We start from the raw sequence: 72,089 nt of genomic DNA, 5'->3' as shown, positions 1-72,089 counted from the left end.
GGTCTGTTCCAATTCAAGAGAATTGTCATTGGAAGGAAATCATGAAGTATGAACATAATCCGGCCGAATCAGGATCTTTAGTCACCTACCTTTTGCGTGAACTCTAATTCAGCTAAATTCATCGAATCGATGCGATGCACGATTCATAGTCAGTAAGCCTCATTATGTTATGAACATTAAGTTCCACGAACCTATCTAATTTTAGTAGAGAGATAAATCATTTCGGTGCTTTGAGACCCGACACTTACATTTAGTGTAAGAACTCAATTGAGTTGCGAACCTTTCTAGTTCCTCAATATCAGCGAATCATATTCAAATTTAGAGTGTTATCCTTATGTAACTGTGACAAAATGTCTCCAGCTTTCCAGCCTTGTTATAAGTAATCGATTCAGACTTATGTAAGTTTGAATTGCTTGTTAAGATTATTGATTAATGTTCCTTTAAGGACTATCAGCTATTCTAGTTGACCTGCAAGTTAACATCCTTAAGTGGTCTAACGTAGAGTAACTCTGACTAGTATGTCATGTCGACCTTCAGAGCATTAACACTATGTTCCCCACCAAGAACTTCTCCAATCTTCTAGTTTCATTACTTGTGACTGGTTCAGAACCACAGAAGTCTAATTAATTATTCAGGGTCATGAGTAATCTCAGTTTAAGTTCTCCCTTGTCCTGTTAACCTGTTAAGCAACATTGTTAAGATACTTCGAATGTTGGAAACGTTAATTCAACCAATTCAGTTCACCGTCCTTTGTAAAGTTTTATCAACTCATTTCGGATAAAATCCAAAACCATCAAGAGATATAAGTAGTATCAAGATTAGTACTAATAGTGCGAACTGTTCAATTCCACTCGCTGTAACCAATGCTAGCCAATAAACATGAGTGTTAATTTATTTTATTTTATTTTTATTAATTTTTTTTTTTTGGAAAACCACTGAATATCTTTGTGACCAATTAATTAGCATCACCAAGCAACTCAGAGTTATGCAACTTAATTAGTAGTAGCACCAACATCGATAAATCAAGACAATTTGTATTTGACCTTTCCTTTAGCAATCAGTTTGTTTCAGCCAATTCCCTACTGCAACTCGCATCAGACAATTCTGCCAAACCCAAACCTTATCTTAATGGAGTTAAGGACTAGTATCAAAAGGTATAGTATTAAGAGATGTCGATAGGATGAGCAGAATCATAAGTTATGGGACAAGGAAATTTTTGGACTTGTCGGTATGAATATTCAAAGCTCGAACCCTTAAGTTAACCTCATAATAGCAGTCAGTGTCCCATGTTTTAGTGTATACCCCAACCAGGCCAGATACCGATTTAATGAAGTTGTTGAGCAATAAAGTAATCGTCGGGAGCAATAAAGGAAGTAATACTAAAAGAAGATGGATTGTAGCTGGGGTCGGTGAAGTAGTGATTTCAAACATAAACTAACTCGCGAAGAACATCACTGATCGAAGTAAAGAGCGTGTTGGAACAACTCAGTTATCACAATCAAGTGTAATGGTACGAGTCGACGTATTGCGGATATGTAAGATTGTGGTACAATATTATGAATGTAGTGATGTGCCTGACGTCACGAAGTAATGCAAGTATTGTCTTGTGATGACTATAGTACGAGAAGTATAACAGAAGAAGTAACACCGGAAAAGAGGAGACGATGTGTGACAGTGTCCGGGAATTTGTAGACCAAGGCTGTAATGATGCAGTCGGAAGATGAGGGTAAGTAGTCAAGATCAGAGTGCGCAGCAAGTAATGGTTGATAATGCAGTGAGCAAATTGGTCTTTAGGCCAACAACTCTTTCAGAGAGGAAGTTTTATTCCAATGGATTGAATATCCGTAAGAAGACTAACGAAAGTATGACGAGAGGAACTGATGTGTTCAGAGCAATCAGACTGAGAAAAGGTAACACAAAGGGACTAATATAAGATGAGCGCGCACCTAAGAGTTATAATGTGGACTAAGGTTGTTAATCCGATGTCATGAAATGAACGAGTCAAATTTCCAAAAGTAACATAAGCAAATGTTAACGTACAATGTGAACGACAAATAATGATCGGTTAAGAGGCGAAGTCTAGAATCTAGACGAGGCATAAGCAGTTACGCTAAGAGTGAATGAAGAAGTTCATGAATTTCGCGGACGAAATTCTTTTAAGGGGGATTGATTGTAATATTCCGACTATAATTAATAAAGAAATATTAATTAAGGATGGTTATTGGAGTTAATTAAATAACAAGTGATCAAAGTATGAGGAATTAACTAAAGAATTAAGTGAAGGGCATAGTTGGAAGTTTCACAAAAGTCTTCATATATGCCACACCACCAGCCATTTGCTCATTCTTTCTATTTCTCTCTCAGACTCCAAAAATCAGAGAAACATTTCCCTCATGTCTTTTCCTCTCTCACGCCTCATCAGCACCACCATCATCATCATCATCACCAATAAACCAATCTTTTCCCTAACACCAAATCCAACATTGCAATTAGTATGCTAGATGTTCGAGGAACGCAATGAGCAACGATTACCACCTTCATCTACTTCTCTCTGCCTCTCGTATCCTCTCACTCTCCCAACTCTAATTTCACTCTCAATTCTTAGTTGCATGTGTTGTTCATCCAATCATAAGGATATGGACCATTGGAATTCTAAGGTAAGAGTAGTAATTTCAGTTTCATTCCTCTTTTCCTTTTATGAACCCTAAACCCATTTGTGATTTTGACCCATTGAGATGTATGCATGTTTGTAATTCTGGTCTTGGAGCACTTGTGAGGAATTAAGGACAGTTGTTGGAACAAGGAAACAAGAACATTGGAAATATTTATGGAAATTCGTATGCTGGATGTATCCTCACTAAAATGGTCGTACCTCTCTCTGTGTTAGTCCAAATTTAACCATTCTTGATGTTCTGGATAGCTAACGTAATCCCGGCCGTTTAGGTACCAGCCTAGTGAGATTTAATGGAGAAATGAGGTCTCTGCAAATATTTGAAGTGAAAGTTTCAACACAGAATTTATGCAGAAAGTGTTTGGGATTGGGCTGCACTCAAACGGTAAATTATTTCTCTCTGTAACTCCGTTTGGATTTATTCTGATTGCTATGGAAAGCTAACTCAAATACGGTCGTTATGGTCCCGGTTTCATAATTTATGGACGAGAATTGTGGCCAGTGGGCATTTTTGAAGTTGGAACTCTGATGCTGAAGTTATGCAGAAAAATCTGCAAACGAGTTTGAAGTAGTTTCGTTGCAAATTCCGCTTTTCGACGAGTTTCGGAAATGTCGGTGGTACTGTTCAAGCGTCAATTTCAGGTGGGTTCCCTTAGAGGCTCAACTTCTAGTATAGCCTAGCACTTTAGTTTCCCAATAAATTATGCATGATAAGAATAGAATGATAGTTTCCCAAAATTATGAATTGTTGTATGATAACATAAGTTAGGATCAATTAGTGTATGAGAGGGACTTAAACCCAAAGTACCACTCCATTATGATTATTTAATCTATAAACAGATGCATGGCTAGTAGGAAAGGATATTGTAGGTGATCTCTGCATAATTCATGAAATTTCGTAAAACAGGGTGCTGAACTGGTATGCTCGCTAAGCGAGAGATTGTTCATTGTGGCTTGCTTTGACATCTGAACATTCTGACTTGGGTTAGCAGTAGCGAGCCTGTCAGGGTGGTTGGTTATCAATGCTCGCTAAGCGAGAACATCAGATCAGAACCTGCATAAAGTTTTAAAATAGTGAAATCACTCATTTTATATTTCCAATCCTTCTAGAGTTTCTATGAGTACTGTAAGTAGAGGAAATGATTATAATGTTAATTACACGCTAAGTTATAAATATGAGGAAATCAGGACAAGCTAGAAATACCCTGGGAGGGAATTCATGGGCATGTTAACAAATCAGGATTATTAAGTTAAGTTAAGGAATGTCAGTCAATCATGGTGGTTACTTCAGTACCACGTTATGGGATTCGAGGAATCCAATCATGTTACGATTGTGAGCTTCATGCCGTGTTGATGCGTATAATCATCGACGACGGATATGTCAGGCCTCTGAGATCGGCTCACCTCAGAGTGTCTTAGTTATGTTAAAATGAACAAGATAATTAATCTGTGTTACACCTTTACATTATTATGTTTATGAAATTATGTTAGAGACTGACAATCAGGATCAAGGAACTTTTAGTTCATCAGTTGCCCCCGGTGTAGACACCAATAGTAACTGGGTAGTAGGAATCCACTGAGACGAAGTGACTGTTCTCATCCCCCACTTATTTGATTTCAGATAAACAGGTTGATCGAGATATTATGGTCTGCAAGCTTGGAGTTCAGATACTTGGATTATGCTAGTTGAGCTGACGTCATGTTATCTTATATTTTGTATAAGATTTAGTTTCTTGTTTTTAGTTGTTAGCTCAATTTAGTATTAATCTCTTGGATTTTGTAATCCTATTTATGTATTCAGACGATATGTAAAGAAAAATTAATGGTTCCGATTCAGTGTACTCCTTTGTCAATATTCTAGATAAATTGACATGGGGTGTTATAATGGTGTCGCGGCGCGAAAAATACCTCGAGTGTGAACACTCGAAAAGAAACAGAGTCGCCACCGAATTTTATTTATCTCAAAGAAAGGAAAGGAAAATATCGAGAAAACCTTGAGGGGTAGAGAAATGGGTTCGGGAGTTGGTTATGCGAGGGGAAGGTATTAGCACCCCTCACATCCGTTGTACTCAACGGGAACCTTTTAGAGGGAAATTGTTTGTTTGCTTTAATGTGTTTTTTAATGTTTGCTTGATTATTCGTTTCTTGCTTGATCAATAGAAAAAGTTTGTTTTTATTATTATTTATGTTATTATATATGCGGGGAAAAAGGTTTTGGTTTTTATTATTGTGCCCGACAAGATGTTGAATCTTGCTCCTACGTATTCCCAGGTGCAATGGGAAAATTAGGGTTTCGTAGTTCATGGGTAAAAATGTTTATGGGTTGGTTGCTTTTAGACACATGACGTCTAAGTCGCATTCTCGTATTAAACGCTGCTTGTATGCTCGCACTTCGGAGGCTTAAGCGTGGTTTGTATTACGGAGAATGGACGAAAACATCACCCGTTTTGTGAAAAGGGTTTTACTTTTACTGCGCGCGAGGGCAGTGAAAAAGGTTTGAGTGTGTTGAGTTGATTTTATGAGTTTTTGTGAAAATGTTTGAGAATGAGGATGGTCCGAGACGCGAGTCATACGTCAGGGCCTCGGAACCATCCGGGTAGAGAAAGTCATACGTCAGTCCCTTCCTTTTTCATCCTTTTAATCTTAAGTCATTTTAGTTTGATTTAACGAAATCAAAAGAAAAGATTAAGAGATGTTTTTTACGTGCTTTAAGGTTGGAGAATGAGAATGGTCCGAGACGCGAGTCATACGTCAGGGCCTCAGAACCATCCGGGTAGAGAAAGTCATACGTCAGTCCCCTCCTTTTTCATCCTTTTAATCTTAAGTCGTTTTAGTTTGATTTAACGAAATCAAAAGAAAAGATTAAGAGATGTTTTTTACGTGCTTTAAGGTTGGAGAATGAGAATGGTCCGAGACACGAGTCATACGTCAGGGCCTCAGAACCATTCGGGTAGAGAAAGTCATAAGTCAGTCCCTTCCTTTTTCATTCTATTTATTGAGTTTTTTACGATTAAAGCAAAACAAAGAGCAAATCAAGCAAACAAAAATATATACATATATGCGCCAATTGAAGCTTTTTGTTATCCTCGTCAATTTTGCTCAAATCGCATTTATTACAAGTAAGAAAAAAAGTTGAGTTTTGGGGTTTTTTCAAGAAATAAGCACTTATTTAAATAAGCACTTAAAAATGGACAAAAACGCCACTGGGGTGCAGAATGGGTTCTGGGGGTGAAGCAATAGCAATCTACAGCACCAGGCCCAGCCCAGACTAAATCGTCCAAGCAAAAAAAGAGCAGAACAAAAATTAATCAGGTACAGCGTTAAGATAAGGGTGTATGGTAGGCTTCCCGGATCTAGGCCTTTTGATTTGATCAAATGGCTTGGATTTAAAAATCCACTAACAGATCTCGGCCTTACATCCGATCTAACGATTGTGTTTTAAAAATAAAGGGATGGGGGGCGCGCTGAGCAAGAAAGGGGGATACGATGAGTAACAACTCATCTTCCTCACCTCTTCTTCCTCACGACAGTAACAAAACTTCCATTAAAGCTCAAACGGAGCTTTTCGAAAAAAATCATTTTGGCCTCAAAAACCATAAACGAATACACTATTTCGCTTCATTTTTCGCACTGATCATGAATCTATGCTTAGATTTCACAGTGGAGGCTTATAATTCGAAAAAACGAAACAACAACTTGAGAACTCAAAAAACCAAAATATGATTTAAGCAAGCTTAAGCAAAATTAACGAATGGAAAAGCTTCAGTGGGTGTTCATGAGTAAAAAACGTTTAGAAACCTACTTGTTTTGAGCTTTGTATCAGTGGGTGTGTTAACCCCTTTTTCTTGGCAATTTTGGAGTTTTGGGTAGGCTTTTCTGGACGGTTTTCTTTCGTTTTTCCTTGTGTGTTTCGCTACTGGTATGTGTTAGAAGATATTAGTGAAAGAAAATTGAAGTTTGAGGGTGGTTTGAATGGATTTCGAAAATTTGGAAAAGTGGTGAAAAGATGAGTTTTTTGGTTATTTTTCTGTCTCTCTCGTGTTCTTCTCAAAAATCGCCCCCCTATGCTCTGAAAAGTTACCCCTACTTATACTAGAAAATTAGGGTTTGAGTGGCCAAGAAGGGAAGGAAAAGCTCCACCTTTAATCAATGGTGAAGCCTTGATCAAATTAAGGAAAAAGTTAAAATTTTGAGTTTGAAAGGGAGAAGGGAGTGCTGCCAAGTTGTTGTTGCAAGTGTTTCACGTGAAGCCCTATTTTTTCTTTTTATTCTTTTTTTTGATTTTTTTTTTATGATAATAACAACAATTTTTTTTTAAAAAAAAGGTAGGACAAAATTAGGGTATGACAAATGGCAGCTACAACTTTTAAATCAATAGGTGAAAATTCAGATAAAAAAGCTGCTATATTAATAATTACTGGTTTTACTGGACAATTAAAAGGATGGTGGGATAATATAATTAGTCCTAAAGAAAAACATGCTATCTTAGAAGCTAAAAAATTAGATCCAATAACAGGAGTCCTAGGAGATGAAGATGCTGTAAATACTTTATTATATACAATTACCAAACACTTTGTAGGAGATCCAGCTCAAATACAGGATAGGGCTGCAGATCAATTAGCAAACCTTTATTGTCCAACAATGAGTGATTACCGTTGGTACAAAGATATGTTTTTATCAAAACTATGTAATAGACCTGATGGTGGTGCTGATTATTGGAAAGAACGATTTATAGCAGGATTACCTAGATTATTAGCAGAAAATGTTAGAATGGCCATTAAAGCTAAAAGTAATGGAGTAATTCCTTACTCTATATTAACTTTTGGACAAATATCTAGCCAAATTATAGAAACTGGAATAGGAATTTGTACAGATTTTAAAATACAAAATAAAATTAAATCTGAGGTAACTCAAAGTAAAAGGGAATTAGGTTCCTTTTGTGAACAATTTGGAATAGAGCCCATTAGAGCCCCTAGTAAAAAGGCTAGAAAAAATTACACTAAAGCCTCTAGCAATTATAAACCTTATAAAAAACGAAAAAACCGTTACAGAAAAAATAAAGAACCCTCTGAAGACAAATCTTATAAAAAATCTGAAGGAAAGAAGAAAACATTTCAGAATGATAAATCTGATATTAAATGTTTTAAGTGTGGACGTTTTGGTCATTATGCAAAAACTTGGCGTGTTAAGCAAAAAATTAACGAAATTCATAAATTAGACATCAGTGATCAGTTAAAAGAAAATCTTATTAATGTATTAAGAGATATTATGTTAAATGATACTTCATCCATTAGTTCTGAAGAATCTTCTTATGAAGAAGATGACCTTAATCAAATGCTAACTAGTTCCGAATCAGAAATTAGTTCTGAAGAAGATTGTTGTTTAGGAGCTGAATTATGTACTTGCGATAAATGTATTAAAGGTATAAATGTAATTACTAGTGATCAAGCTACTACCTTAATAAGTATATTAAAGGATATGCCTGAATCTTCACAAAAGGAAGAATTCATGTTACAAATTAAAAACATGATAGATCGTGAAGAAAAGAACAAAAATACAGTTCAAAAAATAGAATTTAAAGAAATCATGAATAGATTTAAACCTATTATTACTCCCACAATAACTATTAAAGATTTACAAAATGAAATCTCGCTCATGAAACAAGAAATAGATTTATTAAAAGTAAAAGATTTAGAATTAGAAGTTAAATACTTAGAATTAAAAGGAAAACAAATTATAAATAATGAAGTTAGAACTTCGAATATTAGGCAAGATATAGATGATCCCCCCTATATTGCCACTTTAAATAGAATGATTACACATAAATGGCTTTGTCCAATTACTTTGCTTGTTAAAGATCAACGATTTGATCTAGTAGCGTTAATAGATTCGGGTGCAGACATGAACTGTATCCAAGAAGGATTAATACCTACAAAATTTTATGAAAAAACTTTGCAAGGATTAAGTGGTGCAGGAGGTCATAAACTACAAGTTCAGTATAAATTAACAGATGCTAAGATCTGTAAAGATCATGTTTGTTATAAAACTCATTTTTTATTAGTAAAAAATATTCATCAACATATCATTTTAGGTACACCATTTCTTTCATTATTATACCCTTTCACAGTTTCTCATGAAGCTATCACTTCAAACGCCCTGGGAAGGGAAGTTATATTTAGATTTTTCGAAGCACCTAGAATTAAAGATTTAAATATTGTTCAAAACCTTTCTACATCTACAATTAATTTAATTTCTCAAAAGAAAATAAGGAGTAAATCTTAGTTTACGAAAAACCTTAAATAAACTTTAATCTCTAAGAGACCCCTTTGAGGGCTCTGATACCATAATAGCTGGATCATGATTATATAATGTTTGTTTATATAATGTTTGTTCTAAGCAAAACATAATCCATAATGTAATATGATCAAAAGTGGGAAGATCATCAAGAAATAAGTCTAAATCAGTTGTTGTGTAAAATACGATTTGAAAAGTTAATAAAAGAAAGAAGAAATTATAATAAAACATTTTTATTCAAATATGAAAATGCTTACAAGATATAGGATCTCTAGAATTCTTCAGATTGTTCTTCTTTGAGAATTTTTCGATGATCCTTAACATGAACTACACTTCCTTTTATAGATGAGAAGGAAGCATCTAGACTTAATGTACTGACAGCTGTCAGTTACACCTAAATAATTACATATCGATAAAACTTTAATACTAACTTTACATAATGGTCAAAAGTAGACAATAATATTGCTTGCCACGATACTAACTTTAACTAAAGTAAAGATTCCAATATAATCTTGTCGGCCATAATTCTAATAATGCTGTCTACTGCAATAATTGCTTAATCTTGAAGATCTATTATTCCAAAACAGTCATCTCATTTATTAGGGGCTGAACTTTGAGATGATCCAACAGAATCATTATCATTGTTAATATCTGATTCTGAAATAGCAGCTTGTAATTTCTTCAATAATTCTTTCTTGTTGGAAGAAGACGATAAATCAGCCAAAAATTTTGATTTTTCGGCCAGGAACTCACATTCTTTTTCAGTATCTAATCCTTTAACGAGATATTTGGGATGTTTAGAAAACCAGTTTTGTAAGACTTGATTTTTAATAAGATCTGGGTTAAACTTATTCCACCATTTAACTTTATTGCATCTGATAATCCAAAAAATATTACTATCGGGCACTGATAATTCTTTTCTAAATTTCCAGGAAGTAATCCAAGAAATTCCAAATGAAGCATGGAAAATTAATATTTTTAAATGATTTGGAAACTTAATTTCTCTGCTGAAATTCTCAAAGGCTTGAGCTGCAAAGTCTGGGTAAATGCTAACATCTGGTCCCCATTCAAGAAACCATTTAACGAACCAAAAAGGGAATTTAAGAGGGAAATCTTTTTTAAACCAAATGAACCAAGAATGGTCAAAGGGTTGATAATACAACATATTGTTCCAGGCATCCATATAATCGAAATAGGAATAGTGTTGAGGTGAGAACCGTCTAGAGAAACCTTTTGTAGCAGAAGGATGAGCCTTCCAGTCTGAAGGAGATAATATCTTTAGAATTTTAAATTTAGAGAAAATAATTTTGTTTTTGTCATTCTTAACAAAAGTGTGAGTTATATCAATGGATTCAGTATCCACTAAAATAAACTCATAAAATAAACGAGTCTTTTCTGGACTTGAGGGTAAGTAATGGAACCCTGAAGGGAAAAATTTTGAAGTAATTTGTAGTAAGGAGCCTTCAGAATTATATTCTGGTTCAACCAGGAAAAGAATCTTTTTATAATCTTTTTCTATGAAGGGACAAGATAATGAATCTGGAGGGGTATAAAAAGGCAATTTTTCAGGGGTTTTTGGTGGGTTATTTAATGCTGATGGAGTGCTTAATGCAAAGGTTAGTGGAGAAACTAATTTGGAATTTAATGATGGTCTAATGGCTCTAGGTGAGTAAGATGATGAGGGTGGGTAAAAAGCTGGTAAGGCTAAAGGGGTTAAAGGAGTAAATTTGTTATGTAGGGGAGTTGACGAAGTTGGGTTTTGTAACACCTGTTTTGCTGTACTAGCTCTTTTTGATGCCTCCTCGAGAGGAGGGCCATAATTATCTTTTTTGCTCATTGTTACTTTTTCCCTATAAAAATTCTCTGGTAAGAAAATCTGGTAGAGAATTCTTTTCTCCTTTAATATGTTCTATGTCAAAATCAAAGCATGATAATAAAGCTTGCCATCTGGCAAAAATATGTTTGGAAACTAAATTTTTAACATCCTTTTGTAAAACTTCTTTTGCAGCCTTACAATCAGATCTTAATAAAAATTTCTTTGAAAATAAATCATCTTGAAATTTAGTAATACATAAAACAATAGCTAAAACTTCTTTTTTGATAGTACTGTAATTTAGTTATGCCGGATTCCAGGTTCCTGAATAATATCTAACAACTTGTTCTATAGATGACTATGGTAATCTTTGTTTTAATATTCCTCCAAATCCTATATCAGAGGAATCAGTTTCTACTATAAGAAAAGCTTGGGGATCTGGGATTCCTAAGCAGGGTAGCCTTCTAATCAGTTGCTTAATTTGTCTAATGCTTTGACTCATGGTTTCATCCCATGGGGGAGGATTCTTCTTAAGCCTCTTAAATAAGGGTAAACAAATGATCCTAATGTTGGGAATAAAGTCAGCCACATAATTTACACATCCTAAAAATCTTTGTAATTGAGTTTTATCTTTTAATTCATCTGGGAATTTATCTCCAAATTCTATAGCTCTACTAATGGGAGTAATGGTTCCTTGATATATGTTAAATCCTAAAAATCTCACATTAACTTGGAATAATTTCATTTTTCTGGCTGATAAAACTAATCCATTGTTTTTAATGATTTTAAAGAATTTCTCTAAGTGGTCAAAATGTTCATTTAGAGATTTGGAAAATACTAATATGTCATCTAAATAGACAATCAAAAACTCTTGATAATCATTTAATATATCATTCATAATGTGCTGGAATTCACTAGGAGCATTTTTTAGTCCTAGGGGCATTACATTCCATTCATAATGACCGAAGGGAACTACAAAAGCAGTTTTATATTTATCTTTTTCTTCTAATTGAATTTGATAATATCCTGACTTTAAATCAAATTTAGAAAATATAATTGCATTAGATAATCGTCCTATTAAATCCTTTTTATTAGGAATGGGATATCTAATCCATTGAAGCACTTTATTTAAGGGTTTATAATTAATAACTAATCTGGGAGCACCCCTCTCTAATTCTCCCGGATTATTGACATAAAATCCTGTACAACTCCAAGGAGATTTACTGGGTCGAATTAATTTTTTATCTAAATAATCTTTAATTTCCTTTTTACAATATTCTAAATATTGCTGATTCATTTGAATTGGTCTTGCCTTTGTGGGTATAGACCTTTCATTAAAGCTAGGTTCATACGGTAATGATACAATATGATTCTTCCTATCCCAAAAGGCATTGGGATGTTCGGAACATATTTCTTTTTCAAAACGTTGCTGTAATAGAATAATTTTGTCTTTTATATTTTTAGATTCTAATTGGCTTTCTATCCTTTTATATTGAATTTCTTTATTTAGCATATTAATATGTTTTTTCTTTTGAGAAATTAAATTAATTGTAGATGTAGAAAGGTTTTGAACAGTATTTAAATCTTTAATTCTAGGTGCTTCGAAAAATCTAAATATAACTTCCCTATATACAGTAGCGGAGCCAGGGGTGGCCAGGCAGGGCCATGGCCCTCCCCAAAATCACTGGAAATTACTAAAATATCCATGATGTTTTAATAAAATTACACAAAGATACTATATATTATTATCACGCGCAACATATTAACAATTCCTATAAACAGCTTAGCGGCTAGTGTGTGGCCAAGGGACAATGAGGACGCTGGTTCAACACCTCCAACCAGCTCTTTTACTCCTTTTCCTGTTTATTTTTTAAAAAAATTGCTTTTATTCTGTTTTAATTTTTAACAAAATCAATTTTAACAAGTAGCATAAGTATTTGAATCAGGTAACCTTGAGCAGCATAATAATAATGATACATGCCTTTAAAAACATTTGCTTTTCATATATATACACTTGATCTTTAAGATATTTAATTAAATTTTTGATAATTAGTTTTATACTTATTATAACTTAAATTTTTATATACAAAATAAGTTTTGTATTTGGTGGTTTCCTCTAAAAAAATAAAATAAAATTAGTGGCCCATCCGAGCTTCTTTTCCTGGCTCCCCCACTGCCTATATATATATATATATATATATATATATATATATATATATATATATATATATATATATATATATATATATATATATATATATATATATATATATATACACACATCATACACATTATTGAGCACTTTCCTTCACATTAATGTCCTTGTACATTTTCTGTTTTGTTTTATGCCCTGTCATCAGTTTGTCCTACGTTTGACATCTCCAAGTTGTAGTATATCTAATATTTAAAAGATTGAATCTTACAAATTAGTTCAGATGTAAAGCTGTATAGGTTCCTCTGTGTCCAATGAAATCATTGGCTTATTATTCAAAAGTAAGAGTTCCTGTCCTTCACTGACCAAATTGAAAGCAACAATATAGTTTTTAAATGGCTATTATTTGTTGATTCCTTACAGCCTGCCAAAGAATCAAATGCATATATAATACTATACTTAATATAATACTAAAGATATTATATGATGTTATCGCAAATTATAACATATAAAAACAACTTTCCTGACTTGAAAATTTAAAAATTTGCTTCTCGATAACTTTTTGTATTTGGTTGCAGTAATCAAGAACTAAAAAAATTAAATACTCCCTCATTTTCTTATTACATTTGGTTTTTGTAGAAGTATTTTGTTTCTATTTAGTAGCTGTTTTCAAAATTCAATGTAACATTAATTATTGATTTGTCAATAAGACCCTTAACTATTCATTGTCGAAGAAGTAGGAGTATATGACATGAAATACTAAATAATTAAGAGTATTTTAAGGAAAAGACAGATATTTTCATCAAAGGTAGCAAAATTTATTAATTTTATTGGTATCTGTGAATAACCTTAAAACGACACCTAAAATTAACTAAGACTATGTACAATGGTTTCAACACCAAAATACATTCAACACTCACTTTTTCACTCCACATCATTTTCTCTTTCTTCCACCTAATCATTCAACACACAATCAACTTTTACCCTCTCCAATGGTTTTTCTATTCAACACCCTACCCCACCACTTTCTCTACCCCACCACTTTCTATTTCATATTCTTATTTAAATTTAAATTTTTGTTTTTATGATTAAATAAAATTATAATTATCGATTAAAATTAAATTAAAATAATTAACACTTAACGATTTATTTTTTAGTTTTTTGTAATAAAAACAAAATTTATTTAATGAAATTATACGATACAAATCATCTTAACTTAATCTAAAATACAACACACAAGTAACGTAATTAGTACGATACAAATATTTTGAAATGCAATACAACACACAAACAACATAATTAATGCGATACAAATAATGTTGGGATCCATTTCACTAAAAAAATATTAAAACTTCAAAAGAAAGACTAATTAGAAAGATAATAATAGATTAAGAGAGTGAAAAACTTGGTTTTTTTTTCTGTGTCCAAATGAAATGAACCAAGTCTCTATTTGTAGAGAAAAAAAAATCACGAATTTTGGTAAAAAAATAAAAAATTAATTTGCAATGAGATCATTGAGTTCAAAGGATAAAAATCAAAAAATAGGGGATGAACACAACTATGATGGTGAAGAATTCTAGGAAAATTAGGCATTTTGAGGATTAATTTCTTTTAATTTATTTATTTAATATTTTATTAATCAAAATAATTATTTTTTTACTGTAATCAAAATAATTTTTAATAATATGATTTATTGAAATAAAATAAATAATAATGTCACGTGTAATTGTAGTTTCCATGTGTCATCTGCCGCATCATGAAAATTGACGCAAAATGAAGTGGGGGACCAAAAGTACAAAAAATCCAAAATAGGGGGACTGAAAAATTGATTTTTGAAATAGGGGTACCAAAACTTCAAAAAATTCAAAATAGGGGGATCAAAACTGCATTTAAACCTTATTATTAATAACTAGAACATCCACTCATGCATGCGGTGCACGAGTCTAATTAGCCGTAAGATATGTAATTATAACTTACGATATGATAATTGTAATAATATAAGGTATACGAAAATTTTTTAGTAACATTAAACGATAGTTCAACAATAATTTTGGATAAATATTCATACAAATGAAGGTATATTGTGGAAGACTTTCTTATAGAACACATTCGAAGTCTTAGTCGTATCTTCGCTGTCATCGTCGATGATCAATATTTTTAATCCTTCTCTAGAAGTAACTCTTGAAATCACAACATACAGCTGACCATGTGAAAACACTGGCGACATAAGATATATCCCAACATGCTTTAAAGATTGTCCCTGACTCTTATTAATAGTCATCACAAAAGAAATCATTAAAGGAAATTGTCTCCGTTGAAATTTAATAGGAATTCTTACGTCAGATGGTGTCAGAGAAAATCTAGGTATAAAAACCTGATCACCAATATTACTTCCTAAAATAATTTTTCCTTCAAGAGCATGTTTTCTCAATCTTGTAATAATCCTAATTTTTTATTCAAATTCCTTAATAGCATAACAGGAAATCCAACTTTAAGTCTCAACTTGTGATTTGGGAGTCCCGACGTAGAAATCGTGTTCAAAAATTCGAGAGTATGAACATCGACCATCTACATTAAGTGCGAGTGAAGTATCATAACTCAAATATGTTTTTTCTTCACTAGGAATTAAATCCAACATATAATAATTTATTGTGTCGACTATTGAATTTTTAGGAGCTAATATAGCTCTATTTTGGAAACACGTTATATCGTTCACGTTTTGTAAAAGTTTGGGATATGTGTTTTCAACGATAGAAGCAAGAGGATCTCCTGAATTTGGAATCAATAAATCTGATGGAATGTCAAGTTCTAAATCATCGTCGTTGTCATCTTCGATTTCTCCATCGCCAACACCCAAAACTCATTCAGAAAACAATCTTCTTTGATCCGGAAATGTTAGGATACATTGTTAGCAAAAGAAACCAATGTGAATCAGTGATTTTTTTCGTAATTAATAATATAGTCACATTGATATATACCTGGAGTCAACTACTATTTGCATAAATATCACCTTGATATATATATATATATATATATATATATATATATATATATATATATATATATATATATATATATATATATATATATATATATATATATATATATATATATATATATATATATTTGCAGTAATATGATCAACCATACTCCTCAACATGAAGAAACTTTTAAGTTTAGAAAAACTTAAAAAAAATATATTTTTCTTAGCATATTTAGTTAAAAAAAAGTAAATTTTAATTCCAATGATTTTTTTCTTTCCGTAAAAAAAAAAACTAAGAAAATGGTTAACATATTTAGTTAATTAGTAAAAAATATTGAATTAGCTAGGATAAAAAAATGTAAACTTTTTCGAAAAATAAAACACTAAGAAAATGTATGAATTGATGATTTGCTAGATTTCTAATTATCGGTTTTAATTGTTTAAACTGTGCAATATAATTCGATGGTGTTTAATTGTTGTATGAAATATTTCCTATGAAAATCAATGGTGCTTATCAATTATTGCATATAGTTTTAAGCACAATTGGTATACTTGTCATAGTGGTTGAAAAATTGCCTTGCATTGAAGGGTCGTTGGTTCGAATCGTAGTCAAGATAAAATTATATTATTTTTTAATAAAAATTGCAAGATAAAAGTTGAGGGAAAATAAATTAGGTTTATGGTTTGCTTGTGTATACAAGCTTATAATATAAGAGATTACCGAGACCTGCAAAAGGGCTACAAAAAAAATGCGCTGTATATAAGCGGAACACAAATGAAAATATCAAAACAGACATTACTTAATAGAGGTCAACTTCTAATCTCATTCTTAGAAAGACACTCTTCAGCTTCCAGATTTTCAGATAAGACATCAACCCGACCTATAGAGATGTCATTAGACACTAACTCTCGATCTCGAATCAAAAGTGATCGGCCAATCAGAATCCAAAAAACAGCTCCTTGAATCAAAAGTTGATGGGGCATCGGTAGAAAGAGAACTTGGGAAAATAAGTCTTGGCTCGCAGACCGCCTCCAAATAGTCAACATTGACACGATAGAGATCAACCAGATACAAAGAAACCTGCAAATCTCAACAGATTTGAAAACCATAGAGACTCATAAAAATCCTGCAAATCTCAACAGATTTGAAATATAGTCAAAGAATCAAGTATCGTAGAAAACAAACCACATGCGGCATCAATGTGTGCTTTTTGAAATAACCTCTAAAAAATAAACTATAAGTTTGTAAAATAAGATATAAACTCATGATGAAAATACTATTATGAAATAGATCTTTTAATTTATAAATTATAAGACATAAATTTTATAAACTAATTTATTATTTAGCCTCTTTTTGAAATTTTGTCCATGAGTATTAAATGCATTAAAAATCCTTCATTAGCAAAAATACATAAATCTAGAGGGCTACTAAACCTAGTAGCTACTTGTTAAAGTTCAGAGAGAAACACAAAGTGACGGCTAGGGTTTCAATAATATTATAATAGCATTACTTAACAAAATAAGGATTACAAAATAATTTATAATAATTCCTAATGGACTACTAAACTACTAACATATAAAGCCCAATACTTAAAGCCCTAATAATATTATTATCTAACACTTCCCCTCAAACTCACGATGCGTTATCAGATAATCATCGAGAGTTTGTCAAACAAAAAACGAAAATCAAACTACTCTAACTAAATATTTTATTTCTAATACTACCCCTCAAGCTAAAGCGTACTAAGCTTTGAGCTTGTTACAAATCAACCCGAAAATAAACTAAATTAACTAATAGCTTCAAATTCAAGTTCTTCAGACTTCGAATTGTGAGTATTCCCTCACCGGATTCAATGTGAGTATTCCCTCACTGGATTCAATGTGAGTATTCCCTCACCGGATTCAAATTTCAAATTGTGAGTATTCCCTCACCGGATTCAATGTGAGTATTCCCTCACCGGATTCAATGTGAGTATTCCCTCACCGGATTCAATGTGAGTATTCCCTCACCGGATTCAAATTTCAAATTGTGAGTATTCCCTCACCGGATTCAAATTTCAGATTGCGAACTTTCGCTCACCAGACAGACAGATTGTGAGTACTATCTTAACTCACCAGACAGAACCAAACAAAACCAACCATAACAAAACAAAACCAATTCGGTCAGAACCAAATCAAATCAAACGGAACTGAACCACAAAAACAAAAGATCCAAAATCAGTCCAGAAAAAACAGAACCAAGACATGGACAAAAGACCAAAATAAAATCAACTCAACCACCACACAGTATTATACCAGTATCACCCTTGTTTCTACTATCATGTAACTTGCAAAAAAACAAAAGTTGCAAGTCCAACAACAAAAAACACAATCAAAGCAATAAATCTACTACACCAACTAAATCAAAAAGCAACGAAACTATGAGACATAAGCACTTTGTGGCCACCAAAAAGAACAATATCGACACACTCACATTTGTTTGCAGAACACACGCTAAAATCAACCGCAACGGAAAATCACATCAAGAGAGACCCAAAAAACGCAGCAGCACAAATTCAACAGAACAAATATATTCATTCTCATCAGATTTTCGGCAACAAATATATTCCCAATCTTTTGGGAATTCAAAAGCGGAAGCGACAAATAGTTCAAGGCGGATCGAACCTTGCTCTAGATACCATGTTAAAGTTCAGAGAGAAACACAAAGTGACGGCTAGAGTTTCAATAATATTATAATAGCATTACTTAACAAAATAAGGATTACAAAATAATTTATAATAATTCCTAATGGACTACTAAACTACTAACATATAAAGCCCAATACTTAAAGCCCTAATAATATTATTATCTAACACTACTAATATGGGGAACACGCAAAGTATGGCTATAAAATTAAGAAAAACGTGTGAGGACGTTGGGACAGACCAAAGTTTTCAGTTTTTTTTAATATATATAATATATAGTTAAATATGTTTTGTCCTGGGGAGTTTAATTCAGTTGGTTGAAACATCGCATACACATATATTATTCATGAGCTGGAGTTTCAACCCCAAACATTGCACTTATTCATTTTTAAAGTAAAATTTCTAACAACTAGACTACTAAACAAAAAAGAGTTAAATATATTTTTGGTCTATAAAATAGTAACATTTTAAATTTAGTGTTTACTTAATTTTTATTAATTTTTTAATCCCTAAAAAATTATCATGCAGTTAATTTTGATCTATAGTGTTAAGAAAACGTATTTTTGAATGATTATTTTGTAGGTGTGTTTAAAAAAAAAGTTCATCTAGAAAAAAAAAGAACACAATATTTGATTTCTGGGTCATAATTTTGATTACTTTTATTTTAAAAAGTCATATTGAAATAAATATCATGTCAAAAAATGATAATAAAATAGAATACTAAACTTTTAACATTCGTTATATCTCTAATTTTTTATTTTTTTATTTTTGTCCCAAAATTTTAGATCTTTTAAAAAAGCAAAGTACAGTTCATGATATTTTACCGTTAGTTTCCTTGTAAAAACCAAAAACATCTATTAAATGAATTTTTCTTTTTCTTTTTTTAATAAAAATGAAGAGTAAAAATAACATAACATTTTAATATTTATTATTTCTTAATCTATTTACGAAATTCTAAAATAACATTTAACTTGAATTTAAAATTGTCATTTAAATCTTTTTATGCTAATAAATTTTGGTCACACCAAAAACAAATACTAGATCCGTCCATGTGAGGAAGTCATTAAAATATGGATGAAAATGGAAAACCTTCGTAGATCGTCCATGTGAGGAAGTCATTAAAATATGGATGAAAATGGAAAACCTTCGTAGATGCCACACAAATTACAAAGAAGGGAAACGAAAACCATCAAATCTGGGGCATGAATAGTTGAATTTGAGCCATATCTTTGTTGTTAAGATTTTGAGTTTAGAGGGAAGAGTATTGGTCTTCACTTCTAGTTCTGACAATGAATCGAATCAACTCGAATAAATTAAGTTCGAGACTTTGACAATTGATTCGTTGAACTTGATTCATGAATCAAATGAGCCGAACTTATGCTAAAGATCAAGTTTGTTAACTAAATGACCTGATATTTGACCTATATATAGTTCGGTTCGTTTTGTTCACGAGCCGACTAGATTATATATATATATATGGGTCAAGATCAAATGATACAAACTAGTTTGACATCAAATGTTACACATCTCAATAACGTTTTAACCGATATAAATTTTATAAAATCCACCGTTGGATTGAAAGTTTGTATCATATAGATCATTTGTGTAAAATTTCATACAAATTCAAAATCATTTGATATGTTATTAAGATACATCAAATTTTTGCGTCTTTTTTTTATATATCGTTATTCTTTGTGTGTCGCAGTAGCATATCAAATGATTTTGGATTTGTCTGAAATTTTACGCAAATGATCTATGTGATATAAACTTTCAATCCAACGGTGTATTTTATAAAATTTATATCGGTTAAAACGTTATTGAGATGTGTAACATTTGATGTCAAACTAGTTGGTGTCATTTAATACTGACCCATATATATACCTATATAACACTTCAAAATATATTTTTAAAAAACACTTTAAAAATAATTTTAAATTAATATATTTAATTTTATACAGTTATATTTATATTTTTGAAATAGTTAAAATTAATATATAATAAGTGAAACAGAGCAACAATGAAAATAGAGCGGAAAAGAAGGATGTCAGAGCACCAATGAAGATAGAGCGGGAAAGGGGGGTGTCACATCTTTGTAAATATAGTGATACATTATTTATTTTTATATAGAATGTAATGTTTGTATATATGTGAGAACTTGAGTTGGAGGATCTGCTCTAAATACTTAAATACTTAAATAAGAAGAAGATGATTAAAACAGTACATAAATTTCAAAGTGAACACTAAGTTTTAGTTTTGATTTACCTTCACCGGTTATACAAATCGGATGCAAATAGGTTAATCGACGAATCACTTTAAGAATATTTTGAAAACCATGATATCAATTCATCTATTTGTTTGGTTTCTTAGTATTTTGTAACCTTTTAGGCCAGTTTAGTACTCCTTACTAACATGTGCCTTTTAATAAAATTTTGCACTTCAAAATAAAAATAAAAAATTGCACACTCATATCATACATTTTTATCGAGTTCAGGTTCCCTCCATTTATTATCTCTCCTTTTATTTTCCATTTAGAGAGAGATAGACACAAGGAAAAATTAGTGGGGTCCACAAATTAGTGGGACCCACTTTTACTGGGTCCCACTAATTCTTAATGTGTCTATCTCTCTCCAAATGGAGAATAAATGGAGAGATAATAAATGGAGAGAACCCAAACTCATTTTTATCAATGATAGTTGACGGTGGTTCTGCAAGTGCACAGAATTGCTACAAAGTAATAAAGTGATAAGTTTATCGTTCTCCACACGGATTGTGACAAAATTACTACTTTCGCTTAGGAATGATTTTGTATTAGCTTTGGTGTTTGAAAGGTATCTTTGCGGGTAATAGTAAATGACATGAAATTAAAGACAGAAAATAAATTACTGAGAAATAAATGTTGTGTGTGTGATGTGACCACACAGAATGGTTAAGTGTAGTCGGATCCCTCCCTTAAATATCAAATATTTTATTTGATATTTAACTAGTTTAGAGACATGTGCATTCGCAAAGATCCATTGATTTTCATTATGTACTTAAGTTTATTATTTTATGGTAGAAAATTTATTTATATTAAAATATTTAAAAATTTGTTAAAAGATATTGTTAAAATATACTTGAAATTATCGTGCTCTTGAAAAAATTGTTAAATTAATAAATTTATTTTATTAAAGTTATTGCCAAAAAAATGTTTACTATATATACACCTAGGCCTTCTTTCATCAACCAAAAAGAGTTACATTGTGAGAAGTATCCATTCACTTCAATACTTAAGATCTAAGGATGGCTGCTGTAGCTTACTCCTCCGATCCTGATGCCAAATCTGACTTGCAAAGAAATCTTGCAGATTATCACCCTACCGTTTGGGGCGAATATTTCCTTCAATATGCTTCAGAATCTATGGTATGTACGTTACTTTTTTTTTTTTTTGTCAAGTAGCTTAGTGACTAGAAAATCCACCTTAAATGTGAATAAGTGGAGTATCCCGGGTTCGATCCCAGATTCCTGCACATACATTGCAATGTCCCTACCAACTGAGATAAGCTCACGGGGACTACGTTACTGCTTTTTATATACTAGAAGAATGATATATATATCTCAAATCAAAATATTTGTATTAATTAAGTTATTCCCAAAATATGAATGCAGGAACTTGATAAGAATATTGCCGCACGAATTGATACATTAAAAGATGAAGTGAGAAAGATGCTTGTTTCAAAAACTGATAAACCAATGGCAAAAGTCAACTTAATTGATTCAATATGTCGTTTGGGTGTGAGCTATCACTTTGAACATGAAATTGATGATATTTTGCAAGATATTCACAAGTGCTATGTTGAAAATGGAGAAATAACTCTTGAAGACAACCTTTACTCTCTTGCTGTGCTATTTAGGGTGTTAAGGCAACAAGGATTTCATGTTTTCCCGAGTATATATCTATGCATACCTCAAACTTATTTAAATTTCTTTATTTTTATTTTTTTGGTTTCACTACTAGTTTAATCTGGTTCGGGAGCCAGTTCTGGCATCAAGTAGTTTCAGTCCCCTCCCGATCGCAGTTACGGGGTTACTTCTCCTCTTACAACAACAAATAATTTATTAAAGTTCTTACGTAAGAAAAAAAAATAGTGCTTACATAAGAAAAAGTTCTTACGTTTTTTGAAGGTTCTCCTAACCAATTTTCACTAAAAAAAAGTCTATACTTTGTTCATATCCTCGTAAATAAGTTTTTTCTTTGAAGATTCACATATATTTTTGAATGGCATGTTTTCATCTCGTCGTTATTTTTACTATTATTTATTTGAAGTTGTATATTCACTCTAATGGTTGTTTTTTATAAACACACTAGACGTGTTCAACAAATTCAAGGACGAACAAAGAAACTTCAATGAAAACCTTATCACGGATGTTGAGGGGATGTTAAGCTTGTATGAAGCATCACATATGATGATTCATGGAGAAGAAATTTTGGAAGAAGCATTGAGTTTTACTTCAACTCATCTCGAGTCCATTGCCACCGAATTAAGCCCTTTTCTTGCTACACAAGTCAAATATAGCTTAAGGCAAGCTCTACACAAGAACTTGCCAAGGCTAGAGTCACGACGCTACATTTCAATCTATGAGCAAGATTCATCCCATGATGAAATTCTACTCACTTTAGCAAAATTGGATTTCAATTTTCTTCAAAGCCTATATCAAAAGGAATTTGGAAACATTTGCAAGTAAGTATTGCAAGTAAGAAAATATTAAAAGAAAAACTGTAAAGATTAATCCTTTGTATGCTAATTTTTATTTTTTATTTTATCTTTAAAGATGGTGGAAGGAGCTGGACTTGGCCAACAAACTACCTTATGCACGAGATAGGATTATTGAATGTAGCTTTTGGATTTTGACTACATTTTTTGAGCCCAAATATTCTCAAGCAAGAAAAATCATGACTAAAACAATCAACCTATTATCGGTCATTGATGATACATATGATGCATATGGAACGATTGATGAACTAGAACTTTTTACCAAGGCAATTGAAAGGTTAACTAACACTTCACATGGAAGGAAACATATATTTACATCACCCTTATTTTTCCCTTGGCTTTCACTCTTACTATTTTTAGTAAATTTTAATAAAATGTGATATTTATTCTCCTTTGTCTAGACACATCTTGTTAAAAATGCTTCTTTTTCCTTTTTTTTTTTTAAAAAAAAAAGGTGATTGTGATGGTAACGAAAGTGATTTTCAGGTGGGATATTAGAATGGTAGACGATCTTCCAGACTACATGAAAATTCTTTATACAACTCTCTTGATGGTTTACGAAGAAATAGAGCAAGAAATGAGCAAAGAAGGAAGGACCTATACCCTTGGATACTACAAAAAAGAAGTATGAATTGTTATTTTTCTAATTATTACAGTACTTGGAAGTATGAAAAGTCAGGGGCTCAGGCAGTTGTATTTTATCCCTTCTTTTTTGTACTTCCTTTTGTTTTCGTTCTAACCCCTAAATCTTAGCTCAATTAGTTATTGAGCTACTCATTCCACCCGGCTACAATTATTCTATTTTGTCACTTATTTTAAGTACCAAACAGACACTCTTAAATATATTTTTTATTGGCAAATAATATTTATATTATACCAAACTATAGATCAGCACAAAGAATACCAACTTAAATATTAAACAAAGTTTTCAAAATTTAATTACATTGTTGCTAACAATGGCAGGTCAAAAAGGCAGTCCAAGCATATATAACTGAGGCCAGATGGCTGAATGAAAACTATACACCAACAACAGAAGAGTACATGCGCATAGCAACAAAATCATGTTGTTACACTTTGCTGATATTAACTTCTTACATTGGCATGGGAGAAACAGCCACAGAGAACATCTTCAATTGGATAACAAATGAGCCAAAAATTGCTAATGCCGCAGCTAATCTTTGCAGATTAATGGATGAAATTGTCTCCAGCGAGGTATTTTGTCTAATGTGTAATATTGCACATGTTAAACCAACTAAAAATAGTCATTTTTTATTGAAAAACAATAATAATTCGTTAAAAAGTTGCACATTTAATATAAAATGCATAAGTTCCAATACAAATTTAAAATAAAATTTTAAATTTCGTAACATGAACAAATTTGCACATGATAGAAAAACCGATAATTATTCCTACGATTTTAAAAAGCGGTCATGTGGTAGCAGATGCAATTTGTAACTACAAATGTTGCGATTGTGATTTTTACTATGTTTCGATCTTCAATAATGTATGTTTTTGTTATATGATGTCAAAATTAGTGTTTAAATTTAGAAAAATAAATATATAAAAACTTCAAAAATTTTGAAAAACAATTTAATAAAATCTATTTTAAAAAATACAAAGAAAATATCAATTTTTGTAAAGCTGAAACAAACGGACCCTATATTAAGTGGCACATGGTGCCACAACATTATTTATCTACCACAGTAGAGTCACATGGTTTTCTTTACCAAAAAAATAAATAAAAGCCAGAGTTTAGTATTATTATGGGTTGTGAAATTTTAACTTTTGGCAAGAAGATTTAAACAAACATGTCTGAAATCGTCTAATGAGTTGTTAATGCAATTACATTTCGATTGTGCGGTTGTAGAGACTACAAAATCAACAATATTGCAGGCACAATTGCGAATGCGGATCACAATTTGAAACCTTAATTTTTCCAAAAATACTATTTATTTTATTTTACTCGATATAAATATAGTTGCATGAATTATTTCTTGTTGTACAGTTTGAACAAAAAAGAGGACATGTATGCTCATTGTTGGATTGCTATATGAAGCAATACGGTATCTCAAGGGAAGCTGCTATTCTAGAATGCCAAAAGAGAAGTGCAATTGCTTGGAAAGATATAAATGAAGAATGTCTTAGGCCAACTAAAGTTCCAATGCCTTTTCTCACCCGTGCTCTGAATCTTTCACGTTTTATGGATGTGATTTACAAAGATGAAGATGGCTACACGAATTCTAAAGGACTAATGAAGACATCTATTAAAGCAGTGCTTATTGATCCGGTTCCATTATGAGCATCAAAGTTCTAATGAATTAATGCTTGAATTTATGGCGAATTTGATAAAATCGTATTCACACCATGATTTTCTTAAAGCTCCAAACCGTAGCATTTGCCAAAATTTAAACATAAATTAGTGTTTATGTGCTTTATATTTCTTGTTTGAATAAAAGAAAATATGCAATGTGTGCATGTCGTGTGGAATTTCTTTTTTAGGAATAAAATGTAATTTGGGTTGAATTTATAATTATATTGTAATGCATAAAGTATGATGATTAGCTTTTTTTATACAAAAAGTATCATTAACTTTAATTTGATATTGTTTATGTGAGTTTAGCTCAGCTGATAAAAAAATCGTATTTTATATATAGACTGGGGTTCGAACCCTAGCCACTCTAAATATTGGTCATAACATATACACTGCTCTCGAAGCATCTATAAAAAATAACAACACACAAATGAATCAGATTATACAAACACATGAAAGCAAAGAGGAGAATGTGAGAGGACCTTTAAGAACCTGAAAGAAAAATGAAAGGAATTAAATAATCAGGAACGAGAGAGACAAAAGGGAAGAAATTAAGTCTCACTAACAGACCAATTAACAAATTATTTACTAATATCAGAAACCACGTTTGCAAAAATCTTTTTCTCTGACCTCTCTCTAGGTTCCTTCACGCCTCCTCCTTCTTGTTCCCTCAAAATCCAAATTTTAAACACTCAGATGTAGCTTCTTTTTTGAGCAGTGCGACGATGGCTTGGTCATCCGCACGGCTCCGACCGCCGTTTCTCCTGGCGTTTTGTAGCTGGTCGTTCGTGGTCGTGTTTTTCAGGTCTACTGTTTCGGCGCCGACGTGCTGGACGAGTGGTGGTATAGTGTGCAGGCCAAGTATGGTGTGTGGTGTGGTATGGTCTTCCAGTGACGGCATGACACGTGTCCAAAGTAACGGTAATAGTGTAAAATTTGACGAGAGGGACCAACATGGTAACATGAAATTTGCAGAAAAGATAAGGGACGAACTTGAAACTTTTAAAAGATAAGGGACCAACTTGAAACTTAAAATAAAGATAAGGACTAAAAGTATAATTAAGCCAATTTTCAATTATATTGAATCTTTCTCATTCTAGTTTACCAAAGACTTGTTTAAACAAATTCTCTTATATTAAAACTTCCCATATAACGGCAGCTTGTCTTGTACTTTGTTTACAAGAAGATATAAGTCATCCACAAACAAACATTACAACTTAAAAAAAAAACATTATAAGACCGATGACAAGATTTATCGTAATAATATTAGAAATACACTAAAAATGCTTTTTTTTCTTCACAACAAAAAACACAGATGACAGATTAAGAAATTAATTTCTACTACTATAGTATATGTAATTTTAGAATATACCTTAATCTTGCTTTGATTCCACATGTCCAATCATGCTAATAGCACATTAGCCTCACTTAGATTGTTCTTGATTCTTTCATACTATCTTTTTCTCACCAAAAAGAATGATATAATCAAGTAATGTTGAGTATTTGCTTACACCACACCATTTCAAGTCATGTAATCTTGTCCCATGGCCAGAATACCTAAAGTCCAACAATAAGGTGGTGACAGCAGTGTCAACTGGTGGAACATATATATGCAAGAGATAAAGGAGATTTCATTGAATGTAAATGCATGAGCCAACAAAATTTGGCAATCCATGTATAATCGTGGAGTTAAAACAGTTACAAAGAAACAAACAAGTAAAACTGCTATGTAAGTTATAAACCTTGAGTAAATGTCTCAACGTTGCTCTTAACGGTGGTGGTTGTGTCAGTGCATTCTCCTAACTGAAGCTGCGTAAGCTTTGAACTAATGCTAGAAAAGGAAATTATAATTGCACTATGAATACACATTAATCAAAGCCAAAAAAGTGGGAGTAATATGCACTAGGATTATAATAAATCTCAACACTATTGTTGTTGCTGCATATTCAAGTAATTACAAGTGTCCTTTAATTGTATTTGGATAGATTTTAATTCTTCCTTGTCCCAAAATGAATCTATATTTGTTTTGGAATATCATTATACTACTTTCTACTTTCTACCTAAAGAGCCAAGGAGATGCTACAATTAAAATTGGCAGGACATATACTTTTCACATCCTACATAATTTTTTAATCAGAGGTACATGTAATAATTTAATTATAATGAAGTTGTTTACATGTGAATTTAATACTTACAAGTTCAAGTGCCACTTCAATATGATCCTTGCGGCTTGAGGTGTAGACCGCTCTGCCTCTTGACGAAGCTCGGTGGTCTTATTTTGATGGAAGAATTTCAAGAACTCGTCACTGATTTCGTATTGCATAATTAATGGCCCTCGCAACTTCAATGGGAGGAACGAGCCTGCAAAGTATTCATAAAATCATAGAGTTATAGATCAGTCTTGAAATAACAATGCATCATGCAGAGACAACTATCTAATCAGTCAAATGAGGGGTTAATTGTAACACCCAAACCCCTTAACGCAAATCTATTGAATATAAATAAATAAAACACTTAAGAAATTAAGGCGTCACGATTATAATACAAAACCACAGCAGAATTAAATCATGCTAGCACAGCGGAAATTAAAATCAAATATAGTTCATTGTGCATATCATACAATAACCATATTGTTCACACAATATCCCTAGGCTCTAGGCCATATCAACAACAAGGATATTATGATACACCAAAAAAAAAAACAACAAGGATATTATGTTTACAACAAAAGTAAGGATTAGCAAGGTCAAATATGCCATCATGGGCTTAATACAATTCAAGCGAATAACCCGACACGGTAAACACCTAATCAGAGCAATTCTATACAACCCATCAAAAGATATACAAATATCTAAAGGAGTATTCTAAGCTAAACCCCTCACCAAAAAGTGTGCTACACTAAGCACAAGCAACGCCTCTAACTCTGAGCCGGATCCTCAACCTGAGAATCTGAACCCCCAACGGTCCAGCACATAACACAAAGCATGAGAGTTAGATCACATAATCAAAGTATAAGTGTAAGTAAAACGGTACTTAAACACTCCTTCTTAACATATGCATACATCACAATTATACATATACATCAACATCTATCATCCAATTATAAGTTCTTAAACACATATAATCGAATACTCAAACATCAATTATCAATTATCACAATTAGCCAAACATGTGTCACATATCACTTATCACATAAAGGTACACATAACCTAATGTAACTCTAATGCTTCAACTTCATGAATGTCACCCTAGACATTTCTAATGCATGTGGTGTTAGAATATTTTCCAATATTATGTGGGCTGCAATCAATTGTGAGTTTTGGTTTTATTAAAAACAGGTTGATGTTGTTGTGATCCATTTGATGATGCTTAAGCCCGATAATTGTGATCAGTAATAATGGGCTTGAACACTAATTCTGATTTGTGTAGAAACAAAGTGTAGGCCCAACTCTAGAGTCCATGATGGGTGGTACTAGGGTTGTGATCTTATATAAGATTGGCTAGGTCCCCTTTGCCGTCACGTACAAAACACAGTAAGCTCATTTGTTGTCTTCCCCATCAAAGACCTCAAAGACTGGAGCATGTGATCAGGCAGAGGAAGACCTTGTCTAATGTATCGGTGATTCCGATATCGGCTATTTCGGTAAACATGATTGTTGATTCAAGTAAGTGTGTTCTAATTTCATATAATATGTCGATCTCTAAATTATTAATTATTACATGTGGTATCAGAGCTATTACTATATGATTTAGAACCCTAATTTGTGAATACAAGGTTGTTTTCTTTGTATCATACGATTCTAGCGACTGAGTTTTTTGTGACGATGTCACTCATAAGTGTTTCATATATTTTTAATGGTGAAACCTTCAAATTTGATTTCTACATGAATCGTATGATCGGTGGTTTATATATACATGGGCAACATGTTAATTGTTTCAATTTGATAATTTGAAAATAGTGGTCTCCTTGTCTTGAAAGATCAATGTATTATTTGTCTCTTGCTGGTTTGCTTTTTCTGGTTCATGATTATTTCCTCATTGAAATCAAAGTCAATCGTCTTTTATTATCAAGAATTTTTTCGTTCACGATTTGGATTTGTATCGGGGATACTTTTAATTCAAGGTTTGACCATATATTAAGGATCTATTTATTTATGTTAATGAATCGCAAGATCATGAACTCTGCTTATTTTGGAACAGCCAAATTTTCCTATGTGAAATTGAAATTATTTAATATTTGGTTTCCCTATGTTTGGACGCACAATTGTTAAGTTGAGCGGTTTACAATTTTATTTTATCAATACCCTCAAAAGTGCTAGCGTCAGAAAAACAACGGGAAAACTTAATAGGTTTTGATACTTGCAAAAGTAAAATCAATATTCATGGCTATTTTCTGTTTATAGCTTGAAGCCATAAATTTCTTTATTATAAGGAATATAATTGTATTGTTTTCACGAGAAACATTCATGTAACTATACGGAGTAATCCTTTCTAAACATATTTTCCAGCATCTTAATGTGATTATTGTGCGATGGTTACTGTAATCATGTGTTTTGGTCACTCACACTTTTCAGTATTCAGTGCATGTGATGGGTTTTCTTCTATAATTTTGTGATGCACCATTTATTATTTTCAGCTTAGGAACAAAAGGATTTGGTTCCAAATTTCAATTTAAGCTTATTGGTCAAATTTCAATTTTGTGTATATATCAATCAGTATACCAAAATTGGGTGGACATGAAAGTGTGATAATTATTTCTTTTGTTTTAATTTTTGATATTTGATTTATTGGTGTGTATATTGTCTGAGCATAAACAATTAATGAGTGAATTCAATTCGGTTTTACGGCACCAATTATTTTTGTGAGAAATATTCCTTACTCTTTTTATATGACACCGATATATTTTTCTTGTGTGAAATTTGTTTGCAAATTTTTCTCATACTCCCACATTTAAAGTGTCATTAAGGAATTTTATTTTATTCCTTAAAATCATCTAATTTGATATTTTATTTGGAATAAAATTATGATATCATACACACCTATAACATTTATATGTCCAGAACAAGAATATTTGATTGTTTTAATAAATATATTCTTGATTTTGGGAATGAGATTATTTTGAGAAATTTCTATATTTGGTGATTAATGTGAGAATTGTATATAAATATAAATCATGGATTCTCATGATTTGAGCCTAAAATATTATTTGTGATTTTTTTTTTTTGTAGCAACACTAATGTGAAATATTTTATTAAAAAAGTTATAATAGAGAATTTATTTTAGGCTCAAATTTGTTAATTGTGACACCAAATATGAATATGAATTTATAAATATTTTGTAAATTTGTTATTCGTGTGCTCAGATTCTATGTTAATCCAATCGGATTATTATGATGCTATTTGGTTTCAATATTAGTTTGAAACATTAAAGATGTATTATGCCTTATTTTCAGTTGGTGAAGCTTTATTTTATTATTACTATATTATTATTTATCTTATGGTGAAGCCATCTTTGGATGTGCATAGGCAAATAAAGCTTCAAATATTTGTTTCTTATTTTATGGTGCCCTGATATTTGTTTTCATATATTTTGTTTATTGATGCATCGTGCATAGTCTGAACTCTAAAGTATAACTTTTCGGTTAATACACGGATTGTATTATAAATTTGCCGTGTAAGTCAACAAGACTATTAATTTTGGATGTTGCTATAATTCATATTTTCTCCCACTTATCTGCTCATAGATGATCAGATTATTTTTCAAGAAATACTTAATTTCATATGTTACATATGATTAAGTTTAATTAACTCAAGTATATTGCTTCTGTGGATGCAAGACATTGTTCACGATCTATTTATATACTATCTCTATAATTGCTATTATTTAATTGCCAATTCAAAGTATAGGATAATTTTGAAATAATTGGCTGAACTTAATAAGAGCAAAATAATTATTGGAGATTTCCTAGCGTAAATTTGAGCAATTATTAAGGCAATTGAAAATTGAATTATTCTTGCATTGATTTATTATTAAAGTCATTTTATCATGATATATAACGGTTTGTCTGATTTGTGGCTGTTTGAGATGACACTGTCAAATATCTTATGATAATCGTAAAGTCATCAACAAAAGCTTATTGACTCTATTTGCAAGGATGAAAAAGTCACACTCTTAGAGGTTAGTGGTGTAATTATTTATCCTCTTGTGACTTGTTATATAATTGCATATAAGGAGAAATTTGTTTTCCAACATTATCTACTAGCTCCTTTTTTTTTAAAATGATAAATGTGCAATTATATATGAAAGTTTTATTGTTTTTCCGGAATATTCTAAATTATAAACTCTCTATATAATCATTAATTGATTTTTTGTTATATACTCCGATTTTAAAATTTTACTCTAATGAGTGGGAGTATTTCAAGTTTAATATTTTGAGAGTTCTATTATGGAAAAATATAAATTTAGTGTGACATTGTTTGACATGTCCATTGTGTGATAGAGAAAATAGTTGAGTATTTGTTTAAATATTTTAACACTTTTTGATTGGTAATTCAACTATAATTCTCTATCAAGTGGGAGAGTTTTACATGTCAACTATTTATAAATGTTTATAGAGACTTATATTGAGGAGTCCTATGTTATTTATAAAAGTTCGGGACTATTTGCTTTATATCCTCAATAATATTTCAAATGAAGTCTCATATTATTCCGCTGCATAAATTATTTATTTATTATATTGAGTTGACTGATTCACAGTAATGATCTCTCCCCTCAAATACTATTTTTCCGCATTGAATAATTCAAGACATGTTGAGAATGCAAATTAAAATATAATGAGTTATCAGTTTAGATGCATTTAAATGATGCATATTTTTACTGAGTTGTATTTTGACCAGAGACAAAAGATAATGATTCCTATGCAAGAGATTTCATGCATTAATATAGGCCGTTACCACCAAAGTGGAACCGCTTATATTATTGATTTGATGAAACTTTTCTTTGTAGTTTGAGGAATGTGTTTTTTAATTATTGATTCCTATGCAAGAGAATTTTGTGCGTTGGTATAAACTGTTACCACCAAAGTGGGACCGCTTATATCGATTGATGAGATTTTCTTTATAGTTTGAGGAATGTTTTTAATTGTAAAATGTAGTTTTCTGCCCAAAGGTGATTATCATATGTTACGATTAAAAATTAATTTTAGATGAAGTTATTGGAGGATGTATTGATCGGAGGAATTTGCCTGCCTAAAGGTGACAAATTTCAAAGTTCAATGTATACTCATTGATTAACTCATATGAGGTTTTGACTAGGTTTTTTTTTTTTTTTTATCCCTAGTGAGTGCATTCTGCCCAAAGGTGATTGTACTATTATATTGGCCTCTTATGATAATACTAATCCAATTTGGTTTTAATACATCATAGATCACTTGATTAGTGGGAGATAACTTATATTCTCTTGATATGCTTGATTAGTGGGAGTTTGAATTTTATATTAACTCCTTTTATAAATTTGAAATTATTTGAAATTTGAAATATAAAAATATTTGAGCTCAATGTTGTTGGGATCACTATGCCGGTGATCAACACTATTTTGGAGCTGAGGCATTGTATAAATAAATATTATAGCTCAGTGTTGTTGGGATCACTATGCCGGTGATCAACACTATTTTGGAGCTGAGACATTATGTGAAAACATAAATAAATAAGCTCAGTGTTGTCGGGATCACTTAGCCGTTGATCAACACTATTTTGGAGCTGAGGCATTATGGTATCTTAAGAACCATGTAATTTCTTTGGCTTTGAGGCATTTGAGAGAAATTATGTCTAAAATATTGGAGCTCGATGTTGATTAGAACATTATACCGCGGTAGTCAACATTGTTTTGGAGCTTGGACTTGTGGTATCTTATGGACCATATAATTTCTCTAGCTTTAATGCATTTGAGAGAAATTGAGGACTGACGAAGAAAATGATAGAATGGTTGAGATCACAAACATATCATTTTCTCGCTACACTCTACACGAATGACTAATCGACGGAGTTTGGTGGTATTTGTAACTATGGAAGGTATTGTATCAATAACGATATAATTGCCGCCATGATTCGATATCATTTAACTTTTGTTGGATGGAGTCTTAATTAGATGTTGCATCTTGGGATCATTGTGGCCACATTAAAATATGTTATCAACCCGAGAGTCGTTTTCAAAATGTTTTCTCAAATTAAAAATATACAATTGATTTTGCCCAAGTGGGAGAATGTTAGAATATTTTCCAATATTATGTGGGCTGCAATCAATTGTGAGTTTTGGTTTTATTAAAAACGGGTTGATGTTGTTGTGATCCATTTGATGATGCTTAAGCCCGATAATTGTGATCAGTAATAATGGGCTTGAACACTAATTCTGATTTGTGTAGAAACAAAGTGTAGGCCCAACTCTAGAGTCCATGATGGGTGGTACTAGGGTTGTGATCTTATATAAGATTGGCTAGGTCCCCTTTGCCGTCACGTACAAAACACAGTAAGCTCATTTGTTGTCTTCCCCATCAAAGACCTCAAAGACTGGAGCATGTGATCAGGCAGAGGAAGACCTTGTCTAATGTATCGGTGATTCCGATATCGGCTATTTCGGTAAACATGATTGTTGATTCAAGTAAGTGTGTTCTAATTTCATATAATATGTCGATCTCTAAATTATTAATTATTACATGTGGTACCATCTTCTTTATTAGAGTATCTCACCTCTAATATCCCTCTTTTTCAGATAAATATAATCCGATATACTTCTTTATTGGAATATCCAATATCCTATATAATTCATGAATGCATGTATATATATCATGAATTCACTCACATTTAGTTAGCATATAGCTCTTCTTCATTTATTAAGTGAATATAATTCAACTTACTTCTTTATTAAGATACCTCAATCTTAATATTCTCCCTTTATAATCATCACACAACATCAACAAATAATTGCATAAGAACACAATTAAATCATACTATCAACATACATCGTTTATTACATACAATGTATTCACTTGCAATTTAACACAATACCAAAAACATAAGCTAATTTTATTAAGCATACATTATCTCACCAAACAAACTACGGAATCGGAATCTACGCGAAAAATCGAGTAAAATGGGTTTCGGGTACATAAACCGTCAAAAGTCAAAAGTCAACGGTCAACCAAAGGTCAACGCAGAAATTGACTGAGCTGAGTCGGGCGCAGGAAAAGCTGAGCCGGGCGCAGGGACCTGCAAGCTCCCCAGAAAAGCTGCGCCAGGCTCGGAAAAAGCTGAGCCAGGCGCAGGGACCTGCAAGCTCCCCAGAAAAGCTGCGCCAGGCTCGGAAAAAGCTGAGCCAGGCGCCGGACGCAGAGTGATTTTCGAGTTTTCCTGAGCAAAGACCAAATAATCACTTATTTTCACATATAAGCACTTATTATGACCCAAAAACACACATACATCATTTACCACATTTATATATGATCAAAAACACTTAAGAACAACTTGTTACCACCTATAATCACTTATTTTATAATTCAAGACTCATTTTTTACAAAGACTCATAATCTACTCATAAATCTCATTTTTCTTGTTCCAGATCCCAAATAAGTTCGATTTCACGTGTAACCAACATGTATAGACTCAAAAGGACGGTTCATTTCATAGATCTACATCATAAACATCGAAAAAGTAAGAATTGAACACTTTTACTCAAAACTCTCAAGAACACAAAGTTCTTGAGTTTAATCATCCATAAACTTCATTTTTATCCAATAAATTCGTTCATACATCATGATAAAAGCATGTTAAACATGTTATGAACCTTAGAATCGATTTCCATTAAGAAAATCCATTCAAACTAAAACGAAAATGGGGTGGAGGAAGTTCGGGTGAGGAGAAATCGACATTCTCCCCTTCCTCGAGTCACCCACGATTATGAAACCTACTCCCATACCTGGATTCGAAGAAAAACTCGAAGATTGATCTTGAATCTCTTCCTTTCCTTGCCCTAGCTTCTCTTGAGCTCTCCCTTCTCTCTACACTTCTCAACAACAAGAGAAAAATGAATTTCTCTCTCTACCCATGACTATATGGGCGCCCCCACTAGTCCATAAGGCCCATTGGGCCTTAAGCCCAAAAGCTTGGCCCAATTAAAGTATTCGATAAATAACTAAAGTTATTAACTTATTTAAAATGTCACGTCAATAAAATATTTTAACACACAAAAACTAATAATTTGAAAATTGGGTCGTTACAACTCTACCCTCCTTAAAGAATTTTTGCCCTCGAAAATTACCTGGAAATAACTCTGGATACGAACTCATCATCTTGCTCTCCAATTCCCAAGTCGCATTCTCACCGGCGGGTCCTCCCCAAACCACCTTCACCGAGGCGATATCTTTGTTTCTCAACTTCTTCACTTCTCTTCCTTCGATCCGTAAAGGTATAGTCTCGACGGTTAAGTCATCCCTCACTTGAACAACATCCGATTCAATCACATGTGACGGGTCTCTAACATACTTTCTCAATTGTGACACGTGAAACACATCGTGCAAATTCGCCAATGATGGCGGTAAAGCAATCTTATACGCCACCTTCCCCACTCTTTTCAAAATTTGATAAGGACCAATAAACCTCGACGTCAACTTCCTCGACTTCAAAGCACGTCCAATTCCGTTAGTCGATGTAACTCTTAAGAAAACATGATCTTTTGACGACTTTGAGACACTTTCATCTTCTCTCGAATCATTCTAATCTTTTCCGTAGTCTCTTGCACAATCTCCGAACCAAGAATCATACTCTCTCCGGATTCAAACCAACAAAGCGGTGTTCTACACCTCCTCCCATACAAAGCTTCAAAAGGTGCCATACCAATACTCAAATGAAAACTATTGTTGTACGTGAACTCGATCAACGGCAAACACGAATCCCAACTTACTCCTTGCTCCAAAACACAAGCTCTCAACAAATCTTCCAAAGATTGTATTGTACTTTCTGATTGTCCATCCGTCTGAGGATGATAAGCCGAACTCAACCTCAACTTAGTCCCTAAAGCCACTTGCAAACTTTCCCAAAATCTCGAAGTAAACCTTGGATCTCGATCCGAAACAATACTCGACGGAATACCATGCAACTTCACAACTTGTTCCACATAGATCTCGGCCAACTTAGGCACCAAAGTACCTTTCTTAATAGCAATAAAATGTGCGGCTTTCGTCAAACGATCCACTACCACCCAAATCACTTCGTTACCTTTCGTAGTCTTGGGCAAACCTCCCACAAAATCCATAGCAATGTTATCCCACTTCCATTCCGGTATAAACAAAGGTTGCAACAAACCAGACGGTTTCTGATGCTCAATCTTCGACTTCTGACAAACTAGACAAGCATAAACAAACTCAGAAATTTGTCTCTTCATTCCTGGCTACCAAAACAACTTCTTCAAATCTTGATACATCTTGGTTACTCCCGGATGAATACTCATTCCACTTCTATGACCTTCCAAAATCATCTTCTTCAATTCGGGCACATCGGGTACACACTGTCATACCCCAAATTTTGTCTATCTTTTACTATCATATGGATTGTTTTTCGCGTTATTTTTCAATTATGTGAATTAGTCAATTTGGTAGTAAAAAGAGCGTTCAAAGAGTTTCAAGTGCGAGGTTGCATGTTCAAGTCCCATTAATGTCTTTTTTATAAATATTTCACTTTGTTTAAGTTGTTTTTCTTTTTTAGTAACTTTCTTGAAAAAATCCAAAAAATATGTTTAGTATTTATTTTCGTTTATTATTATCATTATTGTTATTATTATTATTAGTAACAAAAATCAAACAAAAAGGCAAATAAAAGAAACAGATGATGCGCGCTCCTGGTGACGCAGAAACAAGCAAGAGCTTGGTGTAATATCAATCTCCATCCTTGATTCAAGCTCCCATCTTCAAGTTCTTTCCAAATTCTCACCTAAGGAATTAAAAAGAAATTAAGAGTCTGTCCTTACCATTCTTGACTACTCAATACTAATCCTCTTGGTATAAATGGAGAGTAATTTCAGAGAAAAAAGGAGGAGGACGGACAAGAAAATAGAGGGGAGAACCAAAAAGAAACACACAAAAAAAAGCAGCAGCAACATTGCTGCGTTTTTCTCCTCCCTGAACATCATCAAAATCATCACCTTCTCCAACAACAACACCATAGCCAATACTGTTATCACAAAATCAATAGTAACAACTATAAAAGAATGAATAAAGTTGTATATTGCATTACTTTTGAGAGTTTACAAGAGGTGTATATATACACAAGTATAGTAACCTAATTGGAGTAAATTATGGAGTAAATTAAGGAACAAATATCTCCAATAATTAAGGTGATTGACTCTATAGACTTTATATAAATCCTAAAATAATAATGATAATAATTAAATACTAATTATGCTTGATATCCTCCCGCAAGTTGGGCGACCTGGAAGAAAGATGCAACTTGGATAGTAGAAACTCGAACCGGGGGCGAAGCAGAGGCTTGGTGAGAATGTCAGCAAGCTGGTCGTTGGTAGAGACGAAGGAAACACGAAAACGGCCACGTTGAACGTTTTCACGGACAAAGTGATAAGCTAAGGCTATGTGCTTCATTCTGGAGTGGAAGACAGGATTAGCACTCAGATGTGTAGCACCAAGATTGTCGCAGTAGATGACAGGACCAGCTGTAGGAGTGTGACCAAGTTCAGTGAACAAAGAGAGTACCCAAAGGAGTTCACTGGCCGTGTCGGCCAAGGCTTTATATTCAGCTTCAGTGGATGATCGAGCAACCGAGCGTTGCTTGCGGGAACTCCAAGAGATGGGGGTGTCGCCAAGATAGAGCAGGTAACCAGTGGTAGAGATGTAATCATCTTTGTCACCCGCCCAGTCCGCATCTGAGTACGCATGAAAGTTCAGGGGAGCAGTCGCGGAGATGAAAATGCCTTTGTCGCAAGAGCCGCACTACAAGAAAACATGCATTTACTGAGGGCCAAAGGCCCTCAGTAATGCACAAATTTCGTCTAAAATGCATGCATTACTGACGGCCTTGGGCCCTCAGTAATTAGCTCGCCAGTAATGGTTACTGACGGCCCAGGACCGTCAATAACGTTACTGACGGCCTGGAGCCGTCAATAATACACACTGGTCAATTCAAAAGGACACGCAATTGTGACGGCCTGGAGCCGTCAGTATTACATTTTCTTTTACACATTGTGACGGCCTAGAGCCGTCAGTAATGCTTGACGATTTAAAAAAAAATTAATAATTTAATTATTTAAAAATCAGTTTGATTTTTAAATAATTAAATTATTAATTTTTTTAAAAAAAAATTAATATTAATTTTTTAAAATAAAAAATATACTGCATAATAACGATTTTTAAAAAAATTAATAATTTAATTATTTAAAAATCAGTATTTGATTTTTAAATAATTAAATTATTAATTTTTTTAAAAAAAATTAATATTAATTTTTTAAAATAAAAAATATACTGCATAATAAATAATTAAAAAATATTAAAATTAAAATTTAATAAAAAGCATAATAAAAATACTTAACATAAGTATAATTAAATATAATGATAATATTGTCATTACAAAAAGAAAACAATTAAACAAATAATAATCAACAACAGATTATTAAAATTACACATCAACGTTGGTCAGGCGGCTGATATAGTGGTCGCTTCCCCTTGCCAGTGTCTGTTGGCTGACGCGACCTTCCTCGGCCTCGGCCTCGGCCTCTACCTTCCTCGTGTATTACGACTCCGGGGAGTGACGTTCGCGAAGGAGGTCGTGCCACAGGCCTATGAACGAAGTTAATTGGGGCTTGATTTGGGAAGAAGTTGCCTTGGGGTTGATTTGGGTTTTCATATGGGATTATGAAGTCTTGTTGTGGATTTAATGATCTCTGGTATTCGGTGAAAGCAGTTTGTTGATTATTTCTACCGCTTCCGCCACTACTGCTTCCACTTGTTTGCCCAGTAGGATCAAAAAATTGTAAATGAACTGGTTCATTAAGCATCTGACTCATATCCTCTATGCTCATACTCAGTACTGGATCACCCTCTCGGTACTCCGGCAGCTGATTCAAATTAACCATGCTACTCAAATCCGGTCGATATTCTTGTTCACCGGCATTTTGATTTTGTCGTGCCGAAGCCTGAGATGATGATCCAACCCCCCCCCCCCCCCGCCGGCGCCGGCGCCCTCTGCTGTGCAAAGAATTCCTGCAATATATGTTGGACCCGTACGTCCACCCGGTCATCAAATGATGCTTCGAACTCATCGCGGAATTCTTCTCTATACGTGGCCCTCATTCGCGCTTCATACTCATCATCGGTTTCCTCTCTTTGAGTTGGACGAGAGCGTCCTGTACTCGATGAAGATGAAGATGTGTAAGTGACATCTCTCAAACCAGTTGGGTCACTTGCATATAGAGAAGATGTACACCCAGCAGCGAATTTGCGACCTCGAGTCGCACCACCAGCATTCTTAACAAAAGCCAACGACATCTTGTTTCGACGAACATCCTCATTATCTCGCCTATGAGGTGGTAGTCGTAGTTGGCTTGCATTATATTCTTCAACCCAAATTTGCGTCAACCTCTACAATAAATTAAAAAAAAATTATAATTAATTAATTATAATGTTTAGATATAATTATATAATGTTTAAAAAATAATGTTATACGAAATAAATAATAAATAATATATATAATTAAATACTTACCGACACTTCTTGCGCCCTTGCCCCCGTCCACTCACCGGAATCTGCATACCGGTGCATCATGTCATTCATCTCCATAAAGGTGGGTGGACGACCAATTTGTTGGATGAACTCAAGACGAAGCGTTCCGGCAGATTTAGACCCTCCAGAGTGTACGCACGCACGATTGGCTTCATCAGTATTTCTGTTGGCTTTGTTCTTTATACACTTTGCAATATACTCTTCCTCTTCCCATCTGCGGCAGAGCATAGGGTATGAATTGCCAGCGAGCCAAAGTGGTGGTTTTGAAGGATCCTTTTTAATCTTTTTCCGCGCTTCAAAAAGTAAGGTCGACAGACGCTTGGTGGCTTTTTTGTTGAATATACGCTCAATAGCCGCTGTGTGGTGATTCAGCCAAGTTACTTGCGACTACGAAAAATAAAGAAAAATTGTTAATAAATTAGTAAATATATGTTTAGTAACAAAATTGATTGGATAAAAAAGTAATTATAAATAAAAACGTACCCTGAAGCCATTCCAAAATTGTTGATATCCACGCTCATCTGCCCTGACCTCCGTCCAGTTGAGATATGGAGCCTGGAATTTGGATTTCAATGCATTATTGATTGCCTTATTCGCCGGATTTTGGGGTTGCAAACTGCACAATATATATATATATATTAGTTAAGAATAATTATCATATATATCCAATTAATTTATTAAACACAAATTCTTAATAATAATTAACTTACTCTGTGGCGGTATATGGCATGATGATGGGTCTACCATGCCGGTCAATCAACAATTCATTTTGAGGAGCTAAAAGTGCAATATCGGCTATTTCCTCGTCCTCGTGGTCATCATCGTCGTCGTAGGAGTCGTACTCCTCTTCCACACCGTCTACGGTTCGAGACTTGGGCATACCCTCCAACCATCGATTCCGAACAACGCGGCGGGGTAAAGCACGTCTACGTGGAGCGCGTCCGCGCCCGCGTCCGACACCCGGTGCTGGTGGAATATCATCAATGTCATCATCGACATTGTCATCATCAAAATTTTCTTCATCTGGATTCATCTATAATAAAAAAATATATGATAAATATATTTATATAATTAAGAAATACATGACAAATATATATATAATTAAGAAATACATGACAAATATATATATAATTAAGAAATACATGACAAATATATATATAATTAATTAAGAAATACATGACAAATATATATATAATTAATTAAGAAATACATGACATATATTGTTTTATAATTCATCATCATTAAACGATAAACAAATGCAACCAAAAACAAATATTCAAGTACAACGATTAATATTATTACAACGCGGATAACTATATTATAAAATTAATTGTCATCCCAATCTGATACATCTTCATCATCACTGCCTTCATCATCACCATTAGCTTCGACGTCCTCTTCATCAACATCACCATCAGAAGGTACTTCTTCGGCTTCTTCTTGTACACAAAGTTGATTAAAAGTTTCAACTGCAATGACATCATCAACATTGGACATCTCATCTTCCTGATATGGTTCATCTTCACGTTCATCTATCTCATTTTTTTCAATCAGACCCCTTGGTTTTGATGTTATTGCGGCACACCAACCTCGCTTATCCCTTGTAGTCGATGGATAAGGGACATAGTGAACTTGTCTGACGTTATGAGCCATAGCAAACGGATCATACAATGGATAATGTTTGTTCATTTTTATGTCCACGGTATTAGTCTTTGAATCATATCTGGTACCTCTATTTGAAGGATCAAACCATTTACAGTAAAACAACACGACTGTTTTCTTGTAATCAAGGTAATTGTATTCGATTTCAAATATGTTCTCAATGACACCGTAAAAATCTCCTTCACCATTTTCAGTCACACCTTTCATACACACTCCACTGTTTACTGTTGTTTTTCCTTCACTCCAACTGTGTGTCTCAAATCTGTAACCATTGACAAAGTAGGTGTGCCATTGTTTAACGGTTGACTTTGGGCCATCAGATAAGTTTCTCAAGTGTTGTATGACACGAGTTGCGGGTGTTTGTTGGTACATGTATTCTTTGAACCATGCTGGAAATTGCGAATTGATTTGAGCAGAAGTATGTTGTGTTAAAAACATCCTAAGTTATTAAATATCGTTAGTTATAAGCGAACTTAATTGGAATAAATAATTATTTATTAACTAATTTAAAATACTCACTGTAAATATGGCTCGACTTCATTGCAATTAATCAGCAAGTGAACATGCGCCGAATAGAGAACTTTGTCACCAGGATACAACACTTTCTCACCACCACCATTACGACCAGGCAAGCTGAATATTGACATGTTTAATGGGTGAATTCTCACAGGCCGAGATGTTTCAGTTTCATTGCGAATATGGCTTGATGACAACGTGTCTTTGAAGTAATGCGAACAAAAGTAAATTGTTTCGCGGTGTAAGTATGTTGCACAAATTGAGCCTTCGACCCTAGCTTTGTTTTTCACGGCACGTTTTGCATAACCCATGAACCTTTCGAACGGGTACATCCATCTATATTGAACCGGCCCACCAAGCCTAGCCTCGTATGCAAGATGCACCACAACATGCTCCATAGAATCAAACAAGGCAGGAGGAAATATTCTCTCCAACTTACACAAGATCAGTGGAATGTCATTTTCCATCTTGATGAGATCAGCCTCTCTTAGCGTTGTCGAACACAGATTCTTGAAAAATTGACTGATTTCAATAAGCGGATTCAATACATGTTGGGGTAAAGAACTAAATGCAATCGGAAGTAAAGTCTGGAAAAAAACATGACAATCATGACTTTTCATCCCACGCATCCTTCCATGGTCAACATCAGCGCATCTCGCCAAATTCGACGAATAACCGTCCGGCATCTTCACTTCTTTTACCCATCGACAAACAGATTTTGCTTCTTCAGGAGATAAAGTATAGTTTGCACGAGGTTTAAGAAGTTTGCCGTTAGATGTCTCCACCAACAACAGTTCGTTACGTTTGCAATACAACCCTATGTCTCTCCTCGCGTTGTCATTATCTTTCGTTTTTCCTTTGACATTCATGACAGTGTTAAAAATATTTTCAAACACATTTTTCTCAATATGCATAACATCAAGGTTGTGACGTAAAAGGTTGTCTTTCCAATACGGCAGATCCCAAAAGATACTTCTTTTTGTCCAGTTGTGTGTTTGTCCATAACCACGCGGTTTAGATGCAACACCACCTACAACCTCAACCTTTGGAATATCTTTCACTTTGTTCCAGACTTGTCGGGATGTCAAATAATCTGGTGGATCACGAGTCTCGGTGTCACCATGAACAAAACCATTTTTATTTCTTCTAAACGGATGATCAGTAGGCAAGAACCGACGATGACAGTCAAACCAAGTAGCCTTCCCACCGTTTTCTAACCAAAACGCTTTGGTGTCCATCATGCAAATAGGACATCCTAGTTTACCATGTGTCCCCCATCCAGACAACATCCCATATGCAGGAAAATCATTAATGGTCCACATCAAAGCTCCTCTCATATTGAAATTTCGTTTTTGGTTGATATCATACGTCGCAACACCGTTCCACAATCTCTTCAAATCATCAATCAAAGGTTGTAAATAGATATCAATACCAACAGTTGGACTAGATGGGCCTGGTATTACAGCGGCTAAAAACATGTAAGGTTTTGACATGCACATATCAGGAGGAAGATTGTACGGGGTAACCAGAACAGGCCAACATGAATATGGAGTGGCTGATACTTGAGTATATGGTGTAAATCCATCTGAGCATAACCCAAGTCGGACATTCCGTGGCTCCGAAGCAAATTCAGGATAAACTTGATCAAAATGCTTCCAAGCCATTCCATCAGAAGGATGTCGCAACTCACCTGACATTTTTCTCCTTTCATAGTTTTCACGATGCCATGTCATTTTACTGGCAGTTTGCATCGATGCATACAACCTTTGCAACCTTGGTATTATGGGTAAATAGAACATCGCCTTTCTTGGGATTGGCTTCCTTCTGACTGACCGTGAATTTCTTGTTACACGATATCTTGGTTCTTGACAAAATTTACATTCAAGTAATGCACCGTCATCTACACCAAATTCGTTGCTATAGTACAACATACACCCGTTAACACAACAGTCAATTCTCTTCGCTCCGAGTCCTAACTTTGCAACCAATTGTCTTGCTTCGTAATAATTTTTTGGCAAATCAAGAGGACGGTCTATTGTTATATCCAACATCAGTTTTGTTATCAAGTCCATGGTGTATTCTGAAACAAGACATTCAGACTTGATACCCAAAAGTCTAATACACACCGTTAACTTTGAGTCTCGGGAGCCTTCACACAACGGTGTATTTGTCTCTTTCAAAAGATCAAAAAATCGCTGGGCTTCCTCATTTGGTCTCTCGACGTTAACATCAGCGTCATATTCATCATCAGCAGGGTCGTCGACATCATTTGGCACATAAATCGGCGTATTAAACCCAAGGGCATTAGTTATCATATTGTCCATCTCATTAAACGGATCATAATGCTGATGATAATATTGGGGAACAACAACGGGCTGAAAAACACTGCTTGAAGCACGATTTTGATTCACGGGAACAGTCGTGGAACATCCTTCGCCATGACTTGACCAAACCCAATAATTAGGTTGGAATCCCTTTTTATATAAATGAGACCTAATTTCATCTTCGCTATGTATTCTTGTACATCGACAAAGTACACACGGACATCTAATTCCCCCTTCACGTATCACAATGTCATTATATTTTACTGTATTGATAAACATTTCGACCCCTATTTTAAATTCCTCTTTAACCCGGCCCCTCTTTCCAGGATTATGTCTATCGTACATCCAATTACGATTGCTAAAATCCATATCTGTGTAGTTTAATTAATATATAATTAGATCGATATATGTATTAAATTTATTACTTTATTTTTCAAAAGTATTTTGGACATATATATATATATATGTCTACTCAACAATAACATATAAACTTTTAACATTTTATTTTTAAAGTTTATGGTTTATTAAATCTAAAAAATACTAAGTTTTCTAGTTGACAAAACTACCGACTTTTTAACATATATATTATAATTTTTTAAAATATAATTGTTTTTCTTTTTTTAAATACATAGTAATAATAAAATGCTAGTAACTATTTCTAAGTGTACGGTAAAAATAAAACTATCACTAAATATTATAAATTAAAATTACATATATTACTTACTTGGGTGCCGGGTAGAGTCTTACTTGGCGCGCGCTCCTAACCACAAACTCCGCTCCTAACCCACGACCTCCGATGACCACGAGAATTTGCTAATAAAAATTGTAAATAAATTATTAGAACATATACATTTAAATAACAAAGTAAAAATTTTAACTTTAAAAGTAAAACACAAACACTTACAACTTTTTAGATGGAGATATGAAAATTACATCACTTTTTTAAAAATACACAAACTGTTAAAAAATTTCTTTTATAAATTTTTTTTAAAAAAATTTCGTTTTTAAATAAAAATATTATAAATATACTGTTTTTTTGAAAAAAAAAATACTTATTTAAAAAAAATAATTCTGTTTTCGAAATAAACAAAAATATTAGAACACATACATTTAAATAACAAAGTAAAAATTTTAACTTTAAAAGTAAAACACAAACACTTACCACTTTTTAGATGGAGATATGAAAATTACATCACTTTTTTAAAAATACAAAAACTGTTAAAAAATTTATTTTATAAATTTTTTAAAAAAAAATTTCGTTTTTTTAAAAATTAATATAAATATACTGTTTTTTTGAAAGAAAAAAAATACTTATTTAAAAATAATAATTCTGTTTTCGAAATAAACAAAATTAAATATATTTTTTTAATTTTTTTACAAAAACAATAACTTTTATACATAGTGATAAGAAAATATTAGTAAAAAATTACAAAGTATTAATTAATAACTATTACTAAGTATACGGTAAAAAAAAACTATCACTATATAAATTAAAATTACGTTACTTACTTGTGTGCCGAGTAGATTCTTACTTGGCGCGCTCCTTACCCACAAACTCCGCTCCTCACGAGAATAAAACTTGCTATTAAAAATGGTAAACAACAAATATTAGAACATATACATTTAAATAACAAAACAAAAATTTTAAATTCGTAATAGTAAAACACAAACACTTACCACTTTTTGTATGAAGATTAAATTAGAGAAAATTAGAGAAGTTAGAAAAAGTATGAAATTAGAGAAAATTTAAGAGAGAAGTTAGAGAAAATTTAGAGAGAGAATGGAAATGAAAAAATGAAATGAAAGAGTGGTAATATATAGAGTGTTCTTTGGACCGTTGAGGGTTTGAAATTCAAATATATGCGTTACAGACGGCCAATAGCCGTCATAATGTACCAACGGTTACCTCCTTACAGACGGCCTGGGACCGTCATAAAGCACATGCATTACTGACGGCCCAGGACCGTCATAATGCACCAACGTCTAGCAACATACTGACGGCCTGGGACCGTCTGCAATACCCATTGCTTTACTGACGGCCCAGGACCGTCAGTAATTCTTAATATTTCAATTTTAAATTTATTCCGTTCTCCAAGACTACATACTGACGGCCTGGGACCTTCAATATTGCACAAATGCATTACTGAGGGCTTTTAGCCCTCAATAAGTTTGGTCAGTAATATAATGTTTTCTTGTAGTGCCGGCCAGATAGCCACTACAACAAAAAAGGACATTTAATAGCGCTTGTTTTGACTTTTAATAGCGCTTAAAAACGCTATTACTGTTACCGCTATTATAAGTCTGGTTGCCTATAATAGCGCTTAAAAACGCTATCAAAAGTCCACTTTTAACAGCGCTTTTGGTAAAAACCGCTATTGTATGCAAACTAGCGCAACTTGAGAGGCCTGTTGAAACGACATTTAACATCGCTTTATTCTGAAAGCGCTATTATAATTCTTCAAGCCTACAACGTTTAATAGCTCCCGTGCCCTGAAAACGCTATTATAGGTCATCTTTTAATAGCGGTCTTTGCAAAAGCGCTGTTATAGATCCTTTTCCAAATAAAAATAATAATTTTTTTTTTTGGTAGAGAAAATAATCCTTTTTTATCTATATCTCTTCTTTCAAGAAAAATATCTTTTTTAATTATTATAAATTTGAATAAAAAAAACTAAACAATTTTTTATTAATCATAAAATAGAACAATACATTAGAAATAAGTGAATACAACGTATCAGTTATAAAATAATCCAACAAGATACAACTCAAATATAATAGAGGCATGAAAATGACAAACTTAATCAATCCTTTGCATATAAGCATGTATGTATATGACACCACTGGTTTCAAAATAGTACAAGGAAAAAACCTTAGTACTAATGTCACAAGATTCATAATTTCATGTGGTGCCTTACTACTAATGTTTAGTGGCAAATTCAATTCCACAAAAAATTAACAGTCACCTAAAATGCTAAACATGAGTGCAACGTGGACCATCTCTTCCAATTTAACTATGTCACTCTCCCATTAGATCTTTATATACTATTTGATTTAATCTTCTCTTTGGGTGTAGAGCTTCTTTACCTGAAAGTTATTCAAAGATGATTCATCACTTAGTGTTCAGACCGAAATGAAGAATACACTACTAGTTTCACAATTCTTGTACACTAGTACACACACTTGAACCTACACTAAACAGAACTTAAACGACCTACACATAGGCATACAATTATGCACCACAATAACATTTTCAACAAAAACAAATATCCATCACTAAATATACATACATAAATACAAGATTCTTGCTTATGATTTGGTATTAAATATTAAATATCCTTAATAGTTGCATAAAAGAACATTTTAGAAATTAATCACGCAAGTAGGAAATAGTAATAGCTCTTGAAAATGAAATTTCCTATAAATGTACAAAAGATTTTTCATGTAAAACACTTACCTTTGTATCCCACATCAACTTTCTCTAAAAGTAAATGCTTTCCAATATTACCTACAATACAAGATATATAATGTTGAGAAATGTATTCATGTCGTACATGAATTTAGTTGCTTTCAAATTAAATTGAATATTTTTTTTTGCATGGTATATATCATATACCACACCCTATGAGTAAGTGGCATATTTTTTATCTGACTCCATGTCAATGGAATCTTCTCTGCATATTGGTTTCATATATTGCCATTTGTTTTGCCTGCAATAATATGTGCAGTTTTTTTCACTCATTAAGATATTAATTTTGAACACAGAGGAATAATTACTTAATTATAATGATTAGAAATTCTATGATGGTACTTGAGTATCCAAGTAAGAACATTTGTTGTAGTATCTTGTGCTACAAATAGTATTTCCAATGAACTTAATGATGCAAATTATCTCACTTATAATCTCCTGAATGTTGTCTCACCTAATTTAGCATTTCTAGTGAACTTAATGAACAATTCCAATGAAGTGTTTTATTACTTAGTCAAGACAATAGCCATTCTATATGAAATCATATGAATATTACAAATAGGAAATTCACAAACTTAATATTGCACAGATTTTGCGTATGTGAACTTACTTGATGTCGTCCACGAGGGCGCGAGCAACCTCATTGTGTGGAAACATCTTCTAGCAATGTACACAACTCTACATGAAAAAATGGGAAAACCAAAAAGAGATGTAAGCATTTAGAGAGAAAATGAAGAAAAGGGAAAAGCAATCAAACATTTCCAATAAGCATTACAGCAAGAACAAACAACAGGATCTACACTCAAAAACCTCTTTGTGTGGTAACACACTCCAACATGATCTACACTAAAAAACAAACAACACCTAATAATCCCCCACCACCACACACCACAACACTAGGTGGCAAAGCAAACCAGGAGCACCTTGAACTAAAACAAAAACTTTAAAAAACGAAACACATAAACCAAATAACCAAAACAAGAAAACCAAAGGGAAGAAAACCAAAAGGGCAGCACTCACTCCACACTAGACCTGTTAAGTCACAGGAACACACCAAACACTCAAACCCAAGCAATACCTAGCACAAACCAACAAACTGAACCAGCACCTACTAAAAGAAAACTGCAAAGTTTTGATAAGCTATATTCCATTGTGATGCAAAGGAAAAAGACACAATCCATCTGCCAAGCCTAACACAAACACACAGCCATACGAACCAACTAACGCACAAACCAACAATATCCTCAAACAACAAACACCTCCGCTCACACCGCAGTATCAACAACAAAACGCAGCAGACAGAGTTTGAATGACAGAAAAACAAACACAACTTGAAATTAAAAAATACTAGTAATATTAGTTAATATTAACAAGCACCATCAATTAAATCAACAATTAACAATCCCACATAATATGAATCAATGAAATATAAAAAAATAAACCCAATCAAAATGGTGGTTGCTCACCTTGTTCATGTTAAAGCTTCAAATTGAAAGACGTTCCCCTACCTATGCTGGAATCAAGCTTAGGGAGTGTTTTCAACTGTTTTCTTCTTAGTAGGTCTTCGACTTCGCCAATATCAAAATAATCTATGGAGTACATGACTGGGCCTGCAATTTTTTGTAAATAGTATTCAAATTAAAAGATGTGGAGATATAAGGGTTGTTCGCTGAGAATTTTCATTCCAGGTATACTGAAAATCACAAGATTTAGGGTTCGACGGAGATGGAGTCGGCCGAAATGAAGACCTAGGGTTCAACGGAGATTGAGGTTGAACGAGGGTATAAGGATTTAGGGTTCGACGAAGGATCTTGATAAGGATGAGGAGACAAGATGTTGTGAGAGTAGAGGAATAATGGAGAGATGAGGAGAATTGGAACAAAAAAACTGTCAGTAGAGTAGAGGAACGATTTGTGTCTGAGAGTAGGAGATAAGTTTTTTTTTTTAAAAAAAAATAAATAAATTGGAACTCTGTTTATTATTATTATTATTTTATTATTATTATATATTATGCAACCAAGGGGTCAAAGGTTCGACACCCACCCATAACAATTTTTAATTTATTAATTTTACTTACTATAGCGTTTATGCAAAATGCGCTATTATAGGGTATCAGGTTTAATAGCGCTTTTCAAAAGTGCTATTATAGGGGTTCCGCGTTTATAGATTTAATAGCGTTTATTTCAAAAGCGCTATTGTAACGTTCCTGGGTTCAAGGTTTTAATAGCGTTTATACCAAAACCGCTATTATAAAGCTCCGTGTTAAAGTTTTAATAGCGCTTTTTAAATAAGCGCTATTAAATAGGCGCTATTAAAGCTCTTTTTTGTAGTAGTGAGCGAAGTAGGCGCTTGAGAGCCAACCAGTGCATGGTGCTCGGGTTCTGCATGAACTGAGCAAGTTTGTTGGTCGCGAAGGCAATGTCTGGTCGAGTAAGACTCAAGTATTGGAGACTTCCAACTAGTGCTCGGTATTCAGTCGGGGAGGGCAAGGGATCACCAGAGTTTTTGAGCAGCGGAGGAGTAGCAGTTATTGGAGTGGACGCTGGTTTAGCTTCTGTCATGCCCGACTTTTGAAGGAGATCAGTGATGTATTTCCGTTGTGAAAGAAACATGCCCGCAGCGGAAGGAATGACTTCAACACCCAGGAAATAGTTGAGATAGCCAAGATCTTTCAATGAGAAACGGGCAGCAAGTGTAGCAATGAGACGAGACAATTCTGTCGAGGAGCTCCCCGTAACAATGATGTCGTCGACATAGACGAGCAAGTATAGTGTCGCGCGTGGTGTCCGCTGAATGAACAAAGAAGCATCGGCGGTGGAATTGACGAAGCCAATGGAGAGCAGGAATACACGAAGTTCCATATACCAAGCGCGAGGAGCTTGCTTTAACCCGTAGAGCGCCTTCTTTAGGCGACAGACATGATCAAGGAAGCTTTTGTTAACAAAGCCAGGTGGTTGAGCCATGTAGACCTCCTCGTTGAGCGTCCCTTGAAGAAAGGCATTGTTAACATCAAGCTGGCGGACGGACCATCCTTGTCGAACTGCCAAGGCGAGGATGATCCGAATTGTCACTGGTTTGACGACGGGGCTAAATGTTTCTGTGTAGTCACAACCAGGGCGTTGATGGAAACCCTTAGCGACCAATCGAGCCTTGTACCTATCAATGGACCCATCTGGATTTCTCTTGATGCGAAAGACCCACTTACAACCAACCAAATTTTGAGCAGAGGAACGACCAACGAGTTCCCAGGTGTTGTTGCGATGTAGGGCATCAAATTCAGCCAACATGGCGGAACGCCAGTCCGGATCACGAAGGGCTTGGGTAATAGTACTAGGTTCCATCGGGGATGAGGGACGGACATGGAGGTTGAGTTTGTGGATGGGTTTGACGATGTTGTTTTTGGACCGGGTGATGATCCCACCGCCATGGGGTTCAGTGGTCGTTGTGGGGGGAGAGGTCGTTTGTGGTTGTGGGAGCAATGTTGGCTGTAAGGAGGAAGGGGGGTCATTACTGGTCGTTTCATTGCTCGTTGTATTTGAGGACGAGGATTGAGATGTGGTCGGGGAGGAAATGCCAGACGGGGAGGGAGGTTCAACAAGTGAGGTATCCGGGGATGTGGGATTGGTGCTCGCAGTAGGTGGAGCGATGGTCGGCAAGACGGGCAGTTGGAGTGGACCAGTCTGTGAGGTCGTGGACGTGATCGGTTGGGCCACTAGTGAACGGAAGGGGAATTCAGTTTCAACGAACTTGACATGGCGAGAGGTGTAAATCCGTCCAGTTGAAGGATCGAGGCATAGATATGCATGTTGATCAGCTGAGTAACCTACAAAAACACACATAGTAGACTTTGGAGCAAGTTTATGGTTAGCATAAGGTTTAATCCAGGGAAAACACAAACATCCAAAACATTTTAATTTATGATAATCCGGACTAATGCGGATGAGTTTAGAGTAAGGTGATTGGTGCCCGAGGATTGGGGTAGGGAGACGGTTAATGAGGTAGGCTGCAGTGGTCATGGCGTGAGGCCAGTAGGTGAGGGGAAGGCCAGCGTGGTGAAGGAGGGAGAGACCGGTTTCGGCAATGTGCCGATTCCGCCGTTCAGAGATGCCATTGTGTTCGGGTGTATGAGGGGGAGTGGTGTGGTGACTTATGCCATGAGTACTTAGAAAGGAACGAAGACCAATGTATTCGCCACCATTGTCAGTGTATGGGACTTTTATTTTGTGTTGGTAGAAGTTTTCAACTAGTGTTTTAAATTTGGGAAAAATAGATTGCACATCAGATTTTAGTTTCATGGGATATAGCCATATATAGCGAGTATAATGATCAACAAACAAGCAATAGTAACGAAGACCATCAATAGATAAAACAGGGGAAGTCCATACATCAGAAAAAATTATTTCTAATGGATAAGTAGATGTAAGAGTAGATTCATGAAAAGGAAGTTTATGACTTTTATTAATTTGGCATGAATTACAATCTGATTGCGGAAATTTATTTGAACCTAAAGAAAAATGATGTTGAATAAATTTAAAGATGGAAGTTGAAGGGTGTCCAAGCTTGTGATGCCAGGAAGCAGAGGATTCCACTTGGACGGTGTGGGCGGAAGGTGAGGTCGTGGGCAACAGATAAAGTCCATTCACACATGAGCCTTTATGGGTTGTTTGGCGTGTCTGCAAGTCCATGACATAAAAAGAGTTTGGTAAGAAAACAACGGCAGAGTTAGTTTGTTTGGTGAGTTGAGAAACAGAAATGATTTGTTGTTTCATGGAGGGAACATAAAGAGCATTAGACAAGGATAAATCATTAATTAAAAGTGTTCCAGAGTGAGAGATGTTTAAACCTGAACCATTCCCCATGAAGAGGGAGTCGGGGCCAGTGTATGGATGGTGAAGTGCCAGATTTGTAAGGTCGTTGGTCACATGATGTGTTGCTCCACTGTCGAGCAGAAAACCAGGCGAGGATGTGCCAGCAGTAGCGGTGTGGGCCTGGGCCTGGCCAGTGGTGCTCGGAGAAGAACGAGGAGGTGCGGGGACGCTGGGGTGTTGGGTCCGAAAGAGTTGGCAGTCAGCGAGGACGTGTCCCTTGGTGTTGCACCATTGACATCGACCAAGGAATGGTTTGCGATCACCTGGGCGTTGGTTGGTCGGTGCAGGTGCCTGACTTGGTCGAGGCTTGTTGTTGGTCGACCTTGCCTGAGCGTGCAGCGCAGTAACAGGAGCAGGTGATTGGCGTTGAGCAGCAGCAAGAGAGAGTTCCTGGATGAGGAGCTTTTCGAGGAGATCATCAAAGGTGATTGGAGTGTCCCTTGCGTTGACCCCATCAATGACTGCTCGGTAACCGTCATCAAGGCCGCGCAAGACATGGTCGGTCATGTCCTCGACGGAGACAGCAGATCCGAGAGAGGCGAGGAGATCAGCAGTTTGCTTCAGAGAGTGCATGTAGGTCGTGATGGATTGAGTACCTTTCGAGGCCATCCGAAGACGTTCCTTGAGTTGTTTAAGGTGACTGCGGGAGGCTTTGGCATAGGTGTTCTTGAGAAGCTCCCAGAGGTCGTGCGAGGTCTTCGTCTGGGACACCAAGGAGGCCACCTCGTCGGAAAGAGTGGTGAGGATGGCACCATAGATGAGGCGATCCTGGCGACGCCATGTTTGAAAATCAGGGTTTGGTGATGTTACCGGAGGCGTTACGGTGGTGGTGATCGTTGCTGTCGGCGCAGGGAACGATCCATCAGTGTATTTGAGTAGATCAAAACCATCAAGGAAGGCTTCTACCTGGAGTTTCCAATTGAGGTAATTGGTAGGGAGAAGCTTGGTGACACCGCTGAGGGTGATACACGCAAAGGGTTTGGAGGATTCATAGGGGTTAGCTATGGAGCGAGAGCCATCGGAAGCCATGGGAGGCAAAGTGTTACGGCAAACGGAGAAAAAAAAAACGGCGTTTTCTGGTTTAACAGGGTAGGGCTGGAACGTTACCAACTGATACCATATAAAAGAATGAATAAAGTTGTATATTGCATTACTTTTGAGAGTTTACAAGAGGTGTATATATACACAAGTATAGTAACCTAATTGGAGTAAATTTTGGAGTAAATTAAGGAACAAATATCTCCAATAATTAAGGTGATTGACTCTATAGACTTTATACAAATCCTAAAATAATAATGATAATAATTAAATACTAATTATGCTTGATAACAACAACATCATAACATCACAATAGCATCATCATCACCATAAGCCTCACAACAACAACATTAATCTCAATCACTGTGACATAAACCTTCCAACCACCATAACAAATCAGAAGCAAAAAGAAACAAGAATGGATTGAAAAGGGAGAAAAAACAGAACCACTCCGCTACCGCCGCCGAAGCCGCAAACATCACCAACACCGCGAGTCCCGAACCACCAACCGCACACCACCGTGAACAGTAGCGCCGCTGCAGAACAAAACATCCCGGAACAATCACCACGCACCATCTCTGCGGAACGCTGCCGCCGTACCCTCTCACCGCCGGTAACCATTCTTTTTTTCCTTTTCACATTATTTTGCTTTCATGCTATTGTGTTGATTTGGAAAATAGAGGCTTTGTATTGATTGTTGCTAGTTTAATTGTGAAAACTTGATTTGGGAATTTGAAAATAGGAGAGGAGAGACCGTGAGTGCGAAAGAGAGAATTTGGGAGAAAGAGAGAGAAAAATTGCAAAAAATGATGGAATCGGTTGATCTTAGAGATAATATAGACTAGGATCCAATGCGCGCGCGCCCACCGTAGTACACTTATCCCAGGCCGTTGATCTTCCTCCAACGGCCACAAATGTCCCTCAGCAAATTCTCATCAAGACCGTTTGATTGATCAGACGGCAGAGATGAATTCCTTTTTTTTTTTGCTGCCAGCGCCCTAGGCCTCTCTGGATTGGGTTTCTTTGTTTCTGTTGTTTTCTGCACACCCCCGTTTACCTTCTGCACCCCCTGTGAATACTTTCTTTATTTACTTAAGTAATTTGTTTTATTTTATTCAATTCAAACCAAAAATAATAAAAATAATAAAAACATAATAAAAATATTAAACGAATGAAAAATGAGTGGATTGACGTATGACTACCCCACTTCCCGGTTTTCTGGACTCTTGACGTATGACTCGTAGTCCGGATAATCGTCATTCTCTTAAAAAATAATAAAATCAATTTCAACCCATCAAACATTATTTTCACGCCCGTGTGCGTTCAATTATTTTTTCTCGAGCGGATATCATCGCCCAAGTGCGAGTCCGTCTTCTTAAAATCAAACAAATATTTTTCGCCCAAGCGCGGCCAACATTTTTTTCATAAATAAAATCAACCAACAATCATTTTCTACCCAGAACTACGGGGCTTTGAGTTTCCCATCGCACCAGGGAATACGTAGGAGTAGGATTCAACATCTTGTCGAGCCCATTAATAAAAAACTAATTTTTCCCCACTTGTGAATAATTCCGATAATTAATAAAAGCAAGCAAATAGATTAAAACACTCTTTTAACCCTAAAATTAACCAGAAGGTTCCCGTTGAGTACAACGGATGCGAGAGGTGCTAATACCTTCCCCTCACATAATCAACTCCCGAACTCGGAAATGGTTGCGACGACCATCTTTCCATTCTTTCAAGGTTTTATCGATATTTTCCAATTCCTTCGGGAATAAATAAAGTTCGGTGGCGACTTTACTGTCTAAGCGAGCGACTTCCGCCCGCGCATTTTTCCACCCGCTTCGCACACACTCTCCCACGAAACCGCACAACTCCATTCTCGTCAACTTTGAAATTAGCTTCTTTTCCTTCCTCAACGACTAGTGCCAACTTCTCCATTAACTTCTTATCCGTCTTTTGACACTCTTTGATATTCTTTAGAAAAGGATTCGTCAACTTCAACATTCCCAATTTAACACTCTTAGGAGTCACTTCACACACTAGACTCAAGTCTCGAAATTCTTCGATCAACTCTAACTCCTTCACCATAAGTGATGACATATGCAACGATTTCCTACTCAACGCATCGGCCACCACATTATCTTTTCCGGGGTGATAACTCAACTCGAAGTCATAGTCCTTCAAAAATTCGAGTCATCTTCTTTGTCTCATATTCAACTCCTTTTGATCAAATAGATACTTCAAACTCTTGTGATCACTAAAGACTTCAAACTTCGATCCATACAAGTAATGCCTCCACACCTTCAATGCAAACACAACTACGGCTAACTCAAGATCGTGTGTCGAATAGTTCCTTTCATGAGCCTTCAATTGTCTAGACGCATACGCTACAACTTGACCTTTTTGCATAAGTACACCTCCTAGTCCCATCTTCGAAGCATCACAATACACAACAAAAGATTCTTTAGCATCGGGTAAAATCAACACGGGCGCAGTAGTCAACCTCTTCTTAAGCTCTTGAAAACTTTCTTCACACTTCACATCCCAAACAAACGCTTGATCCTTCCTAGTCAACTGCGTCAAAGGCAAAGCCAACTTCGAAAATCCTTCAATGAACCTTCTATAATAACCGGTCAATCCAAGAAAACTTCTTATCTCAGAAACAGACTCAGGAGTTCCCCATTGCAATACGACATCAACTTTCGCTGGGTCAACCGCTATTCCTCCACTTGAAATCACATGACCTAGAAAACTTACTTCCTTCAACCAAAAGTCACACTTCGACAACTTGACATACAACTTCTTCTCTTTCAAAACTTGAAAAACAATCCGCAAATGCTCTTTATGTTCCTCTTTGGATTTTGAGTAAACCAAAATATCATCAATGAACACCATGACAAACTTATCCAAGAATGAATGAAAAATCCTATTCATGTACTCCATAAAAACACCAGGTGCATTGGTCACACCGAAAGGCATCACCGAATACTCGTAATGACCATACCTCATCCTAAAAGCAGTCTTTGGTATATCCTCCGTTTTCACTCTAATCTGATGGTATCCGGATCTCAAATCGATCTTACTAAACACGCAAGCACCGACCAATTGATCCATCAAATCATCTATCCTCGGAAGTGGATACTTGTTCTTGATCGTCACTTTGTTCAACTGTCGGTAGTCAATACACAACCTCATACTCCCTTCCTTCTTCTTAACCAACAACACAGGTGCACCCCACGGCGATAAATCATTTTTTAATAGAAAAATACTAGATAGCATACTAGATAACAATTACCATGAAAAATACTCTACTATAGAAATTCAAATACGCGTGGCAACTTGTGTCGTGCATGTCGTGCATCCAATTGTGTCGTGCTGTATAGCACTGCTCTTAAACCAAACGAAAAACAGTTGGAAAATTAAACATTCATATGTATAAATATCGGTCAATCATGACTATTTAATGTTGTAAACCGATTTCCAAAAACTATTGAATTTAGGGTTCTAAATCATATAATGTTAGGCTCTGATACCACATGTAAAAATTACTAATTAGAGATTGATATATTATATGAATTAGAACACACTTACTTGTGAATCAACAATCATGTTTACTAGAAAGCCGATATCGGAACCACCGATATATTAGACAAGGTCTTCCTTTGCCTATCACATGCTCCAGTCTTTGAGGTCTTTGATGGGGAAGACAACAAATGAGCGTATAGCTTATTGTTATCTTGACGACGTGATGGCAAAGGGACCTAGCCTATCTATTTATAAGATAACAACCCTAGTACCACCCATCATGGACTCTAGAGTTGGGCCTACACTTTGTTTCTACACAAATCAGAATTAGTGTTCAAACTCATTATTACTGATCACAATTATCGGGCTTAAGCATCATCAAATGGATCACAACAACATCAACCCGTTTTTATTAATCTCAAAAGCCACAATTGATTGCAGCCCACAAAATATTAGAAAATATTCTAACATCTGGTCTCAAACCAGTCAAATACACAAAACGGAGAGTTATAAAACATAAACATCAACATACTAGTGTGAGAAATATACTCACACTTCATCATTATTATCATGCATATTCTAACTCACAAATATACATCAACAATCTCATTTGATTATAAGTTATAATTAAGCATCATTTATCAATCATCATTTATCACACAATCAAACTATGTGTCACATAACAATTATCACATAAATGCACACATATCCTAATGCATTCTAATGATTCAACTTCATGCTTGGTCACCCTAGACATATCTAATGCATGTGGTACCGTTTTGTCTTTATTAGAGTATCTCACCTCTAATATTCGTCTTTATCGGATAAATATAATCTGATATCCGTCTTTATTGGAATATCCAATATACCTCAACAATTCATGAATGCATAATCCATGAATTCACACTCAAACAATTAGCATTTTGCTCGTCATTTATTAAGTGAACATAATTCAACTTACGTCTTTATTAAGATACCTCTATCTTAATATACTTCCTTTACATCATCAAACAACATCAACAACCATTAATAATTGCATACGAACACAATTAAATCATACAATCAATAATACGTCGAATATCACATACAATGTATTCACTTTGCATTTTAACACAATACCAAAAACATAAGCCAATTGTATTAAGCATTCATTATCTCACAAAACAAACTCCGAAATCGGAATCTATGCGAAAACTGGGTAAAATAGGTTACGGGTGCATAAACCATCAAAAAGTCACCCCTAGGTCAACTGTTGTAACACCCGAGGCTGACGAGGGCACAGGGAGTGGTCGCCGGTGCATGAGGCATGACAATGTGCGGCTCATGGCAGCTTCTAGGAAAGAATCGAATTCACATCGGAATGAGAGGGATCCTGAGGCTGTGCGAGTTTGAGACTACATGGTGGAAGGAAGGCTAATAAGGATTGATGGGTACTACCTATACCAATAAGATGCATCTTCTTTTCGGTAGCCTATTCCATAAGAACTCTACAGTTAAGCGTACTTGACTTTGAGTAGTCTTTGGATGGGTGACCTTTTGGGAAGTTTCCCGAAAAGCGTGCGAGTGAGGACAAAGCACGCTGAAAAGACTCGTGTTGGTTTGTGGGGTCAGTCGGTCATCCTGAAAGCAGTTTGGGAGGTTACAAATGGTAAATCACTTATTTCCTCAAAAACGTGATTTTACACGAAAAATCACTTATTTCGACCCAAAATCACTTATTCCAACCTAATAACTTATATCAAGCATGAAATATGTTTATACATGTTCAAGAGCACTTAAAAACAACTTATCAACATCATTAATCACTTATTTCATGGATTTTGATACATTTATGCATAAACTCATAAACACAAAGTTTTTAACCAAAGATCTGCAAATTCCCATTAAAAATCCCACAAATTCGTTCATACAACTTGTGAAGAGGTTATTAAACATGTTATGATCAATGAATTTTATTTTCATTAAGAAAAATCTCACAACCCAAAACAAAAATGAGTGAAAGAGTTTGGGAATAGAGGAATCGACATCCTCCCCTCTTTATGACCACTCACGAATATGCAATCTAACTCTCATACCTTAGATCGACGAACTCACGAACGTTGCTCTTGGATCTCTAGCTTTCTCTCTTGCCCTAGCTCCTCCTCAAGCTCTCCCTACTCTCTACTTCTCCAAAACAAAGAAAAATGAGACTTTCTCTCACTACAAGGGCTAAAATAGCGCACCCCCTCTAGCTCACAAGGCCCAATGGGCCTCAAGCCTAATAGTTTGGCCCAACTCTCCTTAAAATTCATAAACTCGCGTTTTAACTTCAGTGCTCAATAATAACTTAAAGTTACTATCTTAATTAAAAACCACGTCACCAAATAATTAAACACTTAAATAGCGAATAATAAATTTCGGTCGTTATAGCTAGAAATTTCACTCTTAAGGTGAGATGACCAGAGTTTAAACCCCCGACCCCATGCATATATTAAAGAAAAGAGTAGAAACCATCGTACCATGATGGGCTGATTATTTATTTGAAGAAAATACGCAATATTTTGGAAAGAAATCAGTCTCATCGTGCCACGATGCATCTCTGTGAGACATCGTGCCACGATGAGATGCATCGTGCCACGATGGTGCGTGCTAGCCCAAGTCCAAATCAACTATAAATAGAGCTCTCCTCCACAACAAAATTCATTCAAAAATCCAAAGAAGTACAAGTCTCTATGGAGCAAAGGAGGAGAAGCAAGTAGGGCTAAGGAGCTCTCAAGGGAAGGCAACTGTCCCCACCATAGGGAAACGAATCTTCCTTTGCAAGGAATCAAGGTTACTTTGTATGCATATTTTTACTCTTCTGTTTTAATATGTTTATGAGCAGTTAAATATATTTAAATTAGGTCGAATAGATGAACTCGTCTATGAATGCATGAGACTATGTAATTTGGTTAGAAAAAGTTTATATTAATTGTTATTCAGTTTATTATCTAGTATTATCTCTGCTTTAATGCTTTATTCGTAATACTGGCTATATTGTTAATCTCGAACTAATAATAGAGAATATAGCTAGCCAACATTGGAATTAGTAATACAAGTACTCGAGGTTAGGGGCAAAGGATTAATGAAACACATTGTTAATTTCTGCATGTTTAAAGTTGTTCAATCAAGGTAAGCTTAACGTGAGAACTTGTAAAAGGCTAACACATGACAATCAAGGGTTTCCTTATAATTGGTTTAGTATCAGCGTCCTCAATTGCAATAGCGTGATTTTACTATGCGACATCACATTTCACTACTTAAATATTAATCCTCCAGATAATAAAAAGAATAGTAAGCAATATAATGCCAAATATTACAAAACAATTAGCGTACTTTAGGAATTTTTATTTTTCTGTCTTTTACTATTCAAAAAATACAAAAAGAATTAAATATTTTAAAATTCAAAATATTTTTCTGTTCTTTTCAATATTCTTTCTAACATTCACTTTTTTTTTTTTGTCAAATAACATAGTGGCTAGAAATTTCACTCTTAAAGTGAGATGATCGGAGTTTAAACCCCGACTCCATACACATATAATGCAATATCCAGTCAATTGAAATAAGCATACGGGACTCTAACACTCACTTTTTAATTAGTTAAAATTAATAAGAGTCTTTCATTTTGGAAATAGGTTCATACAAAGTGACGTGATCCCGTATAAAGTTTATTCAATTAAAAAATAAGTGTTAAAATGAGTGTTCAAAAGAGTGTGTAGCAAGTTTATTCAATTTTCGAACACTCATTTTTTATTTTTTTTTCAAAAAAAAAAAAAAATAGTGTGTAGCATTCCTCGTAATTATACTACTCCCTCCTGTCCTAAATGTAAGAGGAAATCTACTTTTTAGATTCATTGAGAATCTAATGTGGTCTATATTATAGACTCGATATATTAGATTTTCAATTTATCTAAAAAGTAAATTTCTTCTTATATTTAAGACTGAAAAGAGCAATCAGGTAAATTGTTGATCACATCATATAACACCATAAGATCATATAACACCATAAGGTTTATATAGCCAATAAGTATTATATCTGTTCTGGGCCGAGCAAAGATGCTCGAGCACCGAAGGATGACGAACAGATATAACCCGAGCTAGCCTATCGCGAGGACCTCACGAGCCTTGCTCGATTCACCAACGGTCTGATACTTCCACGTATCGTAACGGCCATAAACTGGAATGATGAGCATTTATGCACATCAAAGCCTCATAGCCGTTTTTCGGCAGCCACTTGATGGCCATTAATGTCATCAAGGGTCTTGCCCCAGCGCTGTGGGCTATATATATCCAACTCTTTGTCATTTGTAAGGTACGCATTATTTTAACACAGAAAACCTATACTTCACCTCACTGACTTGAGCGTCGGAGTGCCTGCAGGTACACAACCCCCCTCCGTTTCAACAAGGGTTTCATCAACACAAACGTCGGCGCGGTCGCACTTCTGATCAGGTAAGATCAATATCTAATTAGATTAGTATTATATCGTATTGTATCTAATTTATTTCAAAACTCTTTTTCAAAAAATGAAAATAGAAAAATTTCATAACTCTATGCAAGTTGGAGGAATAACGATACAATACATTAATGGTCGAAGTAGTTGTCGATCTCCACATACATCGGCTAGCAAGCTGACGATGATGACGACAACCATGATGGCAAAGGACAAGAAATTCTTTTTGTTTTTTTATCTCTCCCAAAATTCTCTTAGAGTGTGTTTGGATAAGGGATTCTAGAAATTCAAGGGATTTGAAATACCAGACAATTCAATTGATTCAATTGAATTCCCTTGATTTTTAAATTCCATTGTTTGGATTAAGTAGTGAAATTTCATTAATTGTAAAATTCTTTGTTTGGTAATGTAATAAATTTTTTTTCACTTAATTTTATTTATCTTAATAAAATTGACCCTAAAGCCAAAAAAAGCGGCCGAAAACCTAAAATTAACCGTAAACCCAAAAACGACCTGAAACTCAAAAAATTCGCCGAAAACCCAAAAAATCAGCCCAAAACCTAAAATCGACCTGAAACTCCAAAAATCGGCAGCAAACCCAAAAATCGGCCCAAAACCTAAAACCTAAAATCAACCAAAAACCCTAAAATCGACTATAAACTCTAAAATCGGCCGAAAACCCAAAAAATGACTATAAACCCTAAAATCGACTGAAAAGCCCAAAAAACGACTTTGGGTTTTTTCGGCATATTTTTTGGTTTTTCGGCTGATTATAGGTTTTTCGGCCGATTTTAGGGTTTATAGTCGATTTTTGGGATTTTGGCCGATTTTAGGTTTTCGGCCGAGTTTTTTGGGTTTAGGGTCGACTGTGGGTTTTTCGGCATATATTTTGGTTTTTCAGTCTTTTTTTGAGTTTTCAGTCGATTTTAGATTTTTCGGCTGATTTTTTGGGTTTATAGTCGATTTTTGGGTATTTGGCCGATTTTAGGGTTTTTCTTGGATTTTCGGCCTATTTTAACGTTTATCGTCGATTTTAGATTTTTCGATTAATTTTTGTTTTTTTATCGCTCCCAAAATCCTCTTAAAGTAGTATGACATCCTAGTGATTTAGATTTATCATACAACGTTAACATTTGCGAATCTGCGTCCGGCAAACGATCGACACGTAAACAAGAGTACAAGTAGGGGTGATCGTATCCGAACCAATCCAAAAGTAAAACCGCTAATCGAACCAAACCAAACCGAAAACCGCAAAAACCGCATTTGGTTTGGATGTATTTGGATGGCTTTCTTACTGAACCGCAAACCGCAAAACCGCAAACCGCAAAAACCGCAAAAACCGCGGATAACCGCAAAAACCGCATTAAGTTACTATTATATATTTATATTCCAATATCGTAAAAGAAAATATATTTATATTCCAATATACATGCCCAATTACCAAGTCAATCGACCAAATTAATCGAACTTCAAGTTATTTTTATTTTTTGTGCTGAAATTTTATTTTGGTGTTGTAATGTTATTTTAAATAAACAAATTTTATCGGTACCGTGATGTTATTTTGAAAATTCAATTTTTTTATATATTTAAAATTGTAAGTTATTATAATGTTATTTTGGATAAATAATTTTTGTTGGTACTACAATGTTATTTTGGAACTTCAATTTTTTATTTTTTTTTTATGCTTAAAATTGTTCGGTACAATCGTTATGTTTTAAACCGCACCAACCGAACCGATCCAAACCGCATTGGTTTGGTTTGGTTTGGTTTGGATGACTTTTTAAAAATCAACCGAACCAAACCGAACCGCATGCATTTTTATCTCGCGGTTAGGATGACTTTTATGCTCAAAACCGAACCAAACCGCACCGCGATCACCCCTAAGTACAAGACTATTACACTAAGACCATGTACAATGGTTAAAAAATTTCAACACCACTTTTTCACTTCTCAACACTCCACATCATTTCTTTTTTCCACTTAATCATTCAACACTCATTCAACTTTTATCCTCTTCAATGATTTTTTTATTCAACACTCTACTCAACCACTTTCTCTACCCCACCATTTTTATTTCATATTCTTATTTAAATTTATATTTTTGTTTTTATGATTACATAAAATTGCAATTATCGATTAAAATTAAATTAAAATAATAAATAGTTAACAATTTATTTTTTAGTTTTTTTTAATAATTATTTAAATAATTTATACGATACAAATTATTTTAACTTAATTTAAAATACAACACACAAGTAACGTAATTAGGATTATTATAGTGAAAAAATCCGTTTTCACTAAGAAAAAACTAAAACTTCAAGATTAACAATAATATGAAGATAATAATAAGATTATTATAATGAAAAAATTCGTTTTTTTCTGTGTCCAAATCAAATGAATCAAGTCTCTATTTATAGACAAAAAAAAATCATGAATTTTGGTAAAAAAATAAAAAATTATTTGGCAATGAAATAATTGAGTTCAAAGTGTTAATGTGATAAGAATCCGCCCAGCCAATCAGATGTTCACACGTGTCCCTATCTTCTTCTCTCTCCGCGTGAAATTTTTGCCCACTCTCCTTTGCGCGCGTGTGTACACGCGTCTGATTTAAGCCACAGAAAGCAAGCCGCGTGTCCCCCTTGCTGTGCTTCAACTGTGTTGAGTTTTCTCATCACCTCTCTCCTCCGTGTCATCTTCTACACCAAATTAAACAACCACTACACTACTTTATACATGTCGAGAATGGTTTCAACACAACCATTGCTCATGCTCTAACACGAGAGAGATAATGATGCTGCCATGATAGAACAAACAGAGAGACAGTTTTGGTGTTATATATGATGGGCCCACGGAGAGAGAATCCGGTTAAAAATTTAGCACGTGGGTTTCATTATCTTTCACGATAGTAGAATGCTCCGATGATAAGAATATTTAAACTTACACGTGTTTTTCATTTCGGTTGTAGGTACTACTCCATAAATAAATATGTAAATTGACTAAGACCATTCATGAATTGCAAATAGAGACTACACATGGTGGACAAACAAGGTCATATTTAACATAAAACAAAGATAGAAGAAAATTGCTTTTTTCCCCTTTGTTTCCTCCAAGGCTCCCCAAAGTGACCAAAGTGACCATTTTGACCCTATAAATGCGTTTGGACTCTAGAATCCGAAATTTGTTTGTTATGGTCCATACAATTCGAAATCAGTTTAAACAAGCAATTAGCTGGTTATGTCTGCCTTGTACGTGATATTTTGCCCAGGAAAACCTGGGTTTGGACTGTACAATCCGAACGTTCTTATTTTTAACGGTTTTGGAGTATGGAAGCCGAAACTTGTTTGATATTAACCATACAATCCGAAACCAGTTTAAACAAGTCATTGGCTGGCTATGCCTGACTTGTACATCGTTGATGATTTGCCCAGGAAAACTTGATTTTGGACTGTACAATCCGAAATGCTTTGATTTTTAAAATTTTGCATCATTTCGGATTCTACCAACCAGAAACGCTCATATTCGGTGTGTAGGATCCAAATAGAGTCTATATAGCCTATATTTCAGAAGTTGCACTTTCATAACCACTTGGACACTCAATTGGGAGCTTTGGAGCTAGGGCGATTTTTTTGGCGTATCAGAGACTTGAAAGCAACGTTTATTCACTCAAAGAGGGGTGCAATACTCAATCGGAGTCATACAAGAGGTAATAAGCACTTTAAACCGTTAATTTTTTCAATTTTCATGGTTTTATGATCGCAGTCGCGTTTGGCTCATACAATCCGAACCCATTTCGGATCCCACATGCCAACGGCCTACAACCGCGTTGTAGTTTTATTAACTAAACACGAGATTGGTTATTGTGAAACCTATTTTCCACTGCGCGGTCGTCCACCGTTGGATGCATCTACACACATTATGTGTGTTGGTACGGTTCCAAACCATTTTGTGTATGTTAAATTGAAGGTTGGGTGTCCACTGCCTCCAACTTGTAAGGAATGGAAAAATCATAGGGCGCCAGAGGCTGAGACTTGGGAGGATACATTTATGGACCGGATGGTTGAGTTTGACGAACTCATGAAGAATGAAAAAGGTGACATGAAGATGGAAACAAATGAAGATGATCCTGTAGTTGTGAGAGACAAATGAAGATGGAGCCAAATGAAGACAAACTCATTTTGCTTGAATTGTTTTTAAGTTTGAAGTTGTAATTTACGTTTTAGAGTTTGAAGTTGTGATTTATTTGATTATGTTTGAAGTTATCGTATGTAATGACAATGGTTATTTTTAACTTTTAATTTAGTGCAAAAGAGCAAATTCCGAACATGCATAATGTTGGCCTGTAAAACTGTAAAAACTTTCTGCAGAAAACTTGATTTTGGACTGTACACTCCAAACCTGTAATTTTAGTGACCATTTCGGTTCGCAGGATCCAAACCTGTGATTTTCGTGACAATTTCGGTTCGCAGAATCCGAACATAATTGGTTTTGGATTGTAGACTTCAAACCAACGTATAAGCACAATTTTCGATCCCCCCCCCCAAAAAAAATGTGTTCCCATCTATAATTGGCTTGTTTCGGATCCCACGAACCACACATAATATATTTAGGATCCTAGGATCCATAACTTCCTAAATCCCCCAAATTCAAGGTTATTTTGAGATTTTTTGGGTGTTTAAGAGGAACATGGAGGGCAAAAAAAGCAATTTTCAAGATAGAAAATAATGGAATACAGTAGAAACAAAGAAAACAAGGCCCTATGGTTAATGGACCATGGCCTCTTCTGCTCTGCTGCCCATGTGCAATTCAATTGGGGGGTGGGACACCACAGAATATTATCAACAAAAAGAAAATTAAGGTTAGAAATGATGTCCTATTTTAAGACCGGGAACATCTAAAGTCTTTAATGGTATGTTTGGTTGTGAAGAGAGAAATAGGAGAGAGACAGGGCCGGTTCGGAGATTTTGGAGGCTTAGGATAAATAATAAAAATGAATTCCTAATAAAAAATAAAATTCAAATAAATATTATTTATTTAAATTATAAATAATATCAACATCAAAAATAGTCATTTATCTGTGTAACTAACATAAAGATAAGGTCGTTCCATAATAAAAATTGCAACTTAATTTTATAAATTAATTCTTTATTTTCAAAGAAATAATAAAATGTAGTTTACCATGCGCCTCCCATCACAACCGTTTGATCAAATCCAATGGCCTAGATGCTTTATCATTTGATCAAATCAGGGACGTCGATCAATCAGACAACCCTGATCGTTCCCCTTATTTTTTGTTTGAAGCTTAGCTCAGCTGGGTCTGTTGGATTGGGCTTTGGCTTTTCTTTTTGGAAATTTTTTTTTTCTACCCCTACATTTATCTCTTTACCCCAACATATTTTAAAATATTCTTATTCTACCCTTTTAAAAGTGTGTTGGTATGTTAAAAGTGTGCTGATATGTTAAAAGTGTGTTGGTATGTTAAAATAAAAGTGTGCTGGTATGTTAAAACCACGTCAAAAAGTGTGCTGGCATGTTAAAATTACATTTATCTAGTTAACATATTTTACTGGAACAGTTGGTAAAAAGAGTTCCGAAAAGATTTAGCAACAGTTCAACCATGGCAAAAATTAGAATCTGGAAAAAAACAAGGTTACTGCTGCCTTGCCGTCGATCTCTGAATTCACAATTTTCAATTTTGTCATCCAATCGCAATTCACAATTTTGTTTTCGTTCTTTTGAGATTCGTTTTTGTTTTCATTGTTTGAGTAATTTCTTCCGATCGGTGAATTTTTGTTAATTGAAAATTTGGAAAGATGTTGATGAGTAAGCAAAAGAAGAACGCGAATGTGTAGAGGATGTTAATCAGCATCAATATTCTTGAAAGTGCTCGACCGATTCGCATCAATGTTCGTGAAGGGAGGCTTCGTATCCTATCCATGAACCGATATCAAAAGTTTCGTTCTGTATTGTCCACATGTTGGATCTGATGCTAATTTCATTCTTTCTCTTCTAATTGAATTTGTTGTTTTCAATTTTCATTGTTGAATTGTGTAGCAGCAAAAAATTGTTTTAAAAAAAATTGTGTTTTATGTTAATTTTGTTTGTAATTAGGCTTTGGTTTTGTTTCTTGATAATGTTGAAGCTTTAATGGTAATCTTATTTCCATATTATAGTTTTTGCTAATTCTTTACGGAATTTTTTTCCAATTATTCCAGTCAAATATGTTAAAGAGATAAATGTAATTAAAGAGATAAATGTAATTTTAACATACCAGCACATTTTTTTTTTAACATACCAGCACACTTTTTTTTTTAACATACCAACACACTTTTAACATACCAACACACTTTTAAAAGGGTAAAATGAGAATATTTTAAAATATGGTGGGGTAAAGAGATAAATGTAGGGGTAGAAATTTTTTTTTTCTTCTTTTTGTTATTCTTACCCATTTGTTGCAGTTTGCATCCCCTTCCCTTTCAATTTATTTTCTTTTTAATCCATTGATATTTATCATTTAGAATCGTATAAATTGTGCAAAAAAAATGGTACTAATTAAATTTTATTCATGTCACGGATTATTGAAGGCTCCACTATAAAATTTGATGTAACCGAGTCATCCAACACTTAGCATCGTTCACAATTGGATACAAAATAAGGTTAGAAAATTGTGAGATGACATTCTACCCAAAATCTCAACATAGAGAATTACAACCGATACAAATTTATAATTTACGTGGTAATGACATTTTTTATCGCTAATAAATGCTTTAAAATCACTATTGCAAGTATTGTTGATAAAAATTTATAATTCACGAAAAATAACATTTTTTATCGCTAATAAATGTTTTAAAATCACTATTGCAAGTTATTGATACAAAATTTATAATTCATTGGGTGATCACAATTTTTACCGCTGATAAAAGTTTTAAAATCACTATTATAATTTATTACTAATAAAAATTTATAATTCACGGGGAGATGACAATTTTGATCCTTGACAAAAGTTTTAAAAACACTATTGCAAGTTATTACCGATGAAAATTTATAATTCACGGAGAGATGACAATTTTATTGCTGCTAAAAGTTTTAAAATCATTATTACAAGTTATTACTGATAAAAATTTGTAATTCATGGGGAGCTGACAATTTTAATCGCTTATAAAAAGTTTAAAATCACTCTTACATATTATTAATGATAAAAAATTATATTTCATGGGAAGAGGACAATTTTTATCGCTCATAAAATATTCAAAATCACTATTATAAGTTACTATTGATAAAAATTTATAATTCACGTGAAGATGACAATTTTTAACGTTGATAAAAATTTTAAAATCACTACTACAAGTTATTGCTGATAAAAATATTATTATTCACGGGGAGATGACAATTTTGACCGTTGATAAAAGTTTTAAAATCAATATTACATGTTATTACTGATAAAAAATTATAATTCAAGGGGAGATGACAATTTTTAGCACCGATAAAAGTTTTAAAATAACTATTATAAGTTTTCTTATTGATAAAAATTTATACTTGACAGGAAGATGAAATTTTTGATCGCTAATAAAAGTTTTAAAATTACTATTACAAAAATATCAAATAATAAGGTGGTTGTTTAATTTACCATGGTCAACAACACCCATGATTGATAATATCCATGATTGATATATAAATGGTGTTCCGCCGAACCCGTGCAACGCACGGACCAGCGACTAGTTATATTTAAGACCGAAAAGAGTAATTAGGTAAATTGTTGATTACATCATATAACACCATAAGGTTTATATAGCCAATAAGTATTGTATCTAATTAGATTAGTATTATATCGTATCTACAATATATTAAAAGAAGATACATATGAAATCACCAATTTGCCCCTATTTTATTTTTTGACACATAATAATTTACAAGGGTATTTTGTGTCTTTATTAAAAAAAGTTAGTAGAAAAATACTAAAAAATTTCTAACATTTCTCAGCAGGATTTGAGCCCTTAACCTTTTAGTTACACTCCTTATTATATTTACCACTAAGCCATATGAATTAATTTGTTATATCTACAATATATTAAAAGAAGATACATATGAAATCACCAATTTGCCCCTATTTCATTTTTTGACACATAATAATTTACAAGGGTATTTTGTGTCTTTATTAAAAAAAGTTAGTAGAAAAATACTAAAAAATTTCTAACATTTCTCAGCAGGATTTGAGCCCTTAACCTTTTAGTTACACTCCTTATTATATTTACCACTAAGCCATATGAATTAATTTGTTATATTTTTGGAACCATCTACAATCTACAATATATTAAAAGAAGATACATATGAAATCACCAATTTGCCCCTATTTCATTTTTTGACACATAATCATTTTCAAGGGTATTTTGTGTCTTTATTAAAAAAAGTTAGTAGAAAAATGCTAAAAAATTTCTAACATTTCTCAGCAGGATTTGAGCCCTTAACCTTTTAGTTACACTCCTTATTATATTTACCACTAAGCCATATGAATTGATTTGTTATATTTTTGGAACCATCTACAATATATCTACAACATATTAAAAGAAGATACACATGAAATCACCAATTTGCCCCTATTTCATTTTTTGACACATCTACAACATATTAAAAGAAGATACATATGAAATCACCAATTTGCCCCTATTTCATTTTTTGACACATAATCATTTTCAAGGGTATTTTGTGTCTTTATTGAAAAAAGTTAGTAGAAAAATGCTAAAAAATTTCTAACATTTCTCAGCAGGATTTGAGCCCTTAACCTTTTAGTTACACTTCTTATTATATTTATCACTAAGCCATATGAATTAATTTGTTATATTTTTGGAACCATCTACAATACATTAAAAGAAGAAATCACCAATTTGCCCCTATTTCATTTTTTGACACATAATCATTTTCAAGGGTATTTTGTGTCTTTATTAAAAAAAGTTAGTAGAAAAATGCTAAAACATTTCTAACATTTCTCAGCAGGATTTGAGCCTTTAACCTTTTAGTTACACTTCTTATTATATTTACTACTAAGCCATATGAATTAATTTGTTATATTTTTGGAACCATCTACAATATATCTACAACATATTAAAAGAAGATACATATGAAATCACCAATTTGCCCTATTTCATTTTTTGACACATCTACAACATATTAAAAGAAGATACATATGAAATCACCAATTTGCCCCTATTTCATTTTTTGACACATAATCATTTTCAAGGGTATTTTGTGTCTTTATTGAAAAAAGTTAGTAGAAAAATGCTAAAAAATTTCTAACATTTCTCAGCAGGATTTGAGCCCTTAACCTTTTAGTTACACTTCTTATTATATTTATCACTAAGCCATATGAATTAATTTGTTATATTTTTGGAACCATCTACAATACATTAAAAGAAGAAATCACCAATTTGCCCCTATTTCATTTTTTGACACATAATCATTTTCAAGGGTATTTTGTGTCTTTATTAAAAAAAGTTAGTAGAAAAATGCTAAAACATTTCTAACATTTCTCAGCAAGATTTGAGCCGTTAACCTTTTAGTTACACTTCTTATTATATTTACTACTAAGCCATATGAATTAATTTGTTATATTTTTGGAACCAATATGAGTTAAATACCCAATTATAACCATAAAACTCCACTTTATTTATTACTTCTCCCACAATTTTTTTTTTTATCTAAAACTCCAATTTTTTGTATGTAACCCAAATTCAAATTACCTCATTTTATACAAATTCAATTTTTTTATTAAACAAAAATCAATTAACTG

At 34.0% G+C, this 72,089-nt stretch overlaps 3 protein-coding genes and 4 long non-coding RNA genes across 10 annotated transcripts in view; 3 read left to right on the top strand and 4 right to left on the bottom strand.

The window, feature by feature from the left end:
- The window catches only part of LOC123918873, a 3,703-nt gene extending 3,364 nt beyond the window's left edge, over positions 1–339 (top strand). The window contains exon 4 of the long non-coding RNA XR_006812958.1: positions 1–339. This exon is cut by the window's left edge and continues 1,419 nt beyond it. This is a non-coding gene — a long non-coding RNA (uncharacterized LOC123918873).
- Positions 340–598: 259 nt separating this feature from the next.
- Positions 599–4,528, top strand: LOC123918871. 4 transcript variants are annotated; one of them, XR_006812955.1, is made up of 3 exons: positions 599–2,657; positions 2,768–3,313; positions 4,293–4,528. It is a non-coding gene; the product is annotated as an uncharacterized LOC123918871 (long non-coding RNA). The 4 variants fall into 4 exon arrangements; XR_006812956.1 differs by having other exon boundaries at positions 2,736–3,313; XR_006812957.1 differs by lacking the exon at positions 599–2,657 and having other exon boundaries at positions 2,664–2,865; positions 2,951–3,313; positions 4,293–4,527.
- A 17,293-nt stretch (positions 4,529–21,821) lies between these two features.
- Positions 21,822–25,950, top strand: LOC123918870 (probable terpene synthase 2). The gene is made up of 7 exons (XM_045971033.1): positions 21,822–21,996; positions 22,243–22,522; positions 22,943–23,315; positions 23,407–23,625; positions 23,835–23,973; positions 24,312–24,560; positions 25,354–25,950. Exons 1-7 carry the CDS (start codon positions 21,877–21,879, stop codon positions 25,645–25,647), a joined length of 1,674 nt encoding a protein of 557 aa, XP_045826989.1. The 5' UTR covers positions 21,822–21,876; the 3' UTR covers positions 25,648–25,950.
- Positions 25,951–39,809: 13,859 nt separating this feature from the next.
- LOC123918868 lies at positions 39,810–45,693 on the bottom strand. The gene is made up of 5 exons (XM_045971031.1): positions 45,662–45,693; positions 41,146–41,468; positions 40,919–41,051; positions 40,418–40,822; positions 39,810–40,294 (listed from the first exon to the last, which is right to left on the bottom strand). Exons 2-5 carry the CDS (start codon positions 41,466–41,468, stop codon positions 39,818–39,820), a joined length of 1,338 nt encoding a protein of 445 aa, XP_045826987.1. The 5' UTR covers positions 45,662–45,693; the 3' UTR covers positions 39,810–39,817.
- LOC123918869 lies at positions 41,705–43,099 on the bottom strand. Its single transcript, XM_045971032.1, has 2 exons — positions 42,617–43,099; positions 41,705–42,536 (listed from the first exon to the last, which is right to left on the bottom strand). The coding sequence occupies exons 1-2, from the start codon at positions 43,078–43,080 to the stop codon at positions 41,762–41,764; spliced, it is 1,239 nt and encodes a 412-aa protein (XP_045826988.1). The 5' UTR covers positions 43,081–43,099; the 3' UTR covers positions 41,705–41,761.
- Positions 45,694–45,711: 18 nt separating the features above from the next.
- On the bottom strand, positions 45,712–46,668 carry LOC123918867. The gene is made up of 3 exons (XR_006812953.1): positions 46,615–46,668; positions 46,447–46,519; positions 45,712–45,750 (listed from the first exon to the last, which is right to left on the bottom strand). It is a non-coding gene; the product is annotated as an uncharacterized LOC123918867 (long non-coding RNA).
- Positions 46,669–47,698: 1,030 nt separating this feature from the next.
- Positions 47,699–50,357, bottom strand: LOC123918866. Its single transcript, XR_006812952.1, has 4 exons — positions 49,870–50,357; positions 49,014–49,081; positions 48,392–48,442; positions 47,699–48,021 (listed from the first exon to the last, which is right to left on the bottom strand). It is a non-coding gene; the product is annotated as an uncharacterized LOC123918866 (long non-coding RNA).
- Positions 50,358–72,089: the final 21,732 nt, after the last annotated feature.

This window comes from Trifolium pratense, linkage group LG3 (genome assembly GCF_020283565.1).
Source record: "Trifolium pratense cultivar HEN17-A07 linkage group LG3, ARS_RC_1.1, whole genome shotgun sequence".
NCBI lineage: Eukaryota > Viridiplantae > Streptophyta > Magnoliopsida > Fabales > Fabaceae > Trifolium > Trifolium pratense.
The sequence above is the reverse complement of the archived record's forward strand: the minus strand, read 5'-3'. Positions and strand labels throughout refer to the sequence as shown.

Coding starts and splice junctions, on each gene's coding strand:
- LOC123918869 (XM_045971032.1), bottom strand. CDS start 43,080: ATGGAAAATGACATTCCACTGATCTTGTGTAAGTTGGAGAGAATATTT. Junction 42,537..42,616: donor GAAGTCGAGCCATATTTACA/GTGAGTATTTTA, acceptor TTAATAACTTAG/GATGTTTTTAACACAACATA.
- LOC123918868 (XM_045971031.1), bottom strand. CDS start 41,468: ATGAATCCAGATGAAGAAAATTTTGATGATGACAATGTCGATGATGAC. Junction 41,052..41,145: donor ATGCCATATACCGCCACAGA/GTAAGTTAATTA, acceptor TATATTGTGCAG/TTTGCAACCCCAAAATCCGG. Junction 40,295..40,417: donor CAAGGGCGCAAGAAGTGTCG/GTAAGTATTTAA, acceptor AATTTATTGTAG/AGGTTGACGCAAATTTGGGT.
- LOC123918870 (XM_045971033.1), top strand. CDS start 21,877: ATGGCTGCTGTAGCTTACTCCTCCGATCCTGATGCCAAATCTGACTTG. Junction 22,523..22,942: donor AGGATTTCATGTTTTCCCGA/GTATATATCTAT, acceptor TAAACACACTAG/ACGTGTTCAACAAATTCAAG. Junction 23,626..23,834: donor TTTACCAAGGCAATTGAAAG/GTTAACTAACAC, acceptor AGTGATTTTCAG/GTGGGATATTAGAATGGTAG.